Source organism: Eschscholzia californica, unplaced genomic scaffold (assembly GCF_041429995.1).
Source record: "Eschscholzia californica isolate CP2 unplaced genomic scaffold, dmEscCali1.0.p SCAF_3, whole genome shotgun sequence".
In the NCBI taxonomy this organism is placed as follows: Eukaryota; Viridiplantae; Streptophyta; class Magnoliopsida; order Ranunculales; family Papaveraceae; genus Eschscholzia; species Eschscholzia californica.
Window position 1 is genome coordinate 2,373,452 of NW_028238420.1, and position 70,018 is coordinate 2,443,469.

The following is a 70,018-nucleotide window of genomic DNA, read 5'->3' on the forward strand; positions in this document are numbered from 1 at the left end:
TCAACTCAAGTTGTCAACCATAAACAAGTCACCCCAGGGTAGCTTAATTTACAAACTACACATCTTAGGAATACGAAGTTGATGAAGATCAAGATGAAGGTGAGGATAGCTAGAGATACATGTGGGTGGTGGTGTTGGCCAGAGGTGGTGGTGGTGATGGTGGTGGTTGGTGCCTTAGTGGTGGTTAAAAGTGGTGGTAAAGATGAAGCATGTGTGTTGTGTGTATTTGAAACGTGAGTGTATAAGGGTAAAATAGGTTTAAGTGGTCGTGAGTGTGGTCGGTAAAAACAGTAAAATGTATATTTAAATTTCGCGATTAGTTGGACTTTGTTGGTTCACAATGCCCACAACAAGTACTATCTGTTTGACTTCATAAATTCATCGTGCAGAACTCGGGTTATGAGGGCTACTTGCGAGCCCACCTGCTTGCCCACTAGGCCATATAAATTTCTTCATTAATGATTGAAGGAACCCCATTTCTTTTATTTCCTAATGTATATTAAGGTCGTATCATATTGTATAGTTACCTTCCAAACCAATATATTGATGTCGAATTGTCTACCATTGTATGCTGACATTGGTGAGATGGCAGCTCCAACTGCTATTCTATTGTTCGTTTGAACAAAGCCCGAGCAGAGTAAATTGTAACATCCTGTTGTTTGATAAGCATCCGTCTGTAAAAGTTGAAAATTATTAACTTCTCTTTTTATTAAAACAAGCTAATCCTCTCATTTTTGTGTTGAATAAACAAATTACAAGGTCTACGCTTACCGTCCAATAAGTGAAAAACCTAGGATGACCATCTCCATATAGCTCAGGACTCACCTGAAAAATAAAATAAATGTAACATCACAATCATAAACTTAGGACCATAAAATTTAATGAAAATTGAAGGGTTAGTTGAAGTAGCTATAAAGGAGGGAAATAAACATATTAACATATTAAAAAAATTATATAAGTAAAAATTATCGAATATTGTCAAAATATAATCCTTTCAGTTGATTTAAACCATAAAGAAGACAATTACGATAGAAATCGTTGTTTATTACGTTTTTTTAGTTATGTAACGGCCATTGGTGTTGTAACCACAATATGTGAAAAATAAAAAAACAACATAATGAATTTGTTATAGTTTTTATATTTTAGAAAACAATCACAATGTTACAACTATTTACAAAATCTAAAGTACCTGCCAGCCAGCTTCAATGGTGTTAAGATCGTTTCCAAAAGAACCAGAGATTACCCAAATTTGAGACAAACTAAATTCGTATAAATTTGTAACACGGGGCGACCATACATTTAAGCTTGCTTTCGCTCCATAAAATTGACTTCCGGTAACATACCCAACTGCATGCTGTATTTTCAAACACCTCAATACGTAAATACATTGTAATTTTGTCGTATGAACAGTAATAAATGAAAACACCTTGATGTTAGTAAGAAGGAGAGAGAGAGAGAGAGTTGAAGTTTTAAAGGCAATAAATGGGTTTCCAGGAAATTATGGACTGCACATTAATGAAGACACCTTGATGTTAGTAAGAAATCATCACTATATTTTTCAGATAAGTCCATAAAAGTTAGGAAATTGCAATAAAAGGAAAATTTACAGCTACCCAAAATTCAATTTGCTCATATTCACTCTGATTTTGCTCTGTTCACTACTTCATATGAGTTTCTTAATTCATGAATATGAACAGTTTGGGGGGTTTTACTTTTTTTCTTCCTTTCTGATTTGGACTAAACTTGAAGAATTTCTATATTGATTTGACCTAAATTTGGATGATTTTGATGAAAAAACATGAAAATGAATAATGGGTATGATCTATTTTTGTTTACTAACCTCATGATCACTACTTGAAGAATCTCTTCTTCTAGGTTTTGTTATCTTTCTTCCATATCTACTAATGGAACTAGCTCTTAATATATCTTCTTCTTTTGTTCTTCTAATAGGGATTGTTCCTTCTGGACAATATTCATCATTACTTCTCCAAACCTGAAAGATTTCGTCCGAATCTGTTTTCGTCGATTCGTTGTTCTTCGGTCTCTCTGTTGGTAGATCCTATACACAAAAGACACTGAAAAATTAAATCTTGATCTTTGATTAAAACCAAATATATTAAGAAAAAAGAAAAGGATAAATTTTAATTTTTTTTAAGTACCAATGGCATTTTCCCCTGTAATTTGGGATGATCAAATGCTGGTTGTTGATGAGATAAAACACAATCAATCAAATCACCATCAGGACTCTGAAACAAAAAGATAAAAACCCAAATCATTAAACAACTTAAATGGAAGATTCTAAATGAAGAACAAAAACAAAATTGAAAATTAGTACCTGAATTGTTTTGAGAGGTGGTTTATTGATCTTGTTGAGATGAGCTCTTATTCTCTTCAATCTTTGCAATTCTTCAATGGGTTTAAAAGTTTGATTTATGGGGATTTGATTTTTGTTGATTTTTGATGAGATTTTTGTGGAGAAAACAGGGTTAATACAACAAGAAGAAAGAACAAGAAGGATAAAAATAAAAATGGGAATGATTGAAGAAGAAGAAGAAGAAGAAGAAGAAGAAGAAGAGATCTTGTAATAGCTAGAAGCCATTTTGGAAGAATTTTTATGTGTTGTTTGTTGTTATAAAACTATTTGTATTTGTATACATTGATGTTGTCTTCTTCTTCTTCTTATGTTGTGAAAGAGAATTCTTAAATATATATTCTTAGTTTTTGTCTATAAAAACACTTGAAAACCAAACAAAACAAAACTCAACTAGACCACCTATTAAAAGATACCCAAATGCCCAAATTCTCTCTCTAACTCTAGCTCTTTGTCTCTCTAACTTCAACCCAAAAACAATGAAGTTTGTGGAATCAATAATAACACTACCAACACCACTTACAACTTTTAGTAAGTGCTTCAAAGCTAAGCTTTGAGTGAGATTCTACATCCCATAAAAACTATATACCTTTTTGTTTTCTAATTAGTGATGATAGCGAACAAGAAAATCCGGGTAAATTCTAAATACAATTTTTATGTGATTTGTCGTGATTTGCTGTTTAGTATATCAGAATCATCAGAAGTATGAATCACAAAAAGCTACACAAACTTTCTGTCTAATTTTTCTTGTTCTTTAATTTTTTTTCTTTTTTAACTGTCTTTCAAACACGTAAAATCTTGTGAAAACTTTAACAATAGTAAAAAATTATTGTGAGAAAGAGAACTAGAACAGCTAAGCTAAGTAGTTAAATATAAAATTCAAAGAGAGAGAGAGAGAGGGTTTTATATTGAAGTTCACTTTGTTGCACTCCTCTCTGACATACAGAGCTTTCAGGCACTAACTTGATTAAAGAAAGAAAAAAAACAGATGTGGGGTTTTAAAGTTTCCCATGTGGGTGTGTAAAAGTAATTGTAGATTGTGATCTAAATGACCCCATTTTTTGAAATAAAAATTTGATATTAAATAGATATTATTGCTATTATTTTTAAGAAAAATTTATGGTAGGGAAGAGAGAGAGAAAGAAGAGAGGAGCCTGGAGCCTTGGACAATGGGTGTCTCCAAAGTTGGCTACTTGGCTTTGGTACTCTAGTTTTTATCTAGTCCTAGTATTGACCAGAAGACTCTTTTGTCGAGTTACTACTTTTTTTCTATGTAAATTTTCCTTAAAGAAATTCAAATGGCCCCTCATTACGTAGTGTTTGGGCTTGACTCGGGCATAAGACTTGGAATATTAATTTGTCGTAGAAATCTATCTCTGACTTAAATTCTGAATACTATCACAGTATCACTTGTAAAACAATAAACTACTTCGATTTTTCATTTTCTATGGACATTTAAAGGACATAGTAACTTAAATAAGAGTTTTTAATTAATTTTTAGAGGTTAAATACGAATAGAATATACTTTTTTTATGAAGTATATAGGAGTAGGAGGGTGAGATGCTTTGATTTTTTTTTTGTTATAGCTTGCTTTGGTATTGAAGAAAAAGAAGGATAAGAACTAGAATATGGGGTTCCTTCAAAATTCTTTGGTGTTGATTTTCACTTCCCTAGATGTTCCTTATGGCCGCTTAGACAACACAAATAGTTAACTTAGTTTTATATTACCAAAACAAACAAAGGTAGCCCACTTTGCTCTGTTCTCTTCTTTTCTTGTTCTCCTTTTTTTCTTTTCTTTAGTTTACCAACTTTTTCAGTATCTAGTAATACTGGGACTATAGAATTAAGTTGTGGAAGGCATCATCGAAGATCTTAGGCCGTATAATGATCTATGTTTCTTTTGATCTATTTATATTTTTCTTTGTTTCTTGGGAAGCTATTTTGAGTGGTGAATCTTTCTTTTAATAATGAACCATTGCTGGTAAAGACTAATTTTTTCTCCATCATTACTACATAGTCACGGATAGATAGTACAAGCTAAATTAGCTCGCACACCGACATATACTTATTAATACTCTTGGTGAAGTTTCAATTTAAGTCCTTGTTGAGCCGATGGGGTGGGGGGATATCAACAAGAGTTACTTTTCGAATTTTCAAACAAATGATGTGTTTAAGGTTGGATTTATAACAACTTCATTTTTCTTTCTATTTTCCTCATTTGGGGGTTAGGATAACAGAACAAATTGAGACTCATCACAAAGAAAAAGTAAAAGAATAAAGAAACATAGAGGAATCTAGCTTTGGGGATTTAAAGTAGGTAGAGAGGTATGTATGTACATTTATGTGGATTCACTTTTTATGGTTGGGGTTGGAGAATATATTCTAAGCCCACCATCCAAGGAGAATACAAAAGATTTTTTTTTTTTAGTTTGCACTTTATGAGAAAATAAAATGGTTAATTTCGTTTTGACCCTAATTTTTGACATTCTGGCAATTGTGGCCTCCATTTGTATGCGGCAGTTTATTCTGACCATCAAGAACCCCCAAATTTTGATTAATTCTAGTTCAACCCTTGTATTGTTTGACAAAAATAATTCTTAAATTTGTTTATCTCTCTTTCCTCCACTTTTTCTCTCACTTTTCTACTTCACCTCACTTCTTCGACAACATACTGTCGATGGCAAAAGGTCGTCGATCGGTCATCTATCGACGATATTCAAAAAAATATTTTAAAAATAATAATGTACTCTTCTCCTCTCTCCTTCTACTACCAATCTTTTCCTTTCTCTTTACTCTTCCTTTTCTCTCCTTCTCATTCTTTCTTCTTTTCCTCTTTCTCTCTTATTTTTCTTTTTTGTTTCCTTCTCCCCCTCTCTCTCCTGCTTTTTGTAGTTGGTTCCCTTTCGCTGCCAGAAACTCCGATAATGGATCAAGAACTCCTTCATTTTCATGAAGGGGTTCTAAATCTGAAAATACTTTGTGAAGACAAAGGGTTCCAGGTGTTCCCCTTCGTCGAAGTTCTTTCCAATGAAAGGGAACCAACTAGAGTGGGAGGGAGGGAGAAGAAAACAAGAGAAAGGGAGGAGGAGATAGAGGAGGCAAAGGAGAGCTAAAGATGATTATGGTAGTGGTGGTGGAAATAGATAGATAAGAAGAGATCAAACTTTTTATTAAGTTTATTTTATTTTTTTTAAACATTCTAGTCAAATACCACAATGATAGAATTCGAAAAAAATAAAATAAAACAAATTTGGAGCTTTTGGGGACCAAAATGTATTGTCAGATATAATTAGACGCCAACAATCAATTTATCACATATCAAGGACCAAAATAGAACTCAAAATTGAACTTAATGGATATTGACTCAAATGTTCAAGGGTACCTAAAAAAGTCTATCATTTGTACGTTCTAACTCTTTTTTATAAGTTTTTTGTGCCCCAATTGTAGATCTCTAAAATAATTAGACGCAAAAATTCTAAAATTCCTGTGTAACACTCTAAATTTTAGAGCATACTTAATCATATATTAAATACAATAATTCGTTGGAGGTAAAAATATTTTGTCCATAAAATATAGTAGGTAAGAGAGAGAGAGAGATTAAGGTTCTTCTAGTGACACAAAGCCCCCCACCCCTCCACAGAAGGATTAGCCAAGAGCAAGTCTTTCTTAGCACTCTTTTCCTTCAAATCTTTGAAAAGATAGTCATTAAAGATACTATATAACCTTTAAACCACAAACAAGGTATATAATATGAGTTGAATGATAGCATTGAATTTCATTCCTTTTCCAAATCAACCCAAAAAGAAAATACAAGTCTTGAACAAAAAGTTTGAAGTCTTAAGAATCCATCTAAATGACCAAACAACATTTGAGTCTTTTGTTTTGGTCAGCCTTAAAGTGAATGAATGGTCACTTTAATTCCAAAGTGTACTTCACTAGCTACAAGAACTTAGACCTAAGCTTGGAAACACCACTTATTAGATGCAGTTTGGGGTATGAAAAAAAGTTAACTTTATCTTTAAGGGAAACAAAGAGTGAGTTAAGTCATGAAAAGTACTTGAGATTAGATGACTTGTAAAACAACCCAAGAATCTCATTTTTCATCTCTGACTTTGAAACACATTTCATAGTAATAGTACTAGTATTAGTGGAACCAATTAATAAAGTGATTTCCCTCTTAAAACCATATAAAAACAAGAAGATGATTAGGGAGAGAAAATTTGTCTTTTTGGATTGCCTTTGGCTCTATTTTCATACTAAGGTAGTTTTTCATCTGTTTAGATCTGAAATTTGATTTTTAGATCTGAAATTTGATTAGAAGTCCAAGTTTATCTAAGTTAAAACCAATAAGAAAGGAATGTTTTTGTGTTTTTTCTTTGACTCGTCAAAATTGTTTCAAGATTATTTGAGTCGGGAAAGTCATACTTATTCTGAAAATTTATTTTGAAGAAAAGATATTTGACCCGATTTCAAATTATTGTTTTGTCGTAGAAGAAATCAGACTTAAACGATTCAGATTCTTTGAAGTTTGAATGGTTAGCAATATTTTGAAGGTAGAGGGACAGACCATAAAGCTATGGGAGATTATGCTAGAAATAAAAAAACAAAAAGACTCCAATTTAAATTTGTTACTTTCCCCTTAACTTTCTAAAAGAACTTTTTTTTTTTTTTTGATGAAAAACTTTCTAAAAGAACTTGACCCATATTACAATATTGTTCTTCCAACTTTTGTTCACTAACTTAATATTAGAATCCTCCCACATCAAACCGAGTCAACTCAAATCGGTATTGCTTTAGATGATTTTAATGGTTGAGATACAAAAGTGAAATTAGAAAGATATTAGGAACCCCATGGTAGGGAACCCTGTTATTGATGATTCATCTTCTGCATAGTACATGATTGAAGACACTAGTACATGTCACTTGACATTAATCATGATACACCAACCACCCGATTTCAAGATGTACAAACTCTTTCATATCGACTTAAAGTTCTTCGAAGATAGTTCTGTGAAAATGTATTAGTCAATGGGACTGTTTCTGTCTCATATTGACTTAAAGTTCTTCGTAAATAGTTCTATAAAACTGCATTAAGCAATAGGGTTGTCCCTGTCTTTCTCTGTCGAGATAGAATCCTATTTGTATATCATGACATAGTATAGAAATTTGTAATCGGGCTAACTTCTAAAATGTATACTAACTAACCCAAATTTAATTAGTTGCTTACCAATATGATCTTCCTCTTTCATATTAAAACCCCTAAAATAGGTGCAAACCAAGTAAGCATGGCAATGGGTGATGGTGAAGTATGATGATAGTTCTCTAAAGAGGTAAGTGGGTTGGTACCTAAAAAAGGTCTCAAAGGAGAGACAAAGCGTGGAACAATGTCTACTAATTCCTAATAAACACTCCCTTCTCTCATACCACTCCCCTTCTAAAGTGGAGAAGAAAAGGAGAAAGACTTGGACATTGTTTTGGATGATGATGACAATAAAGAATGAGGGTACTCCTTGGAATTTTTTCCATGTGCAATGGTGAAGATGTAAATGGGAATAACTCTATCCACTTAGAATAATTTTGTGGGGTTTGTATACTTTGTTCTATGAAACACTTTCTTCCACCACCACCACCACCATTTTGATGCACCCAAGTTCTATGCTAATGCCTTTTCTTCCAAGATGGTAGAAGCTAATCTAACTTGAAAACAAGTACTAATTTCGGATCTTATGCATATACAATGTCATTTAACCAATATGTAATCACGAATAAGTCTAGATACGCAGACGGAACAAAGCCTACACATTTACAACCTTATATGTTGCCTCTTGAGTCGTTAGATTTTGAGATCCTTTCGAACCCCAAGGTTCTTGACACGATCTAATGGCTCTCATTACGTCAAGTCGGGTTGTAGATACATGGGCAAACCATTATTTCTGTACTTCCAGAATGTTTGAGCTAGATAATGGACTAATGGAATGCCATGTAATTCCACACAAAAGAGACAAAGCCAGACCAATAAGACACCCACTAAAATAAACCAGAGGGCAGAGAGAAGCTTCTAACAACTTCTACCAGTACTACTAGTACTCCAAACCCCACTATATGTGATCCATATTCAAAAAATAAGTGATCCAAATTCAAAATACCCATAATTGTGCTGAGCCTTTTAGCATTAAGGGTAGTGCCCACTTGGTACGGGACTTTACCCTAAAATGCAGATCACTCGGGTATCAGTATGCGATACGCTAGGAGTATACTTCTTTGGTATGCTATTTATTTCTCTCGGTATCGATGTGTGATACTTTAGGAGTATACCTATTTGGTACGATATTTTCAGTTGGAGTACCTTTTGAACTATTTTTCTAGGCAATATATAATCTCTTTAACGCGTATAGAATAGACACCTAGTCCCTGACATTCTACATCCCTAAAACTTGATGTGTCACTGGTAAACTAAAAGATTTTGTTGTTGTTAACTACTCAACTTGGAGTACTGAATCGCGAACCCGTCAAAAATAGTACTGGGAGCAATTGAACTGCAAGAATTATTCTGAAAAGTGACTGAACAAAAAGAGTTTTCAGGGTAAAATCCATTTATCTCTTTCATTGATATCATGCATTTTTGTACAAGAATTGAGAAAAAGGATTACATTTTAGAGCTAAAGATATAGTTTACTGTTATCTGCAGTTTTACACGTTGTACTATATTCTGATACATAATCGACGTATTGGTCGAGGTGTGGGCCTTCACTTTTGAAATCATAGCCAATGAGAAGCTTCCAAATCATTCTGTCACTCTTTTCATGTCGCCCATTCGTCTTACCATTACTTAATCGAGATAACTAACGAGGAAATCACAAGTTGTCAACAGAAAGTCCGAAACTTGTTCGAAATGCCTTTTACCATGGATGATCATTAAATGAGAGGAGGTAATATTTTTTTTCTTTTATATTATGTGGTAAGGAAGAAAATGTTCCTTCTTCGTTATTTTACATCTGATGATACACAAACTATTTCTTCTCTAATCAATTATGATATCGTGTCAATTATACAACAACATAATACATACCTCACCATGAAGATTATCACGTGTCAGGTTCTTCTTTACGAGCTCCGACTCCCATTGCAGACTTTCAAGGTACAAGCATATAAAGAAAAAGACGGCAGATTTATTAATAGGAGTACAAGAATACTAGTTTGAAATAGTGAGCGAGGTGAAAAACGATAGAAACGAGTAAAATTGTTTCATTTTTTAGCAGGTCCAATGATTTACCATGTTTAGAAGTCGGATTGCAGCAGGCCGAGTAAACTTCCTTGCGAAGAGAAAACATTTCGATGGTTTTCCTTTGCTTGTACACCATTCTCTTCGATATTCGGTCTCGTAATATACATTATCTATGTCCTAGATATTCAGAAAAATCGTACTTCCATTAGACTGTAAAATATGGTGAATTCAAGTATAATTAACATATGTTCATTTCCGTCAGGAATCAAACTAACAATTTCTTTTTGTTTAATCTCTAGGCAGACAAGGAGAAAAGAGATGAATTAATGAAACATATACTTTGTACTAAAATGAAGGATCATCAACCACCTATTCAAAGATGATTCTAGTCCCACAGTTGAAGTTTCCGTACCTTTATAGATTTGATCAACTCGGGAGTAGCGTCTGGATACTTGTAACTCTTAGGATGCCATCCACGTCTTTCCCGGTCTCTGGAGGATGAAAGATCCCATGACGTATGTGTCAAGGTTCTTCTGACGATTTCTCCCTCAAACCCATGTTGCTGTAAAGTGAAAGAGAGATAAACTTGCAAGTCGAAACTAAAGAATAGCTTTTGGATATTTTGTTACTTGGGAAGTAAGTTTACAACATTATATCTTGATGAAAGAACGTTAGAGAAATCAACTAATAAAACTTCCCTAAAATGATATTGTGAAGATTCAGTACAAATCAACTTACTGCCAATAATGTCTGAACATAATGTTCATCTGGTATACAGTTATGCTCCTTCCATCCTTCTGCAGGCTGAAAAAAAGACAAATTTCTAGAATTCACAAGAAGTTCATTTCATGTAAATAGATATTCTAAAGAGTTCTGATTGAAAGAACTCTATAGCTGATGAAATAAGAAAATAACTTACAACAGGACGATCCCGCCAAAACTCAGGTAGTGATTTCCTCTGCATAACTTATAGAGTAGATTATATCAGAGAAGCAACTAGAATAAGTGATGAAAAAGAATTTCTAGCCTAGAATCACAAAGAGGAAAAGTACACACAACCATACATTCTAAAAGAAGCGTTAAATACTTGTATTAGCATGAAGAGACCATGTACTGGCAACACTCATTCCAGGAAAACTCCCTACCCTAGTGTCACAGACCGTTAGGTCTACCCGGCATAATCCTCAAACTACATGGGTCGAAGTGCAGAAATTGAACTCCTAACGACCATGTGGCGCTATGAACTCCCACCTAGTATATATCCATCCTTCTCGAACATTTTGGTTCTACTTGTGACCTCCAAGTCATCTTGGCCTCCCTAACAATGTGTCACGACATGTCCTCACATACGAGCAACTCATTCCATTCCATACAAAGCTTCCTTGAGTCATAGACTCTCGCCCATCATAAAGGCTACAAATCATAATGCAAGCATACCAAGCCACTACGTGGGATCTTGCCATCCAGTCTCAAGCTTCCGTCACTTAATCATCTCGCTACCATCCGGACATTGGGCATAGGAGCATCTCATCTTGCATTATCTTAACTCACATATGCCGAACTCAAGCGCATCAAAGTATGGTCCCTTGAATCGCTCAATCCTCTCAATGGTAAAAGCTCTCATACATGGTGGTCCGGCTAAGGCACAACAATATAAAACCTCTCTCCGAAGGGAGGCTGTTGTACACTATCGCCAGGTATTGTCCCAACTCCCAAACCATGTCCTATGGACAACGGAACCCGTGCAATATACCCTTTGGCATATGTTATGCCGGCTTTAGGGGTTGCGTCATTTAGTATTGCTCACTTTCGTGCACACTAGCTAAGATGGACGAGTGCCCCATCCACGAGGTCATTGTCATATGCACAAGGCACATGTAGGAAGGGAGACCAGCCCCTCCTATATATGCAAAGTTCCCGTTTTGGCTATTTCCACAAGGAAACATAATTCTTTCTACCTGTCATACTTGATCAATTAATAGCGCTTATGTCCCCGTCCCAGAAATGATCGACGGCACCTACCATACATGACGTCCTAGATCCTGGCCCTCTAAACCTCGTCTTGGCCCACTGGCCTATATGCTATCCTAGCTCAACGTCACGACATAAGCTTCTCCGAGCTAAGATGTCGTGACATTAGGCTATAGCGATATCCATAGCCTGAGTCTTTAGAGTTTAGACACTTCCTTAGTCTCATGTGTGAAGTATAAGTTTTTTTTAGTTCCTACTTTTATGAGTTCATCTGAATATATAACAGAGAAACTATACAAGAAGAATTTTCTTAGTAGAAATGCCTCTAGGATTATATTTCCACCTCTCGTCCCTACAAATGGCCTTACTAGGTAGTCTTAATCCCTAAAGTAGTCTACCTACCTTCAGTTTCGCGCGCAAACAACAGCAGAGGGGCTAGGGCCTAGCTTTAATGCATTGCTTTTATAATTTAAATCGTAAAATATATCTATCTTGTATCAATGTGTAGGCAAGGTGTCAGGCGTTAAGCGGTATATTTTAAAAGAAAAAAGATGAAATATCGGCTACAAAATGGTTACCCGAGTAACTTTCAGACTTACCTTGCAGTGTTGCTGAAACAATGGAAAGACTGTTTCATCTTTCACCATGACCTCGGCATGCTTTCTGTTCAAAACTACCCACTAAAGAAGAGGATAAGTTAAGTAAATGTATACCCCGTAACTCAAGAGGAGATGAAAGTCAAAGCTTAAATCGGGCAACCTCAACTCGACGGAAATGGTGTAAAGAAATTACCTGAGACCCTTTCCTCCAATTATGAGCAGGAACCACAGGATTCATTTTTGGATTATATCGACTGTCTTTTTTATCAGCAAAGCTGTTTCCATCATTATGACTAGATGTTAGAACCTAGAGACTGTACCTAAGAGGCTAAGAGGGTCCAAAAACTGATACTGCATATACTTACTAAGTAGCATTATTATAATAATCTGAGCATTTCTTTCAAATGAAAAATGAACATCTGAATAGTCACCAGACGCATAAGTTCCAAAGAAGATGTCAAATACTTGGAACAAAGTGATTGACCCCGAACACTTATGCTTCTTGAGTTTTGGTAAAAGTAGTCCTATGAAACAATTACGAAGGAAGGTTTGTGAAGCACCTATACTACGTCATGAACCTAAGCTTAAAGCAAAACACTATTGTATGTTTTTTAAGAACAGCAAAATATTGTTAGACCTAGACGGGTGCAATAGGCCAAAGAATAAACACATGCTGGAGTCCTCTACATAACAAAAAGAAATGAAGTTTATCTAATGTGGAACACATAAAAGGGTTCTATACTTCTATACAAGGAAGATCCGACGCAAATGATTCCTTTTCCTAATTAAGTCATCCATAAATGTGGAAGTTGGATAAACCCACCCACCTGTCTACAAAACTGTTACTTGTTGACATTATATACTCGTATATGTAGCTGAAGTTGTATAAAGGTATGCAGCTGCAAAACACAAAAGAGAGAAAACTTGGGTAAATTGACTTAAACATGTGAGACTGTGAGTAGAGTTCAAAAGACCCACCTGAATACAGCTTGAGAACCAACATTCTTATGGTCATAAATACTAAATAAGAACCCCATAAAAATCTAGTGCCAGAAGGAGAAGCTACAACTTATATTAGCATGTGCAAGGAAAATATTAGAAAAAAAAGTTAGTTTATCAATCTTTCAGTTTCACTAAATTTTCAAATACAATGAAGTTAGATAAAATTACGTCTCTATGACTGCTGTAAGACATAAATCAGATATATTATTTGTCTCAACTCGAACAACGATAAGAAAGGACAGCAGTGTGACTAGTATTAAAGGAACCAAGCAGCTGGAGATACGGTAATGGCTATCCACCCAGTGCACCTTGTGTGTTCCATTCTGTCTATGCTCCACTAATTGCAACCAGGGAAGCAACTATTTGCACACGTTAGACGGGTTCCACACATCCATTTCCATTTTAAAATGGCATCCTAGTATTAATTGAGAACAAGTATTTCTGTTTTTTCATTTTTTTTTTTGTTTTATGCATGCCTGGACACGTTTTTGTTTAACACTGGCTGATAAAGGCACTTTATCAGTGATCTCACAGTTCCTACAGCAGGCAGACCTATATGAAGTGGGTAGTTGACACTTGACAGACATCATCTAATACCGATTCTATCGAGACCTGATTAGAATTTTAAAGTAGGCTTATGATATAAATATATAATGCATAGCAAAACCACTTATCAGTTCATCAGAGGGAATGTTTATTTATATCACATGGGCAATTAATGCTCATGTACCATTATGATCATCAGTGGTTACCTGTCTGAGACAAAAACAAATCGTTCGTTATAAGGATCCAGTAGGGCATCTTTAAGCAAAATACGTTCTGCCTGGATCATAGTTGCTTCTCCCCAATCTACCTGAAGCAGAAATACAACTAAACTATAATTGTTGTTCCAATATATATGATCTGTGAGTAACAAATGATCATAGCAACTGTAATTTAGAAACATTTTTTAAGTGGATATGGATATATAAATGGATTCCCAAAATGCCTAAACAAACTAACCAAGTTTTAGGCGGGCGTAGATTAACTTGTCATTGACACATCAGTCATAAGCAAATAATCCACTGGCCACCCAAGGAAGTTCATCAAGAGATAGAAAATGTTTCTGATGTCAGAAACAATATCATGTCGAACAAAACTACGTTTAAATTTTATCCATGTAAACCTACATTAATGGTGTGCACATGTTGTGACTTTGATGGACGACTTTCGGTTCCTTACTAATACTAACGGTTGTCCAACTTAACATACAAAACATTGTTCCTTCAAGCATTATGAAATGAAAGTATCTAAGAAAAGTATGTTCTTTTTCTTTAGCCCTCCATACAATTTCGAATGCATTTTCATAAGCTTTAAATCATGAAAAGGTTATCTCCCTGAATTGGATCTTGAGAATGGAATTATCAAACCAGCGTTCCTACATCTAGCAGAACGGTTTCTTAGAAGGAATAATCCAGTGCCACAAACGAGAAGTATAACATTTAAGATTACTCTAGGTTGCATTGAGATGTGGCTGTTGATTCCCCTAAAACGAGATTCTTAAAATGATTGAAGAATTGTCTAGCTTATCGCTTAATATTAATTACGATGTTTCCAAAACGTTGCAAAATCAATCTGATTAAAGTTATAAATTTAGATTCGGACACATTTGAGCAGGAAAAATTCAAACCTGTATACTATTATTAAGCTGACGGCCATAAAAATAGGGAGATCGTGTTGTTGCCTTGTTGAACACAAAACCTGGCCGGGAATGAATCAAAATAGAAAATCTATGTTCCTTGTCTCCCTGCAAAAAACAATCATGCTTCCTTAGTGAAAACGCAGAAGAGTTAAACAAGATACATGATGACGTGAAAAAGAAAGCATGACGGATTCCACGCGTTTAATGATCAATGATGTTTCCATACTTCAGTGTTTTCTTTTCAACAGTACATTAGCCAATTGAGTTTGATATCTGGTATTCAAACTAATTACATGTCCCCAAGTTCCAATATATAAACACAAAACTGAAACACCTCACTATCGCATACGTCCTAAAAGAACCTTGACACTGAATTAGTGTTACTAAAAATGCAATTGTCAAAAGGGGGGACTTCAAAAATCAAACTAAATTTACACAAACAAATCATAATGAACCCCATATTTAGCTTAAAAAATAATTTTTAGCAAGTAACTTTAGTACTAAAGCACCCAGTTCTATAATTAGGTAAAAGTCTAATAAAGCATAAAATCTTCACTAAATACCACCAAAATATCTCAAATTTCCATTACATAGACCTACAAGAGTATAATTTTCAAATGTTACGTAACCCCGGAGTCAGTTATCAATAATGTCAAGGTTTTGTTTCGCGCGAAGGCTCCACCAGCATAACCTAAAGGCATCTTAGGCAATATTCTACTCATCCCTCCATTTGGTCCCTCCCAAGCCCTCCGCCTGATGTGGCGACATATCACTTTGAGTATATACTCTCACCATTCTCTCTCCAATGGCTCCACGATCAAGTGATAGGTTGTCATCAGGCGGACGGTTGGGGGAGGGACCAAATGGAGGGATGAATAGAATTTTTTTTATCGACACTTACTGAGCTTGGCTCTTCCCCACAATGTGGGACTATTATAATTATACAAAAAAAAAAAATTAACAAAACAAAGCTTAAGAGAAAAAAAAGATATTACCTGAAAAAATGCATCCCAGACCAGGTCAAGAGGAAGTCGATTCCGAGCTATAAACAGAAATGCAATTTTAGGGTTTTGGACGAAATTAGGAGAAATCTCCATAAACATCTTAATTTGGTTAAACTGTGAATCCATTAATACTAAACTTCCAATACAAATACTTAATAAAATCATCACAAATAGCTTTATCTTCCATCTATTAGAGTAAGATTTGGGTAAACTATTCCTTCTCTTCATCATCTGATTTTTTTCCAAATCAGTCAGTAAAAAAGCTCCAACATTTCTCTCAAATCTTGTTGAAGAACTTCAAAATCTTTAGTTTCTCGAGAAAGGGTATCTAGATCTTCAATTTAACATTGAATATTGAACTGGAAATTTCACTTAACGTACAAATTAACCTAAGTTTGAGTTGGTAATGGGGGTTGAAATCCTTCGTTAGTATTTTTGTTTCCCACGGATTTCAGCTGAAATCATCAACCGTAACAATTAATTGCTTGAAAACGAGATGGTCGTTGCAGTAGTAAAGGAATTTTCAGGGAGACATTCGACAAATGTAGAAAGAGAGAGTACAGAGTAGAGAGAGGGGGGAGTGGACTTGACTTGAGAAGTGAGCTTCCTCTGTGTCTTTTAAGTTCTACAATAATGGAGTGAATCAGAAGAGCACATTGGCATCTGCTTTACTTTATTAACAAGGGGAGTGAGGGGTGGAATTATTTTTTTTGACATATTTGATCGGTACCTATTATAATGGTCCAATTTTAACATGTAGAATGATCCGATTAAAAGCCCGTACTGAATATAATGGACCACCAATTTAGAAACTGGTCTTTCGATCCAGTTTTTCGGTTTAAATTTTATTTAATTAAATAATAATAATCAAAAAGATTATATTGAAACTAATATTGTGTGCAAGAGATCAAATGAATATGATCCAATAATGAGAGCAATCCATGCTAACATTTCTTGCACTCAATAATGTATCAAAACAAAATTGAGAACAAGAGTAATGGATTTCCAATTAAAGATGGTAGGTGTTTTAGAAAAAACAAGAAAAGTTTCCGGAGAAAAAGTAGAAAACTAAAAAATTATTCTCCAATCACACCCTTAAAGTCGTTGGAAGAACGACATTGGTCGAAATTGACTGGCGACGACTAGCAACTTTCTCCTTCTCTCTTCTCATTTTCTCTTCTCCCTCTCCCCTCTTCTCTCCCTGCATCTCTCTCTAAATTCCGGCGAAGGGGTTCTCCCCTTCGCCGAAATTTAGAGAGAGAAAAGAAAGAGAACAAGAAGAGACGACCAGTTTGATGGTGGAGTTGACAGCGTTAATGGTGGAGGTTGCTAGAATATGGTAAAGATCGTCGGAGTAGATGGTGGTGGCCTGGTGGGGAGGAACATGAAGAAAATAAAAACATTAAAACTGGACAATTTTTTGGAGGAAACGAAAAAAAATTGTTCCCACCTAAAACTTTTTACCCGAATCTTTTTTTCCTCCAAAACATCGACCTAAAAGATGATGTCTAACTTGATTGATTAATCAAAAAAAAAAATACAGTACATTGATTATATATTCATTACTTCATAAGTAAGTCCATTATAAGATATAATACTTAGTTATCCATTATTATTTACTATTAATTGTAATAGATAATATATATAGCATTTAATATGGTATGGATTGGGGTCCACAGGCTCGTCAGGAAAAGAATCGAGCCCGACCTAAAGACCAGTTTAATAATAATTAAAAAAAAAACCAACAATTCTAAATCTAGATTTTTCTTGTTTGGTTTATTATGGTCTAGTTCGATTTTCACCAATTTTCGGTTTTAACTTCACCTATTACTTTTTTAAGGGGGTTGACTTGGGGAAACAAAAATATTTTGAGGGAAAAGAAATTTTTGGTTTCTCTTTTGTTTCCGGAACACCCACCGCCTTTTTCTCTTCTTTCCTGCAAGGTAGACCTCAAATTTTCATTGCCAGAGTGACCTTTAGAGAAAAAAAAAGGTTTTTTTCCTCCTCTCCTCCTACCATTATTTGGTACCACCATCATTTACAATTTTCCCTCTTTCTCTATCTCTTTGTGGTTTCAGTCGGAAAACCAGTCAGAAAGTCTCAAATTGAAAACATGAGGTTCAATAAAAAAGAGAGAGAAAGAGAGAGAAAATCGAAAAAAGTAAGGGTCACCGGCAACCTTTGCCGACATGAAAGAGAAGAATTAGTGATTTTCTCACCCAAGCACCCCGAAATGATCGTGTTTTCCCAAATCACCCGCCTTACTTGGAGTTTGACTATTAACGTGATTTGTTCATATCGAATGATACCTAAAATCAACTTGAGTCAGTCATTATCAAGATTTTGGATTTTTTTTTTGAGTGAAAGCAAATACATTCAAACTGAAAACTGTTACAGAGTTAAGTCCAAATCAAACGGAAAAGGACTATAATGCAACACGAGTTATCAACAAAGTAGTACATAGCACATCCGAAAATAATGAGGGCTAATCCGAACTTGCCAACGTGTGTGCTTCCTGATTGTTGATGCGTGGGTAAAAAGATAAACTGACACGTTTTTGGTGCACGCGTAAACGAAGGTCGAAGATTTCATTGAATAGCCTCCAAGGGATCTCTGGATCAACGACTGATATCATATCTAATAAACCCCTAGAGTCCCCTTCCACTATATAAGCCTCCCGATTTGTTCATATCAAATGATACCTAAAATCAACTTGAGTTAGACATTATCAAGATTTTGGATATTACGACTCATAAAAATAAACATTTTCAAGATAATTCAGATTTCGAGTCAACTTTCATATTTGACTAAGAAATTGGAACACTAGCTCCGTAGTTTAGGAGGGTAATTGTTTGTTTGAATCGAATGGTAAAAACTTGATGTGGTCATTCAAACACGAATCACATAAAGTAAATGTTGAAATCGGGCTCGAATCCATTCAGATTTTGAATCAGATTACATATCTGACTTAGAAGAAAAGGCAAACTCTATCTTATTTAATACACTGCCGACACAACTTTTAATTATAAATCATTGAGAATTCAAAAATTAAAAAATTAAACGAAAGTAGGTGTCTTTAGAGGGCAAGTAGAGATTATCCATTGAACTCTCAACAAGACTACCAGAGAAAAAAATCTTCTACAAATGAGATATGAAGCCACACTTCAATCCTAATATGTCATCGAGGGCAAGTAGAGATTATCTTTTTCAATAAAAAAAAATAGAGATTTTATTTAGAAAATCTCTTTAATACAATATTTTCTTTGCATTTTGACAGTGACATAGATAGTAGTGAGATCATGAAGTGAAAACTCTATCTTTAAGATATTCAATTGTCACACTAATTCTTTTTAAGTTATGAATCGACTTAACTCATTTACCCGCACCACTATCCTATTTGAATCCAAAACTAATGACGTTTTCTGAAAGTCTTAAGATTTGTCCCCAATTTATTGAAGAACCCACATTATAGTTCAAACGCTCCATAACACAACAAGGGTTTTGCCTCGTGTTCGTGTTTCCATTTGTGTCTATGTCTCTATTTTGTGTTTAGGTGTGTTTGTTGTCACCAATTCAACAAACCTATCTTTGCTTATGCACCAAATTTTTGCCATAGACTTGTAGTTGGGAGATGTGGTCCCTAATTAGGTATATTAGAGTAAGGGACTAATATACTTACCAAGTGTGATTGTTATAACTTAACAATAAGATGCCAAATTCAATTATTTGATAGAGTATTGACTTCAATGACAAGATTTCATTTTCTTAAAAAGATCATTGTCTCCCATCTAGGTAGCTTCCTCATGAAGATGTTATCTATTTTTAATTTCCTTCATAAACAAACAATCAACTCACCTAAAAACCTTATGCTCTAGGAGATTTATCTGGGCTTTTCATTTTGGGCCTAGTGAAGTAGTCGGGTTTATCTGGGCTTTACATCTTGGCCCTGGAGAGAGAGAGAGAGAGGAGTTGGTGTGAGTTTAGACAATGTTTGATTACCAATTGAAAGGTTATGACTCAATGAGAACCCATTTATATTAAATGGTTTTTCTAATTAAGTGCTTTTATGTTACAAAAATGTTACCAGTTAACACTTACAAGAACAAACTCCGAATAATTTTGGATTCGAGCTTGTTAATTAACACACCTTCCGCCGAGTGATGCTAGAAAATGAAGATGACTTGAATTACTCTAATTTAACCAGAATTAGTTGTTTATGTTATGCTCACGTGTGCTGATACAATAAGGATAATTGCCAAGGCTTTAGCCTTTGGGTGTTACATAAGGGTATCAGAGTTGAGAACGACTCGTTTCCAGAGTCTGGACTATGTGGTTTGCTCAACCCTTGTTGAATGTTGAGGACTTTTGAGTGGACTCCTGAAACCTCCACCAAAAACAAAACTCCGTATTTGGTGGGCTTGCATCGGAGTATCAAAAGCTACAATAATTTCGTCAAATAATGGGCTTACTTTTCTTTCTACTTGCATCTTTTGTTAAATCTTTTTTACTCTGGTTTAAATCTAGTCGACCCAAAGCTTCCTAGTGCTATTGCATTTCATATATATATATGGGTATATATTCAGCTGGATAGACGGTCAAATTTGTTCATTTTCGCTTAAATATACTAGAGACATCTGTGTTCATACTAGACTAATGTGGCTAATCTTAGTTATTAAAATGATCATCGATCCAAATTATTCCTTCCGTATCTTGAAACTGTTTTAAAATGATTACTTTATCTTAGATGTAACACCACTACTCCCAAAATTATATTCCACTAATCCTAAAGATAAATTTTATATATTAAGATGCATAATTAATATGAAGTTCAAACAAAGAGATGAATAAGATGAAGTCCTTCTTTTTCTTATGTTTCTTCAGCTTTCTGGTTTGCTCTACTGGTTTCGAATCACCCCAATTCATAGTTCTTCGATCTGAATATGATTTCGAGATTAGACTCTATAAAGAATCTTCATGGATGTCAGCTCTTGTTCCAGTCAGTGACAATACTTCCTTTGAGAAGGCAACCAGATCAGGCTTTCACAGGTATATAATTCATATTCACGACCTCCATCTCTGGTCGTACGTTTGTGTTTTCCTAAGTTAGATCTGAAATCTAACTCGAGTCCGCATGGATTAAAGTCAAATTTGTTTCTGACTGACTTGTAATGCTTGACTCGTGATGTCTTACTTTTGATGTCATACTCGTTTGAATGACAAATTTAGGTTGATTTTAGATCCATTTGAGTCAGATTCAGAAAATGAAAAGAAAAAAGACCACCTTGTCTATATCTGATACTTCTTCTTCGACGGGTTCTTCTTATTTTTGCAGGTTATATCAATACATTCATGGCAATAACACAAACTCAACTCGACTTTCTATCACTGTTCCAATTTTAACAAGTGTGGTTCCAAACCTTCATGGATTTCAGTACATAGTTAGATTCTTCATGCCATTGAAATTTCAGGAAGTTCCACCATACCCATTTCATGATTTGAACTTACAATTTACCAAATTAGACAAACATTGTATAGCAGTAAGAAAGTTTTCCGGGTTTGCTAGGAATAATACTGTAACTAAACAAGTCGAAAATCTAATGACTATTCTGGGTAAATTGCAGAATGGAAATTTATCGATAACTACTTCTTATGATAAGTACGGTTATACAATTGCTCAATATAATGCTTCGTTTCATCTCACGGGCCGCTTAAATGAGGTTTGGATGAATATTTCAGGGTTTCTAAAAGTCGATGGATGCCAATTTGATGAGTAAAACTTAACTGTTTTCATTGCTCTTGTAAGTTGTAATCGTGTTATCGATGTTTGATACTTTTTCACCTATCAGCTTAGTCATGTGGATTTCTTAGACATATGTGAATGGATGGGTTTTAAAGCACATGACAAGACATGAGTTCTTTTTTTTTAAGTAATAAATTTAGAAGTGGTATAACAATGAGAAAAGTCGAAATTCGACTTTTAAAATGTAGAATAGATGTCTCCCATATCTAACTAATCGAGAATAAAAAATCACTTGTTCCTTCGTTGGACCTATGCGAAAGAGTGTTAAGAATCTTGGGTTTTAATTTTGATGATTCGACGAATATGATAAAATCAATCCTTACAAATGATATTGGAGTCAAGTAGTCAACCAAAAGAGATGAAACATTTTCTTGGATTGTGTATTCCGGTACAACTTGTTGTGTCAGCCTTACAACAAAAAGAAAAACTTGTTGTGTCGGCGAAATCACTTTCAGATGGATGGGCAATAATACATACTCCTATTTTAGACATTGTGTTTCACTGGGATGCTTTGAATATTTTGTACTAATAAGGTTTAATGGTCATTTAATTGAGTCAGTCCACCCTTTTAAGGCTTTCTAGTTGTTGCCTTTCCAAAATTTCATACAACTGCAATTTTCAAAAACAAGTAAAATTGTTTTGAGACAATAACACAATTTTCAAAAACAAATAGTAAAACTTATTGAGACATTTCGGTTACACAAGCAAACTCGGGTACAGTATAGTCCAAGGGTCGAATCATACTAGGGTCCTAATAGAGCCCGCAGATCACAGTTGTCCGATCCAATTTAGAAGGTTATGTCGGCCGCTTATAGCGGCGCTTTGGGCGGGTGACTATAGTAGCACCACTAGTGGAATTGTCATAGACAATCGGAAGAAATCCAACTTGGTAAACCACTCACTCAGGCGATAGGTTCTTCCAAGAAAATGTCCTGCCCTGCCCATGTTATTCCTTGAGCACGTAAATACTTGTTCAGTTGACCTGCCGTCGAACACTTGTAGTTGATGTCCAAAATTGTTTCCCATTTTTTTTGGTTTCTCGAGTGGACACTGATCTAGTCTTCGCTCTAAAAAAATGTCTTGTGCTGGGAGATTTCTTCGACCGATTAGGGCATCACTTGCTGCTCTATCATCTCCATCTTCTTCTTCTTCTCTATCTTGTACTAGTAATCTCTGTAAGTTCCAATTTTCAATTTTCACTTATCAATTCTCTTTTTGTGATGAACTTATTTGAATAGACAAATCCAATTATATCTGGGAATTGGGCATTTCTTCTTCTTCAGGTAATGGGAATTATCAGACTTTGAAAACATGGGTTAAAAGTTTTGACCCTTTATTACCTTGTCTATCATCAAGATTTTACTACCAAAGGAAATGTATACAGAAATTCAGCTCCTCAGGCAAGTTCTTTGTTATCTTTAATCCTAATTGACATTTTTAGGGTTTTAAGGTTGATATGTTGTAAGGCATATATCTATGTGAAAATGGTTTAGCTGTTTAGACCAATGTTACCTGGTACGCGGGTCGCTTCGGTAAGTGGTACAGGTATCGCTACGCCGTTCGCTACAATGTTAGTATTGGGTACGCTAGGGCTAGGGGTATACCTCTTCGGTACCATGTTATTAGTTGCAGTACGCTTTGGAGTATTGTTTTAAACCCAAATATACTCTCTATGATGCGTATATAATAGATACACCAACTTTCCGACATTATAATTCCATAAAACTTAGAATCTTTACTAACTAAATAAGAAAATCTTGTAGTTAAGTAGTTAACTAAGAAACTAGTCTAGCATATTGATTTCTAAAACGAAATTGGGTTAATTAAGACCGAAGATTAGGGTACGCCAAATTTGGAGTGTTGGAACGAAAACCCACCCAAAATGGGTATGAGGAATGTGGTAGGCAGTATATGATGGGGGATAGAGTATATGGTAACTTTGGTCTAAACTGATCCATAAAATTTATGATTGTATGTATAGATCAATTCTAATTTGTTAGTGCTAATGATCTTTATCTAGCGCACATCTCAACAAAGTTTCATGTTTTATATCTATCTAGGAAGGAAATTGAGCACGAGAAGCATCTTTGGCATTTCGATAGTAACTGGATCTTTGGGTTTGTGGCGACAAGCAACATATGCCTTTGATGGTCAGAATAGAACCCTTATCGGTTTGCCTTCTTCGTAGTTCATAGTACTATATTCGGGCATAATTTTTTTTTCTTTCTGTGAATTAGGAAATGATAGTTTGACAGAGGAGTATCATGAAGATCCATGGAATTCTTCGAACCTTTTGGAAGATGAAGCTTACACCTTCCTGGCTTTTGCAAGGAAATATTGGCTACCTGCTGTGCTAGTTATGACTGTCGTGACGGGTTGGACTCATCCTTTTACTCTTGTGATTAAAATCATTCTTACTCTCCTCAGCACCAAGCCTAATGCTTTGTCGGTTTATCTTTTTGTTGAAAAGGTAATCTTGTAAAAGTTCCATTTCAATGCTGCTACTTGACCTTAATTCTGGTTAACTCAAAGTCAATTTAACATAAATAACTTTGATTTCTAGTCCCATTTTCGAACCCCTCGTGCCCAAAACATGAACAAGGACAGGGATCACCTAATTTAAAATTAATTCTGGTATCGATGATTTTATGCTGCTTGTCCTATCTCAGAAATACCCTTATTAAACCAATGATTAAGTAAAATTTTGTTTATTGTCCTCGATAGAGAAGGATACTTAAGTTACTTCAAAGAGAAAGGTCATCATAAGGCAAGCTCATAATGCGACCCACTTTCTGATTTTGCAGACGCGCCGCTCTATCCCTCTAGATAGTAACTTGTACAATGTGAAGGTAAGAAAAGGTCATACTATTTTGTTTTCCTTCTGAAGAAAAAGTGGAAATATTTAGAACTCTCAGTTTCCAATAGTATGTGTTTAAATATTACTCGACTCTAGGAGCAACTAGCAAGATAATTATCTTATGTCTCAGATTGTTAGATTAATTCTAGGCCTTCACTGTTTAATGATTCTTTCTTTCTCCAAATGAAATATTTTACCATTATTTCAGAATTTTCTGTACATATTTCTTATGATATTACTTCCTTTGTAGTCATTATATGCAAAGAAAGTTGACGTTGAAGATTATATACTTCTCTGCTGGGCAAATATCGAAATCAGAGATCGCAAAATCACTTTAATAGGAATACTGGGTAGCTGGTGGGTTGTGTCTGCAGAACTTTGGCCGTCGTATCGTATCTTCAATGAATAAGTAAGAAGATGAAGCGTTTAACGTTTATATGAGAACTGAAATAATGCTTGCAGTTTATCTGTTGGCAAGAAGGAACCCTGTGCAGTTAAACTCGGCCGAGTCAGCCCAGTGACTCGGGACTTGGTTGGACTCGGAGGTAATCAGAGCCGAGCTAGGCCAAGTTCCTGAGTCTAGGGTTTTCCCGAATGACTCAGCTGAGTTTTGGTCTGATTCGGCTGACTCATGTGACTCGAAAAGTCGGTTTGACTTGGAATTTAAGAGTGTTTTGGAATTAAAATCTGATTTGATGCATATTATATTTAATTGTTGTTTGAATTCTTGAAACATGTAAAGAACAAGAGCCAAACAAGTCAATAACGTAGTCATTCTTCTACTTATCAACTCATAGACGAAGATGATGAAAATTTTGATGACTTTGAACTACATGTGCACAAAGTGGAGTCAACATAGAAAAATTGATGATATGGTGATGAAAGAGATGAAGATGGTGATGAAATAGATGATGATGTGGATCTTTAGCCGTTTAGGTTACTTATTAGTTGGTTATTACTTATGATTTAGTTATTACTTTATAACTTATTTGTTAGTTATCAGCTTACCTATGAGTTTCCTCTATACTATCTAGGTGTATCGGTAATAGTCTTCTTGGTCTAGATTATAATCAACCCAAAGGTAGAATATGCCTCTAACTAGTTCACAAGAAAAGGGTGCGTCAAAGGCTCATACGCATTCAACCCAATCATCTTCATCGCTTGTCATATGCTTACTATCTTGTAATTGAACTGCATCTATAGCTGCAAATAGTTTAATTCGAATCCGTGACTTCTATAATTCCAATCGCTCGTTTCTAGTTATCCTCTCTAATTCTAGTCCTTTTCACAGGTTCAGAACTTCAGATGTCCTGTGAAATTCAAGCTGATGCTAGAAAGCTGGTACAAGAACTGATTTTGCTGTACGTATCGAAATCTGTCATGTCTCTTTACTTGTAAAAATAGTACTTCTCTCCTATCTTTCTCTATGCTGTTAAGCCTCTGGATTGCCTCATTATCACCGTAAACCTTGCTGCATATTTGCAGATTCCCCTTTGCTGCAATATCTTGAGTTGTTGCTAGAATCTTGTATATCATTGTTTGCTCAGCTTGAACCTTGGCAGGTTGAAGTTCAACTGGATCTGAACCTTCAAACAATTGTATCCTTTACTCATAGATAGTACTAAGATTGTAGTCATGATCATCAAACACCGAAAAGTCAACGCTTGTAAGAACCCATTTTTGTGTTTATGTTCTCCCTCTCTCTAACCTTTCTCTAATCTCGTATTTGTTGTCGTAAAAATAGAGGTTGGTTTGTTTACCAATTTGTATGACAAGATGGTGAAAGAAATTGTTTGTTTTCGCGGTTATAAATGATAATAGCTCTTCGGTTAATGGCAAATTACCTCTGATACTTGTTTGTCTTAGTGATTAAAGTTATATAGTTACCTTGTTTTTTCGGTTAGCCTCTAGAGGTGCGATTGAATGATTTCAATCTCAAATATCACTGATGTCATGCTGTGAAACAAGATGTTGGGAAGTTTTACATAGGCAATGCCCAAACTTGTTAAAGACAATGTGTTTTTTCCGAAGACTTGGTCAAAACAAGTTGATCGAGTATTGTTAGAGGCAATTCTATTTTTTTAGGGTGTTCATTACCCACTTCTTTTTCTTCATCTTCTTCATTTTGTTCTTCCTTCTACTTCTCCTTCCTTCTTTCCTCTCCACTAGCCGGTGAAGGAGAGGACAATCTTCACCGGCTAGTAGAGAGAGAAGAGAAAGAAGAAGAAATTTTTTTCTAGGTCGTCGGCTGGAGACGGCTTAATGGCGTCGAATATGCTGTTGGATATTACTCAAATGATGTTATAAAAGGGATTGATTTTAGCAGCGTTATCTTTAACAAATTTGGGCATTGTTGGTAAAACTTACCATAGAAGTTTGGGTTTTTTAAATGTCCATAGACTAAGTTGTTCTTTTTGCCTGACATTGCTTGGGCTTACACGGGCTACACTGGCCTTGAGTACCAAAATGGGCCAACAACCTTGGTAATGCAACCCAACTCGGGTTAGGTACCCTGGTACTGGTATTAACCAGACAAGAGCACTGCTAGTAAAAGTACAACAGTCTAAGATTGACTTCATTTGATCAATTTTCCGTTTCCCTTGGCGAGGATCAACCGCGGGAATCCATTTTTTTTCTGTTTTTTTTTATCCATTCATATACACAAATGCGTCGTTAATGTGTTAATTGTTTAGTGAATGTCTACAGATAATCTTACGATAAAATAACTAAAAATAAGAGCGGTAACTATGGTATTTTAAAATAAGATTTTTAATAATTAGTAAATAGAAGAACATATCCTTCTACAGTGACCACAGATCGAATCCCTGAATGATTGATCGGTTCGACGGTTAGGCAACCAGAACGATACTGAAAATGTTAGAAGCGATTGGTTTAGCATGGTTGTTCAAACAATATTTCGACCCTAACCCATCTATGGGACTCAACCAAAAAAAAAATATTTCGACCCTAAACCCTAACCAGTTAAAACGACCAAGGAAAGAGGCGCCTTTAACACTTACCGGTGCGCTTTTAACACCTACAGGTCGCCTTTAAAACTTCCCCTTCACGTTTTACTTGGTTACCCTCCTCGCGTAAGTTAGAAAACTATATCACATACTAGTCTATTATGCGCCAAAATTTGCAGCATTTGAGTATCTCGAGGTGTAATTTAGTTCTCACAAGCCACGTCTCTCATTCGCCCGATAATATTTCTCTCTCTTCTTTTTTCTATTAACCTACGCACTCTCTCTCTCTCTACTATTTTTCTTCTGCAAATATTCGTTCGTCGTCTCGATTATTTCATTTAGAAAAGATTTGGTCCGCTTCTTTGATTTTATCATTCACCCACTTTCAGAATCCGCGAGGTTTTGATCAACTCCCATCCTCTCTCTCTCTCTAACAGATTACTTACACAAACAGATCGATCGCTATATTTCTCTTTTTCTAGGGTTTTATTAAAACCAAATAAGCCTTCTTTTAGATCAGGCAAGTCGTTTCCTATACATAATGTTTAGGGTTTCGTTTCTTGTTCTACTGAAACTATATGATTATTACGCGTTACGATTTTTGTTACAACTGCTCCTCCATGGAATTGTTAGCTCATCTAAGATTATAATCTGTCTATCTCGTGATATATGTGTGTGTTAGTTTAATTGATTGAAGAAAGAATAACAAATGTTGCTTCTTTTGGGATAGTAGAATTGAGATAGTGTTATTTTTAGGTTTGATTAGTGGATTACGATGAGGTTTTGTTTGTAATCTCTTAATTTTTTCCATTTTAGGGCTAAATCGAGTTCCAATGTAATAGTAAGTGGGTTGGATATTAATAAGAACATATATTACTGTGTTATTTTCTTCTATTGTGATGAATGATTTCAGTATAAGAAATTGGTTGGTAATATGTTGTTAAGGGTAAAATCTATGCTTCTATAATCAAGTAAATGGCAGCGGGTGAATGATGTTTAACTGTACTAAACTACAGCATTTTGGGTTAACCACTTAAACAATGAAATAACATTGTACCCGTTAATGTAATAACATCGAACGTGTAGAACTGAATTCAGTTGAGAACTCAATAGTTTTTATTCTTGGAAGAAATATTCTTGCTTTATGAATTAAACGTAATAGTAGTCGTATGTTTCTTGTTTTGATGTGACAACTCTTGATTTACAGGTCCTATAATTTGTTGTTTGGATGACCTTGCCCTTCCAATTAAACTATGGCTTCAAGTATGTTCGGAGAGCGAAGGTGTGTGACATTTTTTTAAAATATTTACTTGTATTCGTTGGACCTAGATTTTATGTATTTTCACCCTTTCTTGTTAGTGGTTACACAATTAACCTAGATATCTATAACTTGATGTCTGTAGACAAATGTGGAATCTATGCCAAGAAAATTGGTTCTTGTCTCTGTGTGTGTGTGTGTGCGTGTGTGTGTGCATTTGAACATGTTTTATTTGATATTACCTTATTGTTTCACATTGGTTTAGGGGGGTCTCTTCACGAAGAGGGGGCATGACAGTTTTGGGAAAGGTTGCGGTTCCCAAACCAGTTAATCTACCTAGTCAAAGGTATTATCCTTCCCGCTGAACTTTTTAGCGCTTGTAAGCATTGTATTCTTCTGTTTTACCGACTCCTCAGCTCTCCCTTTTTTTATTTACAGATCGGAAAACCAGGGTAATGACCCTAATGTGGAAATTGTCCCCAAGTATGTCACTGATTTCTTTTGTTTCCCTTGTTATACATCTTGAAAATTGTTGCTGGTTCTGCATCGAAATTTTTTCTATTTAGTCCAAGTAATGTAGTTGCTTTAGGGGACCTATTGTTGGCTTATGCTATCCGATGGCACGTCTTGGGATTCTTGCAGGGGTACCCTTAGCTGGGGAAGTCGTTCATCTTCTACAAATGCGTGGGGTTCCTCAGCATTATCACCTCCTAATACTGGGGGAGGTGTTGGTTCACCATCTTTTATTAGTCGTCCTTCATCCGGTGGAAGTGGTACTCGGCCGTCAACAGCTGGTAGTGAAAGATCTCATGAACCTACTTCTAATGCATGGGGTCCAAGTTCACGGCCGTCGTCTGCGTCAGGAGTAAGTACTTACAATCAGACACCCACGGGGGCACGCCCTCGGACTGCAGAAACGAGACCTGGTAGCTCTCAACTGTCCCGATTCGCTGAACCTGTGTCTGAAAATTCAGTTGCTTGGGGGGCATCAGGAAACTCAGAGAAATTGGTATTGCTTCCGACTGTTGTTAGTTTATGCTTTTAAGAAGTATGCTTTCTAAATACTCAGTTTTGTAATGGAATCGTCTCGAATATCTATGTAGCTAGGAAATTCCTCATTATGGCAAAGCTAGCCTTTCTCCTAATTATTTGTTTTTTTGCTTGCAGCTACATCCATCCTCTAAGGTTAATGCATTCAGTTTGAGTTCTGGTGATTTTCCTACGCTTGGGTCTGAGAAGAGCACTGAGTCACAACTGCAAGAAGGTGCTTCTGTTCACTTACTAGTACTACATGGTTGTCTGTTGTTGGGATTTTTCATGGATTCTTCAATACCTGATATTACTTTGAACTTTTCCATCTAACAATGCTTCCAGTGTCAGGGAACTCATTCTTATATGATTTAGAACTTTCACCTACGTATTGTTTTTTTATGACCCATCTGCAGAATTATTTTTATTTTCCATTTAGGCCTAAATTCAGCATTTATAGAAGAGCTAACATGGAAAACTTTAATCTATTTATTGTAATCAATTAGAAAAGAATACTCAAAACGGAAGATCAGGTGCTTGCATGCCGACTTTAATTACCAAAGTACTAACTGTAAAATGAAGTCATTATATTTCGGAGTTCAACATACAACCTTGTTAGGGTCATTCCGTTTGCAAATGTAACCATCTTTGTGGTTACATAGCTGAGTCTGTGCCTTGATAAATGTTTGGTAACCTCCCCAACCGGGTAAATTTCCTTGTTTTCCTATGAAAGATAATTGTGTATTCTGTATGTCCTACAGTTTGAGATGGTTGTATTTCATTCTTGTTCAGACGATTAATCATTTCTGTATGCCAGATAATGTTTCACAGGGACGTCCTGTCTCAGCTTCTGGGTTTGAAACAGCAAAAGGAGATTCCGATATATTGCACACTGGTGGGTTATAATATCATAACTCTTTCAATTTGACTGGAAGTTTGAACAGAGCCTTAGTTCATTACCTTTTATGGTCTTTCAGATGGTCAGTCTATGGATGCAAACAGAGAGAGTGGAACTTTGAATTGTTGGAAAAGAGATGGTACTTCCTCGTATGGTGGTGGTGCACCCCCTGCAGCAATGGAGAAGTGCATGGAACCCCACCCATACCCGAGACCCAATGTCCCTCAGCATTTCGGAGCTTGGCATGGTCCTCCTGTTCAACCCCCTCCTGATGGTGTATGGTATAAGCCTTCAGGTGGTCCCCCATATGGATCTCCAGGCCCTCCTGCCAACTATCACGTCTATTATAATCCACACCTCCCGTCTAGGCCTCTACCTAACTCACAAGCAGTTCCAAGGCCTGGAAGTGGTCCAGGCAGGTATAACCCAAGCAATGGAGATCCATACCGGCCTCATATACCTGATTCTTATGTTCGTCCTGTTATGCCAATTAACTCAGGCGCTTACGCAGGTCATGTACCTTATGAAAGCTATTATGGTCCCCCGCATATGGTGTGCAGTTCCAATGAACGAGATGCTCCCATCATGGGGATGCCATCTGGTCCCCGTTTTTATGGTGGCTATCCAAGACAGAATGTCCATGCTGACTCTGGTAATTTTAGTTCCAGACCTGGTGAGTATGCTCCTACGAACACGGCCATGGTGAAGGAACATCTGGGAGGTGGACACCCTCAAGGTAGTCAACAAGGACCATGTAAGGTTCTCTTGAAGCAACACGGTGATTGGGAAGGAGATGATGGCCAGCAGAAGACTGTGGAGAAGTCTTCAGCAATGGACAATGAACGGTCACATGAAAGAGGGAGCCACACTGAAATTCCAAATGCACGCGCTCTTGAAAGAGAGAGTCGGCCGGGCGCGCCCAATGCACGGTCTCTTGAAAGACAGAGTGAACATGGAATGCCCAGTTCTCGGGCCCTTGAAAGAGGTAATCGACCACGAACACCAATGAAGGAAGATGTATCAAGAGCGGAGCAGACAATTTTAGGATCAGCAGATTTCTCACAAACAGTACCTCGTGAAGTTTCTTCTTATTCCAAGACGAATATGACCAAGAACATTGATAATGGTTTGATGAAGAAACCAGAAACATCAAATGTTACTAGAGAAGGTTCACATGTTTCTATTGAAAAGAATCCTACTCTGACTGGAAAAGGTTTAAATAATAAACATCGAATTTCAGAAGATCGACGTGAGGTTGGACATGTTTCTAGCAGAGAAGAGAAGACGAGGCCTTATAGGGTTGTAAATACTAAAGATGAATCTAACACTAATGAAGTAAATTCTGGTGTTGTTTCCTCTGACAATAATTCAATGAACAGATTGCCAGCTTCTTCTGGCGATGTGAATTATTCTGCAAGGAATAAGAGACCTGAGCAGATAACAATCGGCAAAGCAGCTATATATACGTCAGTTACCGATTCCGCTGCAATTGTATCAAATTCTTCTGGGGATGGCGAAGTGTCTCATACACACATACATAAGAGAGCCCAGGGCGTCCAAAGTGGATCTGGTTTCCGAGGTAAAGGGAGGTTAAACATGCAGGATGTGGACGGATGGAGAAAGAAGGCCCATGCTCCAGATATGTCGAATGTAACTCCGGTGAAAAATGTTGAGATTTGCTCCGATGTTAGTCTGGTAGTCCAGGAGGCAACTGAGAAATCTGACCCCAATCTTCAATGTGAGGCAGGAGCAGAATTGCATGTGAATTCCTCGTTGGACCCAGTTGACTACAATATTCAGGTAACTGTTTCCCATGTTTCTGAGTATACTAGCTTAAATAATATAGTTTCCTTTTTATGGTTTGATAATTCTTGGAGTTTTCTGTCAGCGTGCTAAGATGAGAGAGATAGCAACACAGCGTGCAAAACAGTTGCAGAAAGAGGAAGAAGAACGGATAAGAGAGCAAAAGGCCAAGGCTCTTGCAAAATTGGAAGAGCTGAACAGGCGAGCTGCGGCAGAAAGTTCAACTGAGAAGATGGATCATACATTGCCACCAAATGAACCTATTGAGCAGAAGCAGGAATCTGGTGCAGGGCCATCAAATAACCGAACCAATGCTGACAGGTCGCCAAACACAGTCATAGTGCCACAGTCTGCATCAGTTACTGACAAGATCACCAAGATTCCTAACGTTTGTGAATCAAGTGATTCGTTGATGTTCGGGACTTTAAAAGCTTCAATTTATCTGCCCCAAAATCCTGTTATTACCAACATATTGCCTTCGTCATCTGCACTTCCACCAGAAGTTAAAACTGCAGATGTCACTAATCAGACAGCTATGCAACAAACTCATGATATATTTTCAACAAAACCGAAGCAAATGGGTTACAGAAAGAAGCAGAGTATTACACTGGATAAGAATTCAAGTGACCCATCAGTACCCCCTGGAAATATTGGAGGAGCAAAGATTCATGATAATGTAGGTGGTGATGTGAATGTTTCAACTGGTGAATCTAGCTTGCCGAGTAATAATAACATTACAGGCGAGCCAGTGTTGCAACAGAAGAAGAAAAATAGCAGGGGTGGTAGAAACAAACACAAATTGGATGAGGTTTTAGCAAATGCACCTGTACCAGCATCAGTGCCTGTGGAAGAACCTGTAAAAGATTCATCTGAAATGAGTCAGACGAAAGTTTCTGTAGCTGTGTCAGATAACAGCGGCTTGGTTCATCCATTAACTTTTAAGAAGTCAGAGGGTCGAGAGGGCGTGATTTCTTCTGCAGAACAAGGGTCAAAGCTTCCAACTGAAGAAACCCATGGAAGAGTTAATAACCACTGGAAGCCCCAGGCTCATCGGCGGATGCCTAGAAACACTCAAGGCAATCGAACAGCAGAAAAAAGCCATAGCAATGAAGCTGCAGTTTGGGCACCAGTACGTCCGCTGAATAAGAATGAGCCTAGCGAGGTCATAGCTAAAATCGAAGTTCAGACTTCAGACACAAGTGTGAATGCTGAGCATAATCACCAGAAAAGTAAGAGGGCTGAAATAGAGAGGTATGTCCCGAAGCCTGTCGCCGAAGTAATGTCCCGGCAGGGTACCACCCAGCAACCATTGTCTCCATCTGCCAACAAAATTGTATCCAATGATAACAACACTGGAAGAGCTGAATCTAGTTCTTTGACTACTGAGAGTACTAGTCTGGATAGCTCAAAACTAGGGTTTGCTGTTTCAAAGAATGCAGGAAGTAAGAACAGTAAGCATGGGAAAACACAAGGGTTGTGGCGACAACGTGGTGCAACTGAAGCACCGGTAGTTCATTCTACCAAGGGAGGAGAATCTACTGAGTCGGATCAAAGTAAGATAGGTGAGAAACCGATCGAGCAGCTGCAGCAATCCGTGAAGCAAGATACTGTGACGAAAGAGCAGGTGACCCATTCTAACTACTGGGATGCCATTAGTAGTCCTATCTCGACTGAACCAGTGAATGTCCCTATCCGTGGAAATGATCACGGAGTTAAAGGCAGAGGAAAGCGTCAAATAAAGGGTAAGGTTAGAGCACAAAGTCAAAATGCTTCAGATGGAAACACTGATAAAACTGTGAGGGAATTGAATCAATCAGATGTCAAAACCGCCTCAGTGGAAAGCCATGGTGCAGGAGACCAATATTCATCATCACATTGGCAACCCAAATCTGGAGCTAACAGCATAAATGATAGACAGGGGCATAAAGAACAACACAGAGATGAGCGTGGCGGCAGGAATCATGCGACGAGAAATGTAAAAGATAACAGCAATGCTGCAACGATCGTGCCTCGGACTGATCAGGCCAACAATGTGATGCCTAGCACTCGAAGAGAGGAGGGTAAGAAAGAAAGGAAAGATGTAAACGTAAGCAACGTTACTTTCCACTTCCAAGATCAAGGTCCTAAGAGCTCAGCCAAGGAGTTGGTGCATGAAAATGTAGATAGTCAAAATGAAAGATCCTTTTCTTCTGCGGCGCCCAGGCATGGGCATAATAATGCTCGTTTCGACCGAGGACAAGAAAATTCTCATGGAGGTCGAAACTCAGCCGTTCAATATAACACTAAACCGCAACGACAACTTACTGACGGTGATAGGCGGAGAAACAACTCACATTATGAATACCAGCCAGCTAGATCCCACACTAATGAGGCTAATAATTCCTCTGAAGGTGGTGGTTCTTCGCAGGCTATGGGTTCAAGATACCGAGAAAGGGGTGGTGAGGGACAAACTCACTCGAGACGAGGTGGGTCAAACTATTACAGGCGGAATGGTGGCCCGATAGAAGTTGGTGCTTCTTCTGGTGGTAATGGAAATTGAAGGTCTGAAGTTTGCAGTGAAGCCAAGGGTTGGTTAGGTTGTGGTGTTTTCACCTCTCTGGCATGTTTTCAGGTACATTACTACTGTCGTGATTGTGATGAGATCTAGATCGTAATTGTTGTTTCCTGACTGGTGGTGGGTTCTGAGTTTTGTACATGTTTGGAGTGGGGAGAGGAAGTATAGTTTTAGATGACGAAGGTTTCTCTCTGTTTACTGGTTTTAGATATGGGGTAAGAACGACTTTAATGATGGTGTTTAATTGATTTTTAAGATGTAATTGGAGTTCTCTGAACAGATTTTAACTTGATTTTAACTCTTTGCTTAAAGTGATAGTATCTGTTAAAAAGAAAAAAGGTCTTCTTTGTTTATTCGTATTCATGGTCCGCAAGTTAGATTAAGGGTTTCTTATTCACAATTATGTGCCTATAATCATCCTTGTATTAATTTCTTAGTCCATCTTCAACCTGGAAGTAAATGCTTGTGAGAGAAGAAGGTATCATAATCCAATGCATTTGGGGTTGGAAGACGAAAGGTTAGAGCATCTTGGTGATCTCCTCCGACCATACTGTTCACTCCCACGAAAGGGAGAATTTGACATACACCCCCACTATTATATGAATATTAGGACTACACCCCCACTTTTTCAAAACTTTTGATATACTCCCCCACTTGGACGGAAACCGTCAACTCAGAGTTAAGTTGGGTGTGTGCGAAACACACGCGCCAACCATGACAATTTTACCCTTTTGTAGTTGTTGAAATATTTTGAGCGATTTTGACATACACCCCCACTATTATATGAATTTTTGGACTACACCCCCATTTTTTTGAAAAAAACAAAATTTTTCAATTTGCCCTCCAACGGTCATCTTTTACCTTTTGTCTTATAAATTTATTTATCTTAGACAAGCTAAAAGGTCAAAGCGAAAGAACTATTTGAGATATCAAACTATAGAAAAGATGGGAGGAACTATTTGGGATATCAAGCGAAAGAACTTATTTATCTTATATGGGAGGAACTTATTTATCTTATTTGACATATAAGATAAATAAGTTCTTTCGCTTTGATCTTTTAGCTTGTCTAAGATAAATAAGTTTATAAGAAAAGAGGTAAAAGATGATCGTTGGAGGGCAAATTGAAAAATTTTGTTTTTTCAAAAAATGGGGGTGTAGTCCAAAAATTCATATAATAGTGGGGGTGTAAGTCAAAATCGCTCAAAATATTTCAACAACTACAAAAGGGTAAAATCGTCATGGTTGGCGCGTGTGTTTCACACACACCCAACTTAACTCTGAGTTGACGGTTTCCGTCCAGGTTGGGGTGTATATCAAAAGTTTTCAAAAAGTTGAGGTGTAGTCCTAATATTCATATAATAGTGGGGGTGTATGTCAAATTCTCCCCCCACGAAATGGTGAGATGGCGGGCCATGAGTCTTTTCCTTTTTTTTTTTTTGTTGAACTGAGTCTTTTCCTATTATTTTTTGATCTTTTTTTGTTTTCTTATTTAGTTTGAGTCCCTTTTTTGTTTTGTTTTCTTTATTTTAACATTTTTTCGTGTTTCTTTTTATGTATTTAGTCCCATAAAAAATTTGATTACTTAATTAAATTATACTAAAGTTGAAAAGTTAAACAGTTCACTGAAATATTCGGAAAAAAAACAACCTTACATATTTTTATTTATACCCTTAATAACACATAATCGAAGTATTATGATTATCATCTCCACAATTATCGATATTGTGTATTCAGGGTTTTCAGAGACATTACAATACTATTAGTCCCAAGTGAACAACTTATTGAAGAATTGATAATGCTCATCATTACCTTTTTTTCTCATAGATGATCAATAAGAGCGTCTCGTAATTCAAAATGACCTTTTTTATCTTTAATTAGCTAACAATCGTTTAAAATGTTCGGCTTCATTTTCAACAATTTCTACCGTTGGAATCTCAAAGAAAATGTTGGGTATCGTACGATCGCCATATTCATCCTCTACAATCATGTTATGCATTATAGTGCATACAAATATTATATCACGGAGGGTATTTTTATCCCAAAATCGCGATGGATCCTTAATAATGCAGAATCGAGATTGAAGAACTCCAAATGCACGCTCAACATCTATATGACATGCTTCTTGCATCATAGCAAATGTTGTTTCTTCAGACCTAGAGGTTGAGAGATAATTTGAACAAGAGTCGACCATTTTGGATATATACCATCAACAAGATAATATCTTGTGTTATATTCTTTTCTCATGATATAATATTTAGCTGGGAGAGTTTTACCTTCAGCTAAATCTACAAATAAATTAGAAGACTGTAGTATATTAATGTCATTGTTAGAACCCGGTATACCAAAGTATGCATGCCATATTCAGAGGTCGTTAGAGGCAACTGCCTCTAAAATTATAGTTGGATGTCCACTACGTCTAGTGTATTGTCCTGCCCAAGTCGCATGACAATTTTTTCAAACCCAATGCATGCAATCAAGACTCCCCAACATGCTAGGAAAACCTCTTTCTTTACCTTTTGGCAAGAGCCTTGCAATATCATTAGCATTAGGAGTTTTCAGGTAGGTATTCAGTACCAAAAATTTCAATTATTGCACGACAAAATCTTTTTAAATATTTGTCGTCGTTGATTCATCAATTCTTACATAATCATTTGTTGCACCAGGGACGTTATTAATGAACGAAATGAGAAGAACCATGAACTTGAGATGACGAAAGTTTTTAATGAACGAAAAAAGATGGAGTATAACGTTATGCATATGGACGTCAATTCAATTACAGATCTGATACGACAAACATACTTTCGAAGAGAACAAGAAATATATTTTGGAAAACGAAGTGTTAGCTCGTTTGGAGGTCCGTATGGAGGTGGAGATAAAGGTGTAGGTGGAGGTGGCTATAGCGGTGGATGCAGAAATGACTATAGCGGTAGATGCGGAAGTGACTACGGAGATGATGATTTACCTCCGTATTAACGAAGTAGTTTCAATTTGTAATTTTCGTAAAATGTTGTATTAGCTTCAATTTGTAGTTTTAGTAAAACGTCGTAGTTTTAGTAAAATGTCGTAGTTTTAGTTTCGGTTTGTAGTTTTAGTAAGATGTCGTATTAGTTTAATTTGTAGTTGAAGTCTTGTAATTTCAACTAGTTAAATTTATTTAAAAAAGAATTAGTGTTAAAAAATGGTAAAAATGAATTTGGTGTGATGAATAGTGATTTAGTGAGACTTTTAGTGTTTTGTCTAAAGTCTAGTTGTCGAGTGTCAAATAGAGATTCTCTTTCCTAAGTGATAATATAGAGACACTCTAAATTTTTTTTGGTTTCCAATGGAGATCTCTAAAATCTCTCTACTTAATATATATATGTCACTCTTAAATTGAATATGGAAAAAGTAGTTGAAAAGAAAAAATATCTATTGGTTTAAATTTTAAAGTGAAACTTAGAGGCCTCAAAGAGACACTCTAGTTTTAGAGTTTCTCTCTCTAGACACACTATAATAAATGTGTCCACCTCATAATAGAGTGTTTAACAAAGTGTTCCACTGGAGATGAGATTTTAACAAAAAATCCAAAAAGACATATGCGACACTCTAAGTGTTAGAGACTGAGTGTCCCATTGGAGATGCTCTTATTATGATAAAATTCATCTCATCCCCCTCTCTTATTAAATATTTTTTCACATAAACCCATAACTTCACCATCAATTTAGTAAATAAGAATATTTAATCAATTTTTACATTTCACCTTGGTAGAACTGAAAGGCGTATAGAGCACAGTCCATATTTCTGAGCTCTACAAAAATTCTAAAATGATTTATATTGCGCCAGGTGAATATTTGTAGAAGTCTCCCAAATTTTTCGTCAATATCTTATTACAAACTACATCTTTTTCTTTACTTCATATCTTTAGTTGTTTGTATGAAGATGATTTTTCTACTATGACTAGGACAAAATAAATGTCTACCATGCTTATCAGATAAAATTCATCTCATCTCATCTTCCTCTCTCATTCAGTACCGACCCTGACTTTTGAGGGGCCCTAGGCGAACGTATCGAGGGGCCCCAACACTTTAAGTCTAAAAAATATAAAATAATTTTTTTAATAAAATTAGAGTTTTTAAAATTATACATAAAACAAATAATACTTAAACACCGCTCATCTTGCAATTTTCGATGCAAAATCACTAATCAATTTGTGTAGTCAATATTCTAAGATAATTCATGTTCAATAGATAACAAAGCTAATCTATTTACTCTTTCTTGAGACATGGTAGATCGCAAGTAAGACTTAATTAACTTAAACTTTGAAAAACTTCTCTCCATAGAAGCTACAGTAACCGGAATGGTCAAAAGAATTCTATAAGCGATCCACGCATTCAGACACCCTTCTATCAATTTCAAATACTCTAACACTTCAATTGGCCTTTTAGCATTTTATGGCAAAACCCTCTTTAAAACATTTTGTTCGGAATATAAATCATCTCCATCAATGTCGGTGTGTTGTTCATCCTTAAGAAAGCTTTCTAAATTCGTGTAACAGATCATTAAACTCTCATTGTCTAACTTCTTTAAATCAAATAAAATCCCAAAAATGTTTGCTTATACTTGAAACTGTTCAAACTTATTTTTAATAGATGAAATAGCGTAATCAACATATCTAGAGATTGAAATAGAAATGTGAGATTGAAGAAGAATTAGAAAAGAAAAAATCATCTAAAAAATAATGTTCGTGGGAGTCGAACACTTGACCTTAAGTTCATTAATCAACTACTCTACCAACTTTACTGCTCTAACAAATTTGATATATATGCGCATAAAATAATACGTATACAAAACTATCTATATATATAATGTTTTATGAATTTGGGGCCCTCTAAATTTGGGGGCCCTAGGCTAAGTCAGGGGCCGGCCCTGCTGTCATTAAATCTCTCTCAGTTCTCCATCAATTTAGTAAATAAGAATATTCAACTGATGTTTTCATCTTGACGCGGTGGAATTGAAAAGGCGAGCACGATCTATATTTTTGAAATCTAAAAAAATGTTGTATAGAAGACTCCCGATTTTTTTCGTCAATATCTTATTACAAGTTACATATTTTCTTTGTGAAAACCAATATATTTGTTCAATGGTATGTATGATGATAATATTTTTACTTAATTCTCTCAAATCAAAACTAAATTTTATGCTATTTATAGATGATTATTTCATGAACCATTATATTTTGTTATATCTACATTGTTAATGTGAAATCAAATACGGTACCGGTTATAGATTCGGTAAACGTATCTCGAAAAAAAAAAAAAATGACCGTCCTTTTGGATTACTCTCATGGTTTCTCTCCCAAATTTATTTGTCTATGCAACTAGATGATAAATTTTAGTACATACAGATATTGTTCCCAAAAGAACAAAATGATTTATTTTTTATTGGTAATCTAACTTCTTTACTTATTCAATCAGATATTATATATTTTAAGATCAATAATCAATAAAAACTAATGTTTTTCCATTAACCAAATGATTCAGCAGTATAATCCCCCTCCTAACAGATCTCTTAAATCCACCCCACAAATTAAAAAAAAAAAAAAAAAATCCCATTTTACCCATTTGATCCAAAGAACAGATCATCATAGAACTCAAACACCATCCAGATCAAATAAAACCCTAATTTTAAGAACTAGTGAATTTTGTAACAGCTTTAGTACCCTCAGAAACAGCATGTTTAGCTAATTCACCAGGAAGAACTAATCGAACAGCAGTTTGAATCTCTCTTGATGTAATTGTTGGTTTCTTATTATACCTAGCCAATCTTGATGCTTCTTGAGCTAGTTTCTCAAATATATCATTTATGAAACTATTCATAATACCCATTGCTTTACTTGAAATTCCAATATCTGGGTGAACTTGTTTTAACACTTTAAAGATATAAATCTTGTATGTTTCAATTGATTTCTTTGTTTTCTTCTTCTTCTTGTCAATTGATCCAACTCCTTCTTTTGATGATGATTTTTCAATCTTTGGTGATTTCTCGGCTGAGGAGATTGGTTTTTTCTCAGCTACTGGTTTCTTTCCTGCTGCTTTTGGTGGTGCCATTGAATTGATTCCGGTGACGAAATCTAGAGAGAGAAAGTGATTCCGGTGATGAAACCCTAGAAATAGAGAGATTTGTTTGATGATGAATGAGAGGAAGATGAAATGAGGGTTCTTATTTATAGTTGATGGTGAAGAAATGGAGCGTTGTGATTGGTTGATTTGGGTAGGCACGGATTGAGGGTTTATGATTACAGGTGGATTAATCTTGGCCCTTGATGTTGAAAGGATGCGTAAATCACGAGGAATGAACTGATTAGGTATATACGTAGAAGAATTCTTCTAGATAAGTACAAAAATCGGAGATTGTTGGGTTATTCCCTTTTCAGCCCTCTATCTTGAGATCAATTTCCTTTTCGGGTCTTGTTTTTTTTATAGATTTAAAAATAGTCTTTTTCTGTTAAGTTTCCATCCGAAGTCCATTTAACATATTTATGTTTTTAACTAACTTTTTTCAACAAATAAGAAAAGTGAACGAGCGAGAAATCACAAAAACTTCGTAGTTGTATTACAATTTACACCTACTAGGAATCACATTAGCAGATTATCAATAGTGGTATCTTAATTCATTATTCTTACGCAAACACACTCTTATACTTTATTGACAAATTAATACTATATTTAAAGAAGTAAACTCAATTAACATGAGTAAATACAATTATCAATTAGTGTTGTAAGGGGTAATGTTACGAAAAGTAAAAATAAAAAGAACCATTTGGCAACTTTAGAAGATGAAATCCAATTTGTATTCTGAACCATGACCTTATTCTATAGCAAGTACATGTTTTAGCCTGTTAACAAGTAATTGGTATAATAAGTTGACCTATTAGAGGGATAGTAAATAATTGGTATAGTAACTTGACCTAAAGGTATGGCACATATGAGGATTAAGCATGGTAATACAAATACAAGCTATTTGCAGCGGCACAAGCAATCAAGTTTGTTGTAGGATGCCATGCCAAATGCAGTAACTTCGAGTTTAAATCACATGGAATTCCACCATTTTCTGAACTTCCATTTTCTTCTTGAAGTCCTCCTGTCAAGCCAGTAAACTCAGTTGTATTATACATCATAGCCAAATTCAAACTCCCAATCAAAAAGTAAATGAGAAACAAGAGGACGATATGAAAGAACTCATTCAAATTTTTTTTTTATCTAACCTAGCCGAAATTGTCCCCGAGTTAGGTTGCTCAGTGACGCTCGTCTTGGTCTTGATGAAGTTTGAGTATTCTGCTTCCTGTTATGAATTTAAACCGGATTATATAATTATTATCTATTATCAAGATAAAGAGTTAAGAGACTACTTCTCTTTTGATGAAAAAGTAGAAAACATTAATGTCAGTTTTGATGATGTTAAAATTCTAATTGTTGAGATACGTGTGTGTTATGTCTGACCAATGTAACAAATCAACCTACGAAGTAAATAGATATTTATGTCAAGCCTCGACTCGAAGGTTGAAGCTTCGGGCTATATGTGCCCTTGGCCGGCGACAGCCCCGTACAAACGGATAAGATTGCGCACTCAAACACTAAAAAACCTCATCACTATGTTAAAATTGTAACTGTTGAGATACGTGTGTTTTATGTATGACAAATGTAACGAATCAACCTACAAAGTAAATAAATTTTTATGTATAGCCTCGACTTGAAGGTTGAAGCTTCGGGCTATGTGTGCCCTTGGCCGGCGACAGACCCGTACAAACCGATAAGATTGCGGACTCAAACACTAAAAAACCTCATCACTATGTTAAGGTAACAAGAGGCATCCATGTGGGAATAATGGAAGTGGACTATGATAGGTGAGACACAACTTCCTCCTTCTTCTCTTTTGTCTTCTTCGAGTTCTCTTATTCGGCTACTAGTTTTTCGTTAATATGTTTCATTTGACAAGAATCTAAAGAGACAGGAAAATCGTAAGTATACCTGTTTGGGTTTTTGCTAGCTTCTAATGTAGCTCCATCTCCACTTCCATTTCCATGAGTAAAAATTCGAAAAAGATTGCTATACAGCAAAAGCACAGAGAAAATGAAACAGAAGCATAAGAAATCTGTAAGTATTTGGCCAATTCAAGAATAGGAACAAGCTAATTACATACTAAATGTTATTCTAATATGAACAAACCTATAAGATCCAGTTGCAAAGTTGAGTCCATCCCCACTTAGGCAGCACTCAAATTTGTCAAATATTGTATCATTATTATATAAATCACATAACTGCAAAAGCAACAGAGTAAATTGGTTACCCATTATCGAAATTGAATATGACCAGGAGACAAAATGACTATCCTAGTTGTGAGAAGCCACCAAAAAAGTAACAATCAGAAAACTATATAAACAATAGAAATGAACAACGAAAGCTTCTAACGTTCTTTATAATTGAAGGACAATATAAACCAAAATTATAGATCACAGATGGAATGATTTGAAGACTTCGCTTTTTTCTGGAAACAACACACTAATTATTGATACCAGCACGTTGTTGCAAATTCATGATTTACATGGTTCCAAACACTTAAAATGTAAACCATCTCCGTTATCAGTTTTTTATTGCATATTGTAGAACTTTGTATGAATATCAAAATCCTCTTAACTCATTTGTAATCCCTATAATGTTGTACAATAAACAGGAATCTCAAAATTAGAGAATATCAGATAATGGGGTACAAGGCCAATGTTTTCAATATGAAATTAAGTATTTGGATCGACCTGCCGGAATTGAACCAGCGACCAAGAGGGTCAGCCCTCCGCTCTTCCGACTGAGCTAAGGTCGATTTTGGGACATAACCCAATGCATTGATGAGTTTGAGCAAGTGGATGGATTTATGGAAGCATGCATATTAACCCTAGGGAGATGGACTACCGGAAACAAAGGTTTTGATGTACATGCCCCTTTAAATGAAGATTGAAGGACTCCCTACTTTTCTATTCTTGATTATTGCTTGTTCTTGATAATAGAGTGCCCCAAACCCTAAACCATAAACCCATTATGTTTGACGCAGTATTCCCCTAATACTCTATAAATGAAATCAATTAAAGTACACAGTGCTGAATCCAGTATATTTTGTTTCATCAGTAGCTAGCTGATCTAACATTAACACGATAATTATCCGAGTATTATAGATGGAGAATTTACCTTAGGGCGGAGGTGCTCGTGAATCTTATAAGTCACAACAGGAGACGCTTCCATGCGCAAATCCCAGAGCTACAATACAGGGGAAACGGATGTTATTAGCATACTAAGAGGAAGTTGACAGGTTTCTTTACTCACTTAAAACAAGACATAATAGAGAACATTGAAGTGATTGCTTAGATATAAGACTGCAAATACAACAGGCTCACTCAGATGAGAAAGAAATCAGCAAGTTGACACTAGAAACACCCGAAACATTCATTCACCATGAATCGATGTTGCCATAAGTGTCTTACTGACTTCCCACTGGGCACAAGATTACTTAATCTCCATTTTGAGAAAATGAAATAAATAAATAAAGAAGATAGAAGACAGATAACTGAAAATACCAGTAGATGTAATTCCAACACATACAAGAAGTGAAGAAACCAATATAGTTGATTTACGATTAAATTGGTAAGTTTCAAACTCAATGTAACTAACCTTTAGATTCATGTAATCCCGACTTAAGATATGCCTACCGTCACTTGCAAACTTTATATCAGATATGGAAGCGACTATCTCCGTGAAAAATGTCTTAGATCCATGAGTATCACGGTCTTGTAATCTGTACCAAAGTATTTCAAATTAAGCACGGAGAAATGATGTTCTCAATAATTGATAATAAATCTATGAAATAATTATACTAAAACGACAAAAAAGAATTATAAGATTGGCACTAAAACTTTCACTTGACTTGCATAGAGACTGACCGCCCTTTATGCTAAGCGGGCACTATGTGTAACTTGTATTAAAACATCATCAAAGATGAGCAGAACTTACATCCTTGCACTTTGATCACACAATGCTGATCGCCTCATGTCTACCAACCGTATAAAACCTCTGGAGCTGCTGTATGCTAAAATGTTACAGTATTGTGGATGGAACTCAGCTGTATGCTAAGCGGGCACTATGTGTAACTTGTATTAAAACATCATCAAAGATGAGCAGAACTTACATCCTTGCACTTTGATCACACAATGCTGATCGCCTCATGTCTACCAACCGTATAAAACCTCTGGAGCTGCTGTATGCTAAAATGTTACAGTATTGTGGATGGAACTCAGCTGATGTTATCACCTCTGAAAAAAGAATTCGATGTATCTATCAGGAGTAAGAGGTAACAAGAGACAAGTTTGTTTTTCTTTGCGTTTGTTGAAATCCAACAGGACAAGTGCAACAACAAATAGTCGGAAATTACCAAAATTTTCTTTTATACATCAAGAAAGAAAGTCTATATCGATTATTTTCAACCATGCTTTCAGGAGATCTATGAGGTTAACAACATACAAAAGCTCCGTTCATGTTTCTATGTGGACAGTTTTTCATCAGAAAGATATATGAAGTATGGGGCCGAAATGCGCACTCGAGACTTCTAGAGCCCAAAGTTTAAGGTTACACAAGTTACCTGTGAGGTCTTCCATGTTTGATGGCTTCATGTCAATAATGTTGAAACATTGATTACTTATTTCCAAATTCCATAAGTTTATCCTTAGATCATCAGCAGAAACAAATGTCTCCCCGTCACTGAACATTGAACAAAAATCATAACTAAAGGCTAAATTTAAATTTGTTCTTTAACAGAAGGCAGCCAAGCACTGTGTACTTTTGTGGCCCGCATTGAGCTTGCAAGATATAGCTGAAACTAGCGAAGACAGACAAAATGAGAGTTACCTATTGTTCGAAATAGAGTTAAGATTGTAGTCATGGGCGTGGCTATACACCCTCCGACATCTTGCTGGAGAAGCTTCATCGATCTTAATACATAATAAGTGGTATCAGTAAGTCACTAATTCATTCTCATTGGAAACTACATAATTGAAAAGAAAAAATTACAAATGAGAAAGTAGGGTAAGCATGTTTTCTTCTAACCCACAAATAACCTACCTTGCTAAGCTCTTCCATAGATGTTGAGATTGAAGTTTTAGCTGTATTGGTCCACTCAAGACGGTGCCCATTTGAAACATACCTTTCTTGTTGATCCATCATAAAACTTTTTTCTCCAAGTAGGGCATTTTCCAAACATACAGATGGATTTTGGTCCATATTTTTGACTTTCTTTATTTTTCGATCTTTAACCTAATTTCCATTTCCACAGTTACAACTTCAACAATATACTCAATTACTTATCCATTTGAATCATCTAAAATCATTTAATCGTAAGAAAGTATTACCATCCATAGCTTAATTGTTTTGTCATTTGCAGAAAGAAGAAACAGTGAACCATTGGATGTCGGGCACCATCTTACTTTATTAATCTTCTCTTCAATTTCCAAACTCTTCAAATAATCAAACTACATTGAAGTAATACATCATATCAGTTAATTTGAAAACCGAAAACCACCAATATAAATTAGGTCATAAATTCAAACACAATGCATATCACCTCAGGCTCATGGCTCTGAAATTCAGTTTTATAACGATAATCAGGCTGCTTTCTTGCAACATAATCTAAAGATTCCAGTTCTTTTCTCGAAGGAAACTGATTCAAATCCGAAAGAAGAATAATAAACAACTTGAGAAATCAAATGTATTTGAAAGAAAACCTGAATTATGACATAATCGAAAATTTGGAACTGAGTCTACTTCAGCCGATTAAGAAAAAGCATCAAAATACAGGTAGAGAATGTGTTTATCATAAAAAAAATCTAATAATGAGAGAGAATTTGAACTTTCTAGAGCTTACTTCAGACTTATTAGTCCGTTCGAAAATCACAACACGACCACCTCGATCACCAGTAGCAATATAATCGCCTTTCTTCTCAAAATCAATCGTAGATATAACATCAACTAGAATCAATATAGGCGAAATTTGTGTTTAATCAGTGAACAAAATCTATCTAAACATGAAAAAAATGTAAGAAATTGAACAGAGTTATAATGGCGCGAATTCAGTAACGAAATTGAAATAAACAACAGTGGATTCTATTAAAGATACAGTAATTTCGACAAATTGAATCAAAACAGAGAGGGAGACAGAAGATGAGTTTAGAAACCCTAACTAACCATCTTGAACTTCCTCTCCTGGACTTCGTTCTCCGAAAACCTGAGAGAACTTCCATTCAGAACCTGAACTCATACTGATTCTAAGCTTCTTCTTCTTCTTCTTCAGTGTTCAGATTTTACAGATACAAGATCTTCTTCTTTAGAGTTTAGAGAGAGAAACTCCATTAAATAGTTACAGTGAGCCAGTGAGGTAGAGAGAGAGAGAGTTAATAAGTGGAGGGAGTATTTGGGTTTCTCTTTATCTCTCTATCTTTATTTTTTTTTTTTGATGAAGAAAGAAAACAATGCTTCCAGATGACGTTTTACATTCTCTCAGTGATAAACGCGAACCAACGAGAAAAGGAGGAGGCGTAAATTAGTCAGACTTCTTTTTTGTCCCTCTAAATTATTACGGCACTTTACTACTATACGCTTTAGGGTTATATGCGCATCTTTAGAGAGAGAGAGAGAGTTATAAGATGCCACTTGGCACAGGTGTTTCCCGCATTAATACGAGAGAAATGCTGTTTGGACCGAAATTAAGCCGGACTTCCGCGGGGACTTTCTTTTTATGAAACTAAGTGAAACCATTTCATTCGTAAGTGATAATATCACAATGTTACATGAACGATAATTCCTTCTTATTTCTCTCATCTGAAAGCTTCATGAGAGTTACATACCTTTAAATGCAAAGTGTCTCTTGAAGGGAAAGAAATTGGACTAGACACAGACACAATGATCCTAAAGGTCGACAAAAAGATCCTAAAGATCGTGAAAAGAGACCCTAAAGGTCTGACAAAAATACTGTAATAATAATAAAAGAACCACCGTTGCCATCACTGGAAAACCGTTTCCATCACCGGAAAACCACCACCATCGTCGGAAAACCGTTTCCAGGACTTAGATGTGGTTGGTTCCCATTAATTGGGGTATGTAGAGAGAAAAAAGTTCAGACTAATGAGAGTCGGCCATATCAACTTTGGACTAAAGTCCGCTCTCATTTTTGGACCAAACATCAGTTCTCAAACGTTAATAAAGCTGAAATTGGACGAGGTCGGGTGACCCCAAACTTACTTTCTCATCAGGTGGGTGGGTTGGTTGAGTTCCGTGGCGGATCTAGGAATTTTTTTTTGTGGGAGCACATTTTATTAGTAATAAATAAAAATATAGTTGACAATGGAATTCCGCATAACATATATTTAGTTGACTATATCGAGTTTTCATTTTCTAACACAAAATTAGTTTAGAAAATTTTCAATTTTTAAAATTTTTGTAAATTTTATAAATTTATTTTATTATGAATATGAAAATCCTAATTAGCAGAAAGAATATGAAATAAAAATAAAAAAATAACTAAACAAAATGAATACTGAAAATTATATCAGTATTATTTGTTGATTAAAGAGATGTGAGTGTGGTAGGAAACCAAAAAGATTAAGTAAATTTATGTTTAACTTCCCATAAAATAAAAGTGGATCGAAAGAGTTGAGTTGAAAATAAACATAAACCTAGTGACTAAAAATAACTCACCATGTACGAAGCCAGGATTTTAAGTCAATCCTAACTAACTTAAAATTATTAGAGTAAATTTTCATTGTTCAACAAAAAACAAAAAAGAGAGTAAATTTTCACTTTCATAAATTATATGCATTTGTAAACCATGCTTGAAGATATTTTTTTTGTAAATATACTATCACTCTATCATTACTCTAACATATATTTAAATTAAAAAAAAATTAATTAATTTTAGACCTTCACATATTAATAAATTAGATTCGCATAAAAAATTTTCGTGATTGAATCATCATAAAAACATCATAAATAGCCTTCATGTTTTTTGGTCATATAAAGAAATAATGGATGTCATAAACAATTCTGAAACAAAAGTGTTACAATAACAATAGCTTACATGAAGTGATGTAGAACGCAGCGGAATTAAAAGAGGAAGATAAAAGCAATTGAAGAACAATAAAGAACGGTAAATAAAAGATGAATAACTCTAAATAACTGAATACTTTATTAAACTTGATTGGGGTTTCTCTTCAACATGAAAATAAAAGACAGACTAGACTTCCTTTTATAGGATATCATACTTTCCTAGTTAGACTCAAACTGGACTTTCCTGAATAATGGAAATACTGAAATACTGCAACTTCCTAAATAGATAGACTCAAACTAGACTTTCCCAATTAATGGAAATACTGAAATAATGTAACTTCTTAAACCTAGATTCAATACGAATCATGCTAAAACTGGGACTTTCCTAAATCTAATCATTATGGCCGATTGGCCTACGTGGCCGTTAGGCCACGGCAAAAAGCGTCTACGCCGGGTGCCCCTGCATCAGCTTCTTCTTCTCCCACGAGGTTCGTCCCGAACCGTTTCGGCGAAGAAATTAATTTGATGGACCCGCATACGATGAATACCACCAAGGCGATTCGTAACTCCCACTTTGCACGAACAGTGTATGAAATCCGATGGATAGAGAAAGGGACCAAGTCACCAACGACAAACGGAAACCCATGATGTAGTTGGACGAGGAAGATTGCAAATACCAAATTGTTCTTTTTAAAAAGAAACTTAAATTTCTTCTGATGCATGACCTTGTTTGCCTCTTCCTTTTTATTAACTTGGACTAACATTCCAAGTTCAACTTCATTAAGTCTAGAAACCATAACCAACAAGTTGCGGTCTCTTGTTACAGTTATCTTGCCGACATGTAACGTAATCAACACAATAGGTTGATTGCTCGAGTAATTAGCGAGGATCTGTGCCTTCTTGGTAGGAGTAGTGGTGTTCCTAGGAATTCCTAGGAATTAAAGAAAGCATAACTTCTTCAGCCATTTCCAACCTTAGAGAAAGAGGAGTGACTACCAGTAATGATAAGTCATGAACCTTCTCAGTACCCTCACCAGATATATCGTCTAATTCCTCATCAAGTTGATTATCCATGTATCTAACATCATGAATTCTACCCTTTTTTGATCCCTTCTTCTTCATCATCTTCTTCAGAATCTCTTCTCCTTTCTCAGTTAAGTGTCCATCTTTAAGCTCCTTTATCTGTTTTATCCCTTCAATCTTTAAACCTAAATCGGAGACAGACTGGTAAACAGGTAAAGATAAAGACTCCAACAATTTTAAATGGAAAGAACGAATATTTAACCATTTTTTAGGAACAATCTCAGCTACTCCTTCAATTGCAGCCATAACATTATCAACAATTTCATCACGTTCCATAGAAACCCTAGCGACCTTTATTACACTACAAGTACCAGTTCTTAAGTAAAGAAAAGTTGAATTACAAGAAATTTCAATCTGTTCTTTCCAATTCGTGTGAGTAAGATCAACAGGAATAGGAATTTTCTTCTTCTTAAGAAATTGCTTACCTAATAGTTTTGGAAGGAAAGGAATTACCCGTTTATCAGCGAAGAACATATCATAAGAACCAAGAAGTTTTCGTTTTTCTTCAAAAGCACGATAATCTTTCTTGAGTTTAGAAAGTTTGAGAACTTTGGAAATAGGAACATTTTCAGATTTGATCTTTTTCTTAGCTGCTTCAGATGAGAGAGAAGATTTAGAACGATCATCGATGATTAAGCAACGTTCTTCGGTTGAATCAGATGGGTGAAGAGAGTGAGGAAGAGGGATTTTATAAGGGTTAGTACGACCTTTAGGTGGGATTTTTTTTAGGGTTAAGACAAGGTAGAAGAAATCGTCTTGTTCAAATAGTTGAGGGTTTTTATCTTTGGATTTGTTCCATTTGAGAAGAGAATTGACTGCTAATCTAACAGTTTCTGGTGTAACCCTAGATGAGATTACTGAAGGGGGAGGAGGAACTGCCGGTGATACTGAATCCATATGAAATCGGGAATTATCTTCTTTAATAACATCGTAGTATGGTTCATCAACATCGAACTCATCTTTTTCTATTTTCATGCCATGTCCTTCTTGAGTATATGTTCCTTCTTCCTGGTTTGGGGACATAATAGGCGGGGAAGATGTTCGAAGTAATACGGCCTCAAACTTGTCACAATTATTTTTCATCCTAGCGGTTTCGCACTTAAGTGATTGAAGTGTTCCAAAAAGAGAAGATGGTTGCGGTGGTAAAATTTCTCTTACATGTTCTCTTTCACTGTTCCCTCTTTCGACTTCAAAAGTTGTAGTAACTGTTGTAGGTGTAGAATAATATGATGATGAAGGATTTATCCGTTCGGTCTGAAGGAGATGTCCTTCCGAAGGAGTGTCCTTCGACCAAGGTGGCAATGCGATCAATTTGTCAGTTAGGATAACGATGACCACACGTAAAGATCATCCAGTCCGGTCCAATTAGGGGTCGTAATGCTTTGTTAGAAGCTAACTACGATCATCGGATCAAGGAGTTGATTCGAGGCTAACATAGACCGGATCCTACAACGGGTTACACATAAGAGTGGTAGCTTGATCGGAGAGTATTGACTAGACGGGAGCTGGCTTAAGTTGGATGGGATTCAACCGGGAAGGCCAAAAGGGTCCGAATGGAGATTCGGGACAAGATAGAAAGGAGGCTCTTTGGGCCGGCCATGAGATGGCCGACCAGAGTAAGTGGGCCGGCCATATAAGGCCCATAGTGGGCTGCCCTGGCCGGCCACACTTAAGGGGATTATCAAAATACCCCAAAAAGGGTATTTTGGTAATTATCTTTTCTGTGACCCATAAAATAGAAAACCTAATCTGAATGAGATTCTAATTAGGGTTTGTCTATATATTGGGTCAGTTGAGAACAGAAAAGGTGTGGATTTTTCTCTAAGAAAAATTATACAGCTCTCTCTCTCTCTGAATATACAGCTATTGGAGAGAGAGGAATATAGAGAAAAAGTTCCCATTCTATCAATCTAGTCAAGAAGAAGAGTTCTTCTCAACCTTCTACTAAGTCCTAGCAGTCTGAAAGGAAGGGAGATCAAGTCCATTCACTCGGTGTCTCAAGTAGAGGAGCTACAGTTGGAGCTCTCGATCTTTGCATGCGATTGGAATGGTTCGAGGGAAAAACGCGTTAAGGTATTTATCCCTCTCTAGTTCATTGATTAGTTTATGCATATAGGTCCTGGGCAATCTAGTGTTAAACATGAGATGTTTGAGATTCCGCTTACAACACTAGGTAGTGTATGAGATACACCAAAACCCTACAGTGGCATCACGAGCCGGTTGCATGAAACTATCTCTGACTAGTCGAATTAGATTCGAGCTTGATTGATTAGATGATTTTATGTTTAAATAGGGATTTAGACATGAAATTGATTAGTTTAAATTAGATTTAGACTTAATCGGATAGAAAATTGAAAGAGTTTCAATGGGAAATCTTTAAAATTTGGTGTTTTTGAAAAGAGTTTTCAAAATAAAATTTTAAAGTGGATGGTTTTTTGAAAAGAGTTTTCAAATTGCTGATTTTTGGATGAAGAGCTCATCAAAAACAGCAAAAAGTTGGGATTTTTGAGAAATTTGGAAGGAAATTGGGTGCTGTCCAGAGACCGGACTGACCAGGACGCGTCCCAGGACGCGTCTGGCCAGTCGCGGACGCTCAGGACGCGTCCCAGTCCTTCCCGGACTGGGAATCCGAGAGCGTCTCGGATTAGGACGCGTCCGAGAGTTTCTCGGACAGAGGACGCGTCCGAGAGCGTCTCGGACTGGGAGTCCGAGAGCGTCTCGGACAGGGATCCCGAAGGATCCGCGTCCAGCACCTGAGGTCGCGTCTTCCAGACGCGACCACAGAGACATGTCCGGACGCGTCTCGGATTGAGAATCCGGACGCGACCAGGACAGACCTTCTATATAGCGTCTGGGACGCGTCTGGTGAGACCAGAAGCTACCTCGGACTGGGAGTCCGAGGAGCACAGACTTGGGCAGAGCGTCTGGGACGAGTCTGCTGGGCTGGAAGCGTCTGGCCTAGGGCCAGGACGCGACCACCCGAGGGACATGGCACGGTCTGGAACGTGCCAGTCCGGGTCTGACCTTGGTTCAGACCTTGACCGAGACTTGACTGGGTCAAGTCAAAGGGTCCCTTGACCAAGTTTGACTTAAGTCTTTGGAGTTAGACTCGGGTCTTTTGGGCCTTGACTTAAGTGGGAGGTTATTTTCTTCTGCCAACTTTGACCATATTTTTTCCGAAAGCGACCCGGGCCCACCAAAGCCCGAATCGGAGTTTTTCCAAAACGATTTCAAAATCTTTTGAGATAAAACCAAACGAGCCATTAGTGGGACTTAAGGCACGTTAGACATAGAGATGTCGGTAGTATCTCCCGAATAGCTATCTAGAACATAGCAAACCTAGATTCGACCTGAGTAAGCGAATCTCATACATACTTGGGTGTTTTATGAATGTCATATTATTATGTGTGTATGGATGTGAATGCGGGTTCTAGTATGGCCATAGAATTGTTCTATCTTGTTTTTAAGCACGGATGGGTGCCCGTTGTAATTAATTTAATTTCAAGTTTTATACGATCTGCGAATCGTTGAGTCTTGTAATTAGAGTTTAAGGGTACAATTGAGTCCATTGAAGAGCCAAAGGATGAGATCGTGGTTCGAGTGGGAGAATTCAATGGATGTTCGAGGATGGAGATCCAGGCGAACGGAGGCTAAACAAGCAAAGAACCTAAGAAGATTAGATCTTTTAGGTTAGGGGCCATACTAGGATCATATCTGCTTGATTTATTTTCTCGCGCGCATTTACTTATTTACGTTTTGTGTGGTGTATGATTATGTTAGAGTTCACAGTAATGCATGCAAACAAAAACGTAAGAGTCCCCAAAAAGAATTTTGAGTAATGCCTACCCAGATTAAGACACCTGTTGCGCCCTTGTTCATCGATGGTGGGTCATGCCAAAGCAGGGTGCCATCTTTTACCTCGGGACAATACGGGTAGACCTATGAAGAGGTCTACATGTCTAAATGGTTATTCTCAAACGAGTCAGCAAAAGAGTTTTGGATTTCGAGGCAAAAGGATGAATTTAACACATAAGTGTTATTCATCAACCAATAGTCATATGAGATATGATCAGTAAGGAGTTACTCACCCAGGAGGGTGAAGTTAAGGGCAGTGCCAAAGTACGCTTAGCTTCACAGGAATGGGGTCTTGGAATCGTATTATTCATAGGGGGACGGTTTTCATTGAATAATATGGCAAAAAGTGTTTTTGCGTAAACATTGAATGTAGTACTTAGCAAAATCCTTATTTTGTTTCTGTAGAGTAGAGATGGCAAATAGGATTAGTTCACGTTTAGATAGAGATCTATACGACTTTCTAGATTGGGAGGAAGATCAGAGAAGAGTTCTCGATGCTTCAAAGAAAGAAAGCGTAATAGAGCTACCAGAAAGGGAAGTGGAAGTCGGTGCCTATGTTATAGAGGTCAATTTGGCAGATATGGCTGACTCTCCCTCATGGGTATATGATACCGGATGTGGAGCTCATATAATTTCAGAATTAGATGAGCTCAAGGAGGTCAGGTATCTGACAAAGAGCGAGATGGTTCTACGAGTCGCAAACAAGGCAAGAGTTGCTGCTGTGGCTGTAGGAACTTTCGAGCTCAGTTTAGAGACTGGGTTGATATTAGTGCTACGTAATTGCTATTACGTACCGACTATATCGAGGAACATCATCTCTGCGTCGGTGTTAGACAAGGAGGGATATCACGCTATAATAAAGGACAAGAGTTGCTCTTTATACAAGGGTGAGATGTTCTATACCAGTGCTAAGCTGCGTAATGGTCTTTATGTTGTGAACATAGAAGACGAAATCCTGAACATAGACACGAAACGGCTTCGTACTCATGATTCTAACCAAAGTTATCTCTGGCATTGTCGTTTGGGTCACATTAACATGAAACGCATGCAGAAGCTTCATGCAGATGGACTTCTGGGATCGTGTGATTTGGAATCATACGATACATGTGAGCCATGCTTAGTGGGCAAGATGACAAGATCGTCCTTCAAGGGGAAAGGAGATCGGGTGAGTGAACCCTTAGGAATGATACATACGGATGTATGCGGACCTATGAGTACACTTGCAAGAGGTAACTATGGCTACTTCATAACGTTCACTGATGACTTCACTAGATATGGTTACGTGTATCTAATGAGGCATAAGTCGGAATCGTTTGAAGTGTTCAAACAATTCCAGAATGAAGTGGAGAATCAGCTTGGCAAGAAAATAAAAGCCATTCGATCGGATCGAGGTGGTGAGTATTTGAGTCAAGAGTTTGAGGATCATCTTCGGAGTTGTGGAATAGTTTCACAACTCACTCCTCCAGGAACACCGCAGATGAACGGTGTGTCCGAGAGGAGAAATCGAACATTGATGGACATGGTTCGATCGATGATGAACTTAGCCGATCTTCCTAACACTTTCTGGGGTATGCTCTAGAAACGGCTGCTTTCACACTTAACCGAGCTCCGTCAAAAGCTGTAGAAAAGACGCCACATGAGATGTGGACTGGAAAGGTTCCAAAGTTGTCTTTTCTCAAAGTCTGGGGTTGCGATGTTTATGTAAAGCGTTTACAAGGAGATAAACTAGCACCAAGATCAGACAAGTGTGTCTTCGTCGGTTATCCGAAGGAGACAAAGGGGTATTACTTCTACAACCCGTCAGAGAACAAAGTGTTTGTTGCTCGTGATGGTGTCTTCCTTGAAAAGGAGTTCCTTTCCAAGAAGACAAGTGGGAGAAATATAGAGATCGAAGAGGTTCGATCTGAGCAACAAACTGGCACCGTTGCACCGATGCCAGAAGTCGCGATTCCTAACTATTATGAGCCGATAGAAGAGGAAAGAGGGGATGAGATGGTAGATCTCGGAGATCCTCCCGCGCAGAGCGAATGTGATTCGCAGGAGAACCCTCAAGGAGTTGAGAGTGTCTCACCTGTTGTTCAAGCCCCGCGTAGGTCCGCAAGGCTGATTGAGTTGTCTCAACGACAAGAGTTGTTGTTGGTAGAGGATAACGAACCCAGCACCTACGAAGAAGCTATGACGAGCCCAGACTCCGAAAAATGGCTGGGAGCCATGAAATCCGAAATGGAATCCATGTCTGAGAATCAAGTTTGGAACTTGGTTGATTTGCCCGATGGGGTAAAACCCATAGGATGCAAATGGATTTTCAAGATGAAAACAGACAAGGATGGAAACGTGAGCGTTTTCAAAGCTAGACTGGTGGCAAAAGGTTACAGACAAGTCCAGGGTATAGACTACGAAGAAACCTTTTCCCCTGTCGCGATGCTTAAGTCCATTAGGATTATTCTAGCAATTGCAGCTCATTATGATTATGAGATTTGGCAAATGGATGTCAAAACCGCCTTCCTGAACGGTAAACTGGAAGAGGATGTGTACATGACACAGCCTGAGGGTTTTGAGGATTCCGGGAATGCTGGAAAGGTTTGCAAGCTTCAAAGGTCCATCTACGGGTTGAAGCAAGCAAGTCGGAGCTGGAATCTTCGATTCGACGAGAAAATCAAAGAGTTTGGTTTTCTGAAGAATGAAGAGGAATCTTGTGTATACAAGAAGGTTAGTGGGAGCAACCTAGTTTTCTTGGTCCTGTATGTGGATGACATACTGATCGTTGGAAATGACATTCCTATGCTTGACTCCGTGAAAGAGTGGCTTAGGAAGTGTTTTTCAATGAAAGACCTAGGAGATGCAGAATACATATTGGGCATCAAGATCTATAGAGATAGATCGAGGAGGATGATTGGACTTAGTCAAGAGACTTATATAGATAAGGTTCTTGGGAGGTTCAAGATGGAAGACTCTAAGAGAGGATTCCTACCCATGACACATGGTACGACGCTTAGCAAGACTCAGTGTCCCCGAGATCCTGATGAGCTAGCACACATGAAGAAGGTGCCTTATGCTTCGGCAATAGGATCTATCATGTACGCCATGGTCTGCACTCGCCCGGACGTCTCATATGCTTTGAGTATGTGTAGTCGTTACCAATCTAATCCAGGGGAGAAACACTGGACCGCAGCCAAAAATATCCTGAAGTACTTGAGAAGGACTAAGGATCACTTCTTGGTGTATGGCGGGAAAGAGGAACTAATCGTGGAAGGCCATGTGGATGCGAGCTTCCAAACGGACAGAGATGATTTCCGATCGCAGTCGGGTTATGTCTTTTGTCTAAACGGAGGAGCAGTAAGCTGAAAGAGCTCAAAGCAGACTACTGTAGCAGACTCTACCACAGAAGCATAATACCTTGCCGCTTCGGAAGCAGCGAAGGAAGGAGTTTGGATAAAGAAGTTTATCTCCGAACTTGGTGTAGTTCCTAGCATAGAAAGTGGGGTTACTCTGTATTGTGACAACAATGGAGCTATCGCCCAGGCTAAGGAACCAAGGGCGCACCAGAAATCCAATCATATCCTAAGGAAGTACCACGTGATTAGGGAAATCACTGAGCGAAAGGATGTGGTCATTTGCAAAGTCGATACGGACGACAACGTTGCCGATCCGTTAACTAAACCACTGCCTCAGCCCAAGTATGAGAGTCATAGAAGGGGCATAGGTATAAAGCGCATCGATGAATGGCTTTAGGTTGTAATTGGATTAATGAAAAGGGGTTTTCATGTAATCAATTAGCTACATTCAATAAAAAGAAATAAAGGAGTTTATTTCTGTCGTTAAATAATGGTTTAGTGTTTAATGACGGTCCAAAAATAATGAGGAATTCCAGGTGGGTTTATCAGATACGTGATCTGGTAAATGGAACCCCACTAAGTGAACGTGGAATAGATTCATTATTGAGTCCCTAGTCCAGGTCATTGCATGGACAACAATGACTTAAGAAGACTAGCATGGGAATTGACTGATAGCGCAGTTCCATGGGCTATAGGAATATAGTATTTAAGTCAATTACATGGATGTAGATTGGGGAATCTACATTGGATTAACCCAAAGATGAGAGTTTTTTCAAGAAGTTGAAAAAGGCGTCACAAACTCTCATAGGCAAGATTGGAGAGATTCCGTAAACATGAGTGCTCCACTCATCTTATGTAAGGAATGTCGAACTTTGGTACTGTCAAACGCCGCGCCGTAAAAGGAGGTTATAAAGGCAGCATACTGGGGGAGACAGGATAGACATGAAGTTAAGTGGGAGTACAAGACTGGATGATGTCCTCCTATTAAGTTAGGGATAAGTATCTCCGGGCCACTTGAGGAGAAGCAACTGGAAATGTGTGGCCACACTCAAATGGATTAAGAGTTAATCATTTGGTTTGACAGTTGTTCTCTGGATCAAGAAAGTCTGAAACGTGTGACGTATCAGATGGGATACTAAGCGACATGGGAATCGAGCATTGCACTTGTTCTAAGTACAAGTGGGAGACTGAAGGATTTATCCGTTCGGTCTGAAGGAGATGTCCTTCCGAAGGAGTGTCCTTCGACCAAGGTGGCAATGCGATCAATTTGTCAGTTAGGATAACGATGACCACACGTAAAGATCATCCAGTCCGGTCCAATTAGGGGTCGTAATGCTTTGCTAGAAGCCAACTACGATCATCGGATCAAGGAGTTGATTCGAGGCTAACATAGACCGGATCCTACAACGGGTTACACATAAGAGTGGTAGCTTGATCGGAGAGTATTGACTAGACGGGAGCTGGCTTAAGTTGGATGGGATTCAACCGGGAAGGCCAAAAGGGTCCGAATGGAGATTCGGGACAAGATAGAAAGGAGGCTCTTTGGGCCGGCCATGAGATGGCCGACCAGAGTAAGTGGGCCGGCCATATAAGGCCCATAGTGGGCTGCCCTGGCCGGCCACACTTAAGGGGATTATCAAAATACCCCAAAAAGGGTATTTTGGTAATTATCTTTTCTGTGACCCAGAAAATAGAAAACCTAATCTGAATGAGATTCTAATTAGGGTTTGTCTATATATTGGGTCAGTTGAGAACAGAAAAGGTGTGGATTTTTCTCTAAGAAAAATTATACAGCTCTCTCTCTCTCTGAATATACAGCTATTGGAGAGAGAGGAATATAAAGAAAAAGTTCCCATTCTATCAATCTAGTCAAGAAGAAGAGTTCTTCTCAACCTTCTACTAAGTCCTAGCAGTCTGAAAGGAAGGGAGATCAAGTCTATTCACTCGATGTCTCAAGTAGAGGAGCTACAGTTGGAGCTCTCGATCTTTGCATGCGATTGGAATGGTTCGAGGGAAAAACGCGTTAAGGTATTTATCCCTCTCTAGTTCATTGATTAGTTTATGCATATAGGTCCTGGGCAATCTAGTGTTAAACATGAGATGTTTGAGATTCCGCTTACAACACTAGGTAGTGTATGAGATACACCAAAACCCTACAGATGATTGAGGTGATGGCGAATAATAAGAGTACGGAGGTGGTGTTGAAGACGGTGGTGAATACGGTGATGAACAAGGAAGTGGTGTATAATAATAGTATGGTGGTGGTGGTGGTTGTATTTCTGAGGATGGTGTCGGATAATAATAAGATGAAGGTGATGGTGTATAACACATTGGTGGTGGCGGTGGTGACGGTTGGTACTGACAAGGAGAAGGTTGTGGAGGGGTTTCTCGTTCGATTTCTCCCGGATTCCAATGATAATTGTACGAGTCATTATTCGCATATAAACATGATGAACATGAGCATTGATTCGTTATCTCTTGATGAGTATAATTTGATTGAATATAATCATCTTGACGAATATAATACGATTGATACTGATGTAACTGGTCTGGAAAAAAATTTCTAGAATCATTAGCCAAAAACTTTGGTGGCTCTGAATACCACATGATGTAGAACGCAGCGGAATTAAAAGAGGAAGATAAAAGCAATTGAAGAACAATAAAGAACGGTAAATAAAAGATGAATAACTCTAAATAACTGAATACTTTATTAAACTTGATTGGGGTTTCTCTTCAACATGAAAATAAAAGACAGACTAGACCTCCTTTTATAGGATATCATACTTTCCTAGTTAGACTCAAACTGGACTTTCCTGAATAATGGAAATACTGAAATACTGCAACTTCCTAAATAGATAGACTCAAACTAGACTTTCCCAATTAATGGAAATACTGAAATAATGTAACTTCTTAAACCTAGATTCAATACGAATCATGCTAAAACTGGGACTTTCCTAAATCTAATCATTATGGCCGATTGGCCTACGTGGCCGTTAGGCCACGACAAAAAGCGTCCACGCCGGGTGCCCCTGCATCATGAAGTCTAACAAAATGGAGGTCAAAATTGAATTAGCAAAAAATGGATAAATGAGTTTTTGTCAAGAGTAGAGGGCATAAATTTAGACCAAAAATAAAATAGACAAATATAAGGGCTAACACGGAAATAGTTCAAGACATGTCCTTCCGAAGGAGTGTCCTTCGACCAAGATGGCAATGCGATCAATTTGTCAGCTAGGATAACGATGACCATACTGTGAAGATCATCCAGTCCGGTCCAATTAGGGGTCGTAATGCTTTGCTAGAAGCCAACTACGATCGTCAGATCAATTCGGTGATTCGCGGCTAACATAGACCGGGTCCTACAACGGGTTACACATAAGAGTGGTAACTTGATCGGAGAGACTTGACTAGACGGGAACAGGCTAAAGATGGATTGGATCCAACTAAAAAGACCGAAAAGGTTCGAATGGAGATTCGGAACAAGATAGAAAGAACCGGGGCCTAAAAAGGGTGCCCGGAGTAAGGCTTAGTGGGCCGGCCATATGATGGCCGACCAAGGTAAGTGGGCCGGCCATATAAAACCCATAGTGGGCTGCCCTGGCCGGCCACACTAAAGGGGATAGCCAAAATACCCTAAAAGAGTATTTTGGTAATTATCTTTTCTGTGACCCGAAAATAGAAGGACCTAATTTGAATATGATTCTAATTAGGGTTTCTCTATATATAAGGTCATTAGAGTACATAAAAGGTGTGAATTTTTCTCTCTGGAAGAAAAATATACATCTCTCTCTCTCTCTCTCTCTCTCTCTCTCAATATACAGCTAGTGGAGAGAGAGGATTGTAGAGAAAAAGCTCTCGTTCTATCAATCTAGTCAAGAAGAAGAGTTCTTCTCAACCTTCTATTAAGTCCTAGCAGTCTGAAAGGAAGGGAGATCAAGTCAACCTACTCGGTGTCTCAAGTAGAGGAGCGACAATTGGAGTTCTCGATCTTCACACGCGATTGGAAAGGTTCGTGGGAAAAACGCGATAGAGGTATTTTTCCTATTCTAGTTCATTGATTAATTCATGCTTATGATTCTGGGTATTCTAGTGTTAACATATAATGTTTGAGATTCTGCTTAGAACACTAGATAGGTGTATTAGATACACTCATAATCCTACAGGCACGTGCCCCACAACCCCCCTTGGTGGGGCCGACCCTGATTGGGTTATGAAATTTTATCTCTATTTACAATAATGGACGATTTTTGGACATGTAATTTTTGCAATTTTTGTATCATAAATCTGTTCAAGGCCGTCAAATCGCCCAAATTTATCGAGTATCGGTGCTTTGGGTTTTGGTTTACACTATCTAAAATAAGAACACCTTTAAACGCTACTGAAGACAGCAAAACCTCAAGACACTGTCGACATGGACAAATCAATGTCGAGGTCCAGATGGTCTATTGAGCTTAATGGAAACTTGAGAAGCTCGACCATTATAAATTAAGGTCATACAAACATGTGATCTCTCTTGACGACGTGGGCTTAAACCATTTTTGTTCCCTCGTTATTCTTGAATAGCCGACATTAATATGCAAGTGGTATCGAACAAATATTATCTGCTTAGACGGGATGTTAGGTATGAGTTCAAAATCCGAGCCTGGCCCATTTATTTCATCGGGTCGGTTGGATTGGACCAACTTTCAGATTTTCGGTCCTAAACACCACCACCTTTTGATACAATGATTTGACACTCCGTGAGGTTCAGGCGTCAAATTCCTATACAATAAAAACATAGATAAATTAAAGATAGTTATAGGTTGATGTATAACACCCAACAAAACGGCCAGTAATAGTGTTCACTTTGGCACTTCTGCACTCTGTACATCAAAAGTATAAATATAGGACGACAGGCCACCCGAGGGTAGACAAAGTAACAGGCTGGGAGGGTACGGGTAAAGTAACATGATGACCATCTAATTTTTCGGGCGGGGAAATCAACACTCCTAGCCTGCCATTACCCGCCCGTGCCCGCTTAATTGTGCGGGCAAATCAAACTTCGGGCGGGCAACACTCGGGTTACCCGACTGTGCCCATAAAATTAGGCAGCGTTAAGCCCAATGCTGGCTAGGCATCAAGCCCACGCTCAAGGCATGAACCTGTTGCACGCTTTAAAGCTGGGACGGAGTATTGAGGTCGTGATGCTATTTGTAAAAGCTAAAGCTTCCTTTATTCTTATCAATTTTCAATGTAGGCCTATACTCATCATCTTCCAATTCTTAGTGTTGCCTCCTGTAATTTGGTCCCACATTGAAAATTAACTAGAGATGAGAGAGATTGGAGCAATAAGTATTACATGAAAACAACATCTTGAACACGGCCAGTTCTTAGTACCTTGCCAAAGACCAAACTCTACCCCCTCCACCTCTTTCACTGCATGGATCTCTTTAAAATCCATTTTAAAACAACTAGACCCTACAACAGAGTACTAAAAGATGCATGAGAAGTACAATTTCTAAAATTATCTTTAAAATCTTCATCACTATTCACTAACCTTTGTCAAATTATCTTGAAAATAACTAAAGTATATGTATGTGTCAACTTTATGCAAGAACTGGGTGAATTGTTTGTTACTTGTGTTTGATTCCTCCTTTGACCTTCAACACTTATTTTAGTACATGTACGTGTCAACTTTCTTTTTATAGTGATATGATACAACTAAAGTATGATATGATTCATTGACTGAAATCTTTATAGTATATGTATTGTTAGAGTTTGTAATACGTCACATATGGTATATGTGTTCAAACAAAATGAACCTTTTTTTTTTGATGAAGAAAACAAAATGAACCTAGTTTTAGTTGATTTAGAGTGTTAGTTAAGTATGTAAAAAATTTCATTTACACAAGTCTCATTACATAAAGTTCTTTAGGTTTTTTCTCTTATATTTATATTTGTTATTTAGTTAAATTTATTTTCATCACACAACTATTTTGTATATTACTTGCCTTCATCTATTGTCGTAGATGGTGGTGGTTGGGATGTTTTTGTATTATGTGATATTGTAATATTTTATAACGGTAGTTTGTTGGTAAAAAAACCTGAATAAAGTGTTTGGGTCGAACATGATAAGTCTTACTTTCTGATGAACGGTAAGAGCATAAAAAGAATTTATTATTTACTTTCTACTATTTTCCAAAGAAAATGTATAGTACTGTTGATCTTAGAGACATCGCATAGCTTGTTTGCTAGAGTGGTGGGTGTGATTGAGGCTTGAGGCGGTGGGAGATCAGTTGTTCTTCATATCAAACCACCATTGGAGTTCTAGCAAGCTACAAGGTGGGAGATCAGTTGATCATTCAGGTGTCTGGATTAGAGGAGCAACATGTGAAGCTCTTGGTCTTCGCATTCGATTGGAAAGGTTTGAGGGAAAATTTAACGATTAACGTAATCCTATAACTCCTAGTTATTATTTGCTTATGCATGATGATCCTGGACCATACTAGTGTTAGACATGAGATGTCTGAGATTCCGCTTAGAACACTAGGTGACAGCACAACTCAACAATCATTTGGCTACGTTCCCTTCTAACCGAATTAGGCTTTCCTGAAACGATGTCATCTACATTATTTGTGATAACAAGTTTGCCATAATGCTATCACCTGACTCAGTCTTTCATGAAAGAACAAAACACATTGAAGTGGATATCCACTTGATTCGAGAAAAGTGCGCTCAAGTGTTATCAAACTAAATTTTGTGTCATTGTCTAATCAAATTGCAGATATATTCACTAAACCTGTTGGTCCGTCATAACTGCAGTCATCTTTTGTGAAGCTGGGTCTCGTCGACATCTTCGCCTCATCTTGAGGGGGAGTGTTGAAATTAGAAAATATATGATTTTTATCCTTCAACATTTAGTTCCCATTGTTAGATTAAGATTATTATAATGTATCAGTATAATATATTATTTGATACATCTATTCTTTGATTTGTATCTAGACTATATAAAGAGATGTATAGGATGAATCAATATATACAGAAATCAGAATTCAATTGTTTGCAGAAAGTGCCTCTATTTGAGAGGTTTTAATGTCTCAAACTCAACAGATTATATATTGTTAACCATAGGTTCTTGTGACAGAGTTGTCATAGACAACAAATCCTTAATACTGTAACCTAAAGGATAAAATTATGCCGAGCAACTATTATCCTTAGTAAACTTAGAGATAGAGAGTAAGTTCTTACTTATATTTGGTGCAATCAGCACATTTGTTAATTCAAAAAGAGAGATGTCATAGTAATTTAGTAAACTAGCAAAAGAAAAACAAACCATAATTGGTTGAGAACTTAGGGAGAGTTTATGGAGAGCTATTTTAAGGTAAGAAGAGGTAGAAGTCATCTTCAATTTATTCGTTCGTGTTAGTACTTATAGAAACAAAAATCTGTCTTGAGACAGAAAGATAGTTTAGGAGGGAACTTTAGTAAGTGTTGTAAACAAAATCTGTTCATCTAGTTGATCACGGGTGCCTATAACTAGATTCATCATTATAAAGGCCCCATAGATCTTTATATTACTTATACCTTACACCAATATAAGCTTTCTACTTTCTTCTCTAATAGTAACAAACAAGACTTTGAAGTTTCATTACCATTTGGTCTTTGTATAATATCTAGATTATCTGGTACCCTCCCACGATGGAAATGATGTTCTTATTCTCATTCGTTTATAAATTACTTAGTTCTCTCCAATATCTTGTAATTATATGTCGTAAGGCGATATCATAAAATAGTAGATTTGATTTCAACGTTGCAAATAAGTGATTTAACAGTGAAGTTTATAATAAATCCAATGGAAAGTGGATGGCTGGCAAATTATGCATGAAGGTGAATTCATTTTCCATTGAGGCATCCCATTGTGTGGGTCAGTTGTTTTTTTTTTTTTGTTGACAATGTGGGTCAGTTGTTATCATGCCCCTTGATGCTTTTTGTTAGGCCACTTAAATGTGACCAAGATATTATTAGGTATTTTTCAAAGGTCATCATAACCATAAAAGTTATTTTTTCTTAAGATCTAATTTGTTGGTAGCTAATATATGGATAATCAAACATTTTATGTGTACAACTATTTTATGTGGAAAATTAATAAAATTACAAATCTTAAATGGACAACAATTTTATAGGGGACATTAATTTGATATTTTTCAACCAATCCTTCTTCATTATTTTTCGGATCCACTCATAAAGACCTTCCAATGAACATCCGTACCATAATTACACCGGTAAAATAATAAGTTTCAATTTCTAGGGTTTTGATCAATTAAGATTTGGGTATGTAAAACATCTGGTTAGTTAAGTCGATAATGGTTTTCATTAAGAACTGTTCTCCCAACATTTCTGCCAATCTTTCTCAATTTCTGAAAAGAAAGCTTCAAACTCTTCTTCTGTTGGCATTGTGAAGAGAATGAACTCTCACTTTAGCAATGGAAGAACCGTAGAGAGAGAGAGAGAGAGAGAGAGAGTTCAGTTCAACAGAGAGAGTTAGAGAGGAGACGATCAAAGGAGATTAACAATTGATATTTCCCTGTATATTCATTAGGGTTACAAATGATGTATATATAGGTATACAAATGAGGTTGAAGATAAGTACAAACTAAAGATATATAAGGTTTTATCAAATCTAAGTTGGTTATGATCTTTGATGATGGCAGTTGTGATTTTGCTTGTTCGGGTCGACTAGAGTGCTGCCGGGTCTTGTTTGCTCGTGTTGTGGCCCCTCAAGTTGGAGCGGAAATAGAAAAAATGCCAACTTGCCAACAATCTTTGAAAATGCATCAACTTCTAAAGGTTTCGTGAATATGTCTGCAATCTGCTATGTTGTTGGTGTAAATTTAGTAGCAATAAGGTTGGATTTAAGCTTTTCACGGACTAGATGACAATCTATCTCAATATGCTTCGTGCGTTCATGAAAAACCGGATTGTCTGCAATGTGAAGAGCGGCGCGGTTGTCACAATGTAATGTCATAGGGGAAGGATGATCAAATCCGAGATCCTTGAGAAGATATTTGAGCCATTGGTGGAGCTCACAAGTGAGGGTGACCAATACACGATATTCTGCCTTGGTAGAAGAACGTGCAGTAGTATGTTGTTTCTTGGATTTCCATGATAATGGGCTTGATCCAAGCATGGTGAAATAACCTGTCGTAGAATGTCGGGAGGATGGGCGACCAACCTAGTCATAATCACAATAGCCAGAAATGTGGAAAGAACTGGTTGCCGAAAGGAAGAGACCATGATCCAGAGAACCTTTGATATAACGAAGGACACGGTTAGCAGCATCCAAGTGGAGTGAAGTCGGCATCTGCATGAACTGACTAAGATTGTTTATGGCGAAAGTGATATCAGGTCGAGTAACTGTCAGATAAATCAAGCAACCAAGAAACCGTCGATAAGTGGTTGGATCCGGAAGAGGAATCCCGTCGGTGGAAGTAAGACGAAGTTTCTGTTCCATCGGAAAAGGAGAAGGACGGGCAGCAGTGAGGCCCGAGTCGCGGAGGATACGAAAGGCATATTTTCTTTGACATAGAAATATGCCAGAGGAAGAACGTGAAACCTCTATTCCCAACAAATATTTTAGTTTGCCAAGGTCTTTAAGTGAAAATGCATTTCCTAAAAATAATTTGAGTTTCGAAATTGCCAATTCATTGTTCCCTGTAATTATTATGTCATCCACGTAGACAAGGACATGGATTGTGATATTGGATTTGACGTAAGAAAATAAGGTATAGTCGAACATAGACTGGGTGAATCCTTTTTGAAGGAGAACGAAGGAGAACTTGGAAAACCATTACCTAGAGGCTTGTTTAAGGCCATAAATGGACTTATGGAGTCGACAAACACGTGTCTCCCCCTTACTGGAGTAACCCAGAGGTAATGTCATGAAGACTTCTTTGTCCAAGTCACCTTGGAGAAAAGCGTTATTCACATCGAGTTGATGGAGAGGCCAATGTTTAATGGCCGCAATAGAGAGAAGGACACGAACAATTACTAATTTAGCAACAGGGGCAAATGCGTCATGATAGGCCAAGCCTTCAATTTGTGTATAACCTTTGGCAACTAGACGAGCTTTCTATCGATCGATGGATCCATCAGGTTTGAATTTGATCTTATAAACCCATTTGCAGCCTATGAGTCCTTTGTCTTTAGGAAGAGGAACGAGGGACCATGTTTTATTAGATTCCAAAGCTTGAACTTCTTTGGTCATGTCCTCTCTCCAATGTGGAATTTTTCATAGCTTGAGAAAACGAGGAAGGCTCATTTTTGATAAGACGGAAGCTAGGAAGATTTTACGACCCGTGGATAGAGAAGTGTCATAAAGAGAATTTGATAACGGATAAAGAATATTTGATTTGGATTCAGAGAATGGGAAGCCAGGAGTGGTGCAAACATAGTCATCTAAATGCGATGGTGGATGTCAAATACGTTAAGGACGAAGAGGCGTAATTTGATCGCCAATCACAGAGGAACGAGTGATGTCCAACTGTTGGTCAGGAATCGCAGTTGAGTCAGAGGTGTTGGTCGACTGAGCAGCTGGGTTTGGAAAAATAGGGAGGGTGCCTGTAGAATCAAAGGAGAGCAGAAGATGACCCGATCGAGGAATAACTGGATTTGTGGTGCTCGTAGAGGACCCAATTGGGTCAGCGATGGTGACTGAAGGCACATCAGGTGATGAGAGCCCAGAAGGAAGTTCAGTGTCTGTGGGCACTCTATGAGTGGGCAAGACCGAAGTGTCAGACATGGGAAAGATGAAAGTGCCATCGTCTTGAATGGACATGAAGGGACGTTGAGGTGATTGTACAACGGGTGGGGGTGATTTTGAGGTCATGGGAAACGTTAATTCGTGAAAAACAACATCACGTGAAACAATAATGCGACGATAACGTACATCATAAAGTTTGTATCTCTTTTCCCCGTGCGGATAACCTAAAAAAATTGCCAGATTGGCGCGGTTATCCATCTTGGTGGTGGGGGATTGTGTACGTAAAAAGCATAAACAACCGAACACACGAAAGTGAGAAAAAGAAGGTGGTGATCCAAGTAATTTTTCATGTGGTGAAAGACCATGAATTATAGGTGTTGGGAGTTTATTAATAAGAAAGACGACCGTTAAAACACATTCTCCCCAAAAGGATAATGAAAGATTGACTTGAAGTCGGAGGGAATGAGCAACTTCCAATATGTGACGATGTTTTCGCTCAACTACTTCGTTTTGTTGCGGAGTGTAAGTGCAACTACGTTGGTGTATTATTCCATGTGTGAAAAACCAACACTATAAAAATGAAGGCTATTGCGGACGGAAAAAAACTGTCGGTAACATGGGAAACACCGTCGGCAGTATACTTTGCCGACGGCACAAGAGTGTCGGCTTTAAAGCGGTAGGCAATATTACTGCCGACGACTCTGCCGACGGTTCAAAGGGTGTCGGTCCGTATATTACCGACGATATCCTAACTTCTCCCTGCCGTCGGCAGGTTCCGTAGTGATTCGTAACTAATTTTTATTGCCGACGGTGTTTCTTTTTAAAATCACCGTCGGCAATGGATTTTGGCGCCAAATTTTTTTCGCGCCCTTTATAGTTGCCCTTATTCTGCCGACGCCTTTTAGCCGTCGCTACCAAATTTTTTCGACGGAATATATACTGTCGGCAATAACTTTCTTAATTGTTTTTAAAAATCGATTTTTGTCACCCATTGCTGCAGTATGTGATCCATAAACTGCAGCAACATAATGAAAAATTACCTGATAAACATACATTCGAAAGAAATTCATAACAAAATAACCAAAAGCATTCATATATATATAATAAAACTTCTTTCTTCAACCGTCCAACATCAAAATCATTCACAAAGCATTCATATATATAACAAAACTCCTTTCTTCAAAATTCATACTTTTCGTCATCGATTTCAATCCCTACAATGAAAAAGAAACAAAACATATCTTAGGATCGAATGGCTTAACATTGAATTTGATTCAAAGTTCACCAAACAACAACTATAACAATTATATCAAAATAAAAAAACAACTATAGCAATTAGTACTCTCAGACGTAATCATGAATATGAATCAATCTTTCAGGAGGAACAGTAAGATTATAACGGTTCCGTAGCCGAAATGGATATAGTTTAATTAATAAGCAAGACATTGTGGTATGGCCTGGACAAAACCATTCTCTCCAAATGCAGTATAAAATAGTCACAATAGTTAAGTTTAGAACTTACTTCCACATTCAGGACCACCTATCAATTCGGTCCACTTAAGATATATTTTCTTCCTATATTCTCTCCACAATCAGGACCCATAAATGAGACTCAAAACTTCAATTCTCTCATGGTTCAACATTCCACGATTCCACCTAAAGACTTAATAAGCAGCATGAAGACTAATATGATACTAGAACTATAGCTAGGTTAACAACTAGAAGGCATGAATAACATAAATAAAATTAGCACTAATGGGATTAACTTCAGCAACTGTGCTCAGGAAACCTAAACTCTATCTGTAGTAGTCCTAACTTGCATAGCAAGTTTACCTCAGCCAAAACATGTAACCTATACGAAAGTAACTACTAATC

At 37.1% G+C, this 70,018-nt stretch overlaps 8 protein-coding genes across 12 annotated transcripts in view; 3 read left to right on the top strand and 5 right to left on the bottom strand.

The window, feature by feature from the left end:
* The window catches only part of LOC147547632 (protein neprosin-like), a 3,991-nt gene extending 746 nt beyond the window's left edge, over positions 1-3,245 (bottom strand). Inside the window, exons 1-6 of the mRNA XM_086669864.1 lie at positions 2,336-3,245; positions 2,160-2,246; positions 1,841-2,059; positions 1,190-1,354; positions 772-825; positions 528-674 (exon numbers count right to left, since the gene is read on the bottom strand). Coding sequence (XP_086525990.1) covers positions 528-674; positions 772-825; positions 1,190-1,354; positions 1,841-2,059; positions 2,160-2,246; positions 2,336-2,599 — 936 coding nt within the window. The 5' untranslated portion in view covers positions 2,600-3,245. The remainder of the gene's footprint in view (positions 1-527; positions 675-771; positions 826-1,189; positions 1,355-1,840; positions 2,060-2,159; positions 2,247-2,335) is intronic.
* Positions 3,246-9,294: 6,049 nt separating this feature from the next.
* On the bottom strand, positions 9,295-17,073 carry LOC147547633 (Core-2/I-branching beta-1,6-N-acetylglucosaminyltransferase family protein). Of its 2 annotated transcripts, none has more exons than XM_086671732.1 (11): positions 15,845-17,073; positions 14,838-14,954; positions 13,921-14,021; positions 12,994-13,065; positions 12,360-12,441; positions 12,167-12,247; positions 10,516-10,554; positions 10,335-10,400; positions 10,009-10,158; positions 9,645-9,773; positions 9,295-9,501 (listed from the first exon to the last, which is right to left on the bottom strand). In XM_086671732.1, the coding sequence occupies exons 1-11, from the start codon at positions 16,082-16,084 to the stop codon at positions 9,457-9,459; spliced, it is 1,122 nt and encodes a 373-aa protein (XP_086527858.1). In that variant the 5' UTR covers positions 16,085-17,073; the 3' UTR covers positions 9,295-9,456. The 2 variants fall into 2 exon arrangements, with proteins under 2 accessions (XP_086527858.1, XP_086527859.1); XM_086671733.1 differs by having other exon boundaries at positions 13,921-14,017; positions 15,845-16,534.
* A 3,611-nt stretch (positions 17,074-20,684) lies between these two features.
* On the top strand, positions 20,685-21,763 carry LOC147547634 (uncharacterized). The gene is made up of 2 exons (XM_086671736.1): positions 20,685-20,899; positions 21,186-21,763. The coding sequence occupies exons 1-2, from the start codon at positions 20,694-20,696 to the stop codon at positions 21,625-21,627; spliced, it is 648 nt and encodes a 215-aa protein (XP_086527862.1). The 5' UTR covers positions 20,685-20,693; the 3' UTR covers positions 21,628-21,763.
* A 712-nt stretch (positions 21,764-22,475) lies between these two features.
* Positions 22,476-26,350, top strand: LOC147547635 (uncharacterized). 2 transcript variants are annotated; one of them, XM_086671734.1, is made up of 8 exons: positions 22,476-22,828; positions 22,937-23,053; positions 23,714-23,803; positions 23,891-24,123; positions 24,458-24,502; positions 24,761-24,919; positions 25,802-25,871; positions 25,996-26,350. In XM_086671734.1, exons 1-6 carry the CDS (start codon positions 22,729-22,731, stop codon positions 24,917-24,919), a joined length of 744 nt encoding a protein of 247 aa, XP_086527860.1. In that variant the 5' UTR covers positions 22,476-22,728; the 3' UTR covers positions 25,802-25,871; positions 25,996-26,350. The 2 variants fall into 2 exon arrangements, with proteins under 2 accessions (XP_086527860.1, XP_086527861.1); XM_086671735.1 differs by having other exon boundaries at positions 22,522-22,828; positions 22,937-23,057; positions 23,718-23,803.
* Positions 26,351-27,591: 1,241 nt separating this feature from the next.
* Positions 27,592-35,492, top strand: LOC147547636 (protein MODIFIER OF SNC1 1-like). Of its 2 annotated transcripts, none has more exons than XM_086671738.1 (9): positions 27,592-27,875; positions 28,684-28,758; positions 29,000-29,080; positions 29,173-29,217; positions 29,377-29,743; positions 29,902-29,998; positions 30,581-30,658; positions 30,741-32,461; positions 32,550-35,492. In XM_086671738.1, the coding sequence occupies exons 2-9, from the start codon at positions 28,730-28,732 to the stop codon at positions 35,001-35,003; spliced, it is 4,872 nt and encodes a 1,623-aa protein (XP_086527864.1). In that variant the 5' UTR covers positions 27,592-27,875; positions 28,684-28,729; the 3' UTR covers positions 35,004-35,492. The 2 variants fall into 2 exon arrangements, with proteins under 2 accessions (XP_086527864.1, XP_086527863.1); XM_086671737.1 differs by having other exon boundaries at positions 27,594-27,996.
* Positions 35,493-40,493: 5,001 nt separating this feature from the next.
* Positions 40,494-41,187, bottom strand: LOC147547637 (histone H2B.9-like). The gene has a single exon (XM_086667877.1). It carries the CDS (start codon positions 41,102-41,104, stop codon positions 40,682-40,684), a length of 423 nt encoding a protein of 140 aa, XP_086524003.1. The 5' UTR covers positions 41,105-41,187; the 3' UTR covers positions 40,494-40,681.
* Positions 41,188-41,698: 511 nt separating this feature from the next.
* LOC147547638 (serine/threonine protein phosphatase 2A 55 kDa regulatory subunit B beta isoform-like) lies at positions 41,699-47,713 on the bottom strand. 2 transcript variants are annotated; one of them, XM_086669564.1, is made up of 15 exons: positions 47,276-47,589; positions 46,956-47,059; positions 46,656-46,751; positions 46,444-46,563; positions 46,157-46,348; positions 45,944-46,026; positions 45,678-45,796; positions 45,228-45,351; positions 45,053-45,118; positions 44,714-44,837; positions 44,234-44,302; positions 43,223-43,314; positions 43,025-43,102; positions 42,262-42,338; positions 41,699-42,137 (listed from the first exon to the last, which is right to left on the bottom strand). In XM_086669564.1, the coding sequence occupies exons 1-15, from the start codon at positions 47,346-47,348 to the stop codon at positions 41,989-41,991; spliced, it is 1,566 nt and encodes a 521-aa protein (XP_086525690.1). In that variant the 5' UTR covers positions 47,349-47,589; the 3' UTR covers positions 41,699-41,988. The 2 variants fall into 2 exon arrangements, with proteins under 2 accessions (XP_086525690.1, XP_086525691.1); XM_086669565.1 differs by lacking the exon at positions 45,053-45,118 and having other exon boundaries at positions 47,276-47,713.
* A 2,340-nt stretch (positions 47,714-50,053) lies between these two features.
* On the bottom strand, positions 50,054-51,209 carry LOC147547639 (uncharacterized). The gene has a single exon (XM_086665937.1). The coding sequence runs from the start codon at positions 51,188-51,190 to the stop codon at positions 50,054-50,056; it is 1,137 nt and encodes a 378-aa protein (XP_086522063.1). The 5' UTR covers positions 51,191-51,209.
* Between the last annotated feature and the right edge of the window lie 18,809 nt (positions 51,210-70,018).

Coding starts and splice junctions, on each gene's coding strand:
- LOC147547633 (XM_086671732.1), bottom strand. CDS start 16,084: ATGATGAAGAGAAGGAATAGTTTACCCAAATCTTACTCTAATAGATGG. Junction 14,022..14,837: donor AGCTTAATAATAGTATACAG/GTTTGAATTTTT, acceptor TTTCTGCTTCAG/GTAGATTGGGGAGAAGCAAC. Junction 12,442..12,993: donor AGTAACAGTTTTGTAGACAG/GTGGGTGGGTTT, acceptor TGATGGAAACAG/CTTTGCTGATAAAAAAGACA.
- LOC147547634 (XM_086671736.1), top strand. CDS start 20,694: ATGAATAAGATGAAGTCCTTCTTTTTCTTATGTTTCTTCAGCTTTCTG. Junction 20,900..21,185: donor ACCAGATCAGGCTTTCACAG/GTATATAATTCA, acceptor TTATTTTTGCAG/GTTATATCAATACATTCATG.
- LOC147547635 (XM_086671734.1), top strand. CDS start 22,729: ATGTCTTGTGCTGGGAGATTTCTTCGACCGATTAGGGCATCACTTGCT. Junction 22,829..22,936: donor ATCTTGTACTAGTAATCTCT/GTAAGTTCCAAT, acceptor CTTCTTCTTCAG/GTAATGGGAATTATCAGACT. Junction 24,124..24,457: donor TTTATCTTTTTGTTGAAAAG/GTAATCTTGTAA, acceptor CTGATTTTGCAG/ACGCGCCGCTCTATCCCTCT.
- LOC147547636 (XM_086671738.1), top strand. CDS start 28,730: ATGGCTTCAAGTATGTTCGGAGAGCGAAG. Junction 29,081..29,172: donor GTTAATCTACCTAGTCAAAG/GTATTATCCTTC, acceptor TTTTATTTACAG/ATCGGAAAACCAGGGTAATG. Junction 32,462..32,549: donor CAGTTGACTACAATATTCAG/GTAACTGTTTCC, acceptor GTTTTCTGTCAG/CGTGCTAAGATGAGAGAGAT.
- LOC147547637 (XM_086667877.1), bottom strand. CDS start 41,104: ATGGCACCACCAAAAGCAGCAGGAAAGAAACCAGTAGCTGAGAAAAAA.
- LOC147547638 (XM_086669564.1), bottom strand. CDS start 47,348: ATGAGTTCAGGTTCTGAATGGAAGTTCTCTCAGGTTTTCGGAGAACGA. Junction 46,752..46,955: donor AACGGACTAATAAGTCTGAA/GTAAGCTCTAGA, acceptor GATTTGAATCAG/TTTCCTTCGAGAAAAGAACT. Junction 44,303..44,713: donor GGGATTACATGAATCTAAAG/GTTAGTTACATT, acceptor CCTGTATTGTAG/CTCTGGGATTTGCGCATGGA.
- LOC147547639 (XM_086665937.1), bottom strand. CDS start 51,190: ATGAAAATAGAAAAAGATGAGTTCGATGTTGATGAACCATACTACGAT.